Below are 62,218 nucleotides of genomic sequence, written 5' to 3'. Positions count from 1 at the left end.
TGGTGCCTTCTAGGTGCGTCCACTTCCCCGTCGGTGCACACGCATTGGGACCGATTTTAAAGCTTACAATGGAAAAATCGTGTAACAATAGCAGTGCTGTGCAGTACGAAGAAGCAGTCGTTTCATGTTTCAGCTCAACCGTCCGTACAAGCACCGGCGCATTATCTGCGTTTAGCCGCGTGAGGCTCCCTTTCGAACCTTCTTTCATGAAGTTTTTCTGTCCACAAATGTCCACCTGAGCCACCCCTTATCGCAGGCAATTTCCGTTCATCCCTTTTTTTTCTCTTGACCTTCGTTGCGCTTGTTGAGATCCAACTAATGCCAGTCAAATACGGTTGTTTTACGATATAAAAATGAACATCTAAAAACGTCGTGCAAATTCTGCACTGTGATAAGTCTGCTATTTTGTGGAGTTAGACAGTTTAGAGTTCCGTGGAACACAAAAAGAAACCTTATCTACGAGTCTAGTAAATTTCACCTTGCAACTGCCGCTGCATTAAATCATTTAACTGATAAGTGATGTGCTGCGTTTCGAGCAGACAATGCCAATTTGCTCAAATTGCTCTCGAGAGGAGGCCCAAGATTAAACAACATGACTTACTCCCTGCTACGAAGATTGCATAATGGTGCGTTAAATGAGCCGAACAGCGTGATATCTTGCTGTGGGACAATGTGTAGAAAGTTTTTTTTAGTGATCACTCGATTTTGTTTTCCCTTTCAATTTTCAATAGCAGAAAGAAAATGATCATTACTTAATGGGGTTATAGGGTTTGAATAATGTGTAGACATGTTTTGTGTTAAAGATCTGAACTTTTTATTTATTTTATAGAGTCATGTAAAACGTAAATAAAATGTGAAAGTCACACGATGATTTATTCTACAAATATTAAAAAACAACAACACACATTTATCAAACTCATGTAGTAAATAATTTATTAAATAATTTCTGTTGCATACAATAAAATCCTCTCCAATGCAAACGATAACGTACTCTCTGCTTAATTATGCTATGTTACTCCCCCCGCGCACTTCTGTCCTTAAACAAGACGTTACACAACAACAACAATAATAACAAACGCTCTTTTTTCTCAATAGAATCTCGGTTTAGATGCGGAAAACCGCACCCATTTCACTCTGTCACTTACCGAACGAAATCTTCTCGATCGACGATTACTAGATTGCTCGAAAGTATTCCTTGCCTGTGTTGCATCGCGCATCGACTGCTGCTTTACTCCCTAGCTACATCCCTTTCCTTTGGCATATGATGCTCTGGTGTATGTACAAGTACGGCATACATAACACGAAATCAAATCTCTTCTCGTATCCTTACCTAAAGGTTGGTTGGTGTGAGTGTAAATTAAGTGAAGGTGTAAAGTTGATGACCATTGCTCATCAAACGGGATTTCTTGACGGGCGTTGGATTAGTTGGCTAGACGGGGTTGATTAGTGTTTAGATTACTACTTCCATTCTCCCGCCCGCTGGACACATTGCCCCGTACGGCAGATACAGATAAAGGTAACATGATTTTCACTTGCGCTAAAGTCTCTTACGCCCTATGTCGCAGCCCTCGATCGAAAAGGGTCGCGAGCTAACTATGCCGTATCGCTGCTTACTATTTTAATATAAAATACAGACATGGTCTAAAACACACATAATCATACCGTCCCGCGCGTGGTACAGCTGGTTGCTCCGTCCGGCTCATGTCCACGAGCTCGCTGCTCACTCAGTTCTATTCGCTATAACTAATAGGATTTTGCAATGGATGGAGTGGTTCCATGGTCTTCCCTGTCGCGTTCGCGCTCCGTTACACTCCCATACACTCTTTCCGAAAGTTTTATTAAACATCAACTAGTGTCGAAATGCATGAACCGTGCCGCATGCCGTGCCAGTGCCGGTCCGCAGATGTGCCGAAGGGTGCTCAGGATCGTGTTTGCTGCTGGCAAACGAATCGCGTGCAATCGTTCTGTCGGATGGCGTCAGTCACTTCCGACAGGTGATCGGTGAGACTAGCGGCCAGGGCCGGGTGCATCCTGCAAAAATAGGAAAAACAGAGACCACCAAGCGTTAGGGGATCGCTTTCCTCAAGGTAGGGCCTGTCACAGTGATACCTACATATCTAGCATAGTGTACATCTTCTTCTCCATCAGCACGATATCGTCGGCGCCCTGTTGGATCATCACACGGCAGAAGGTGAGCTTGGCACAGGAAGGATTCTTCCAGTCGGTTTCGCGCAGCTGCTGCTCGAAGCGGGCCCGAGACGAGCTGGTAGACTCGCGTCCCACATCCTGCAGGCCCTGCTCCTCGAAAGGATTCCGAGCGATCGACCGCTTCGAGCGTCGCGCAAACTCACGATCGTCCGGCGAGTTGCTGAGCATCACATCGTACCGGTCCTGATAGCGCTGCTGCTGCTGCTGGATAGCTTCCAGCGCGCGCTTGTGCTCCAGATCGTCCAGGTCGAAGGGTAGCAACTCACTGCCCGACCTACGCAGCAGGCCCATGTCGAAAAAACGTCCCACGGCAACCGCGCCGAGCCCGAGGGCCGCTCCACCTGCCATCAGCCCTAGAGCCGGGAGTATAATTGAATTTGAAGCTGGTGCCACCACCACGCCAACCTTGTCCTGAGCCTCGTCAGACTTTCGTACCAGTCCGAGATTTTTGGAGATTTTCTGTCCGGCCTCGACGATGGGCTCCAGGACGGGCTTGGTGAACTCCTGCACGGTGGAAATCCCACTCTGGAGTCCTTCGCGCATTTGATCGGTAATTTTGGCCCAAAATGGCCGCTCGTGCTTAACGCGTCGGATGTAGCCGTAGTTGTACGGGTACGTGGAGGGCCCTTTGAAGTTCTCGTACTGGGGCGGCCGGGGCATCTTGACCGGTTGCGGTGGATCGTAGTAGTCTTTGCTGCCCATGGCCGGCTCGATCGCGTATGGCGAGTGATCGTTGTGTGCCGCCTTGCTGTAGTAGTCCTGCACGTTCATGATCTTCTTCATCGCCTTCGTTGGTTTGCGCTCCGGAGGAACGGACTTGGCCGGCTGTACACCGAGCTCGGGATGTGCGTACTGGAGTACGGGCTTGCGGGTATCTTCCAGCTCCTTCTCTTGGTTCTGTGCTCCCGGGCCATTGATGGAGTACAGCTGCGATACGGGATAGTTGGGATTACCTGGGTTCTGCAGCATGCGGCGCTGTATCTTGGGCTGTTCGGCCAGTGCATCCTCCTTGAAGTTGGCGCGACTCACAATCTGCGGATAGTGTTTGCGACTTTCTTCCTCATTGATTTTGCGCAAATACTCCACCAATCGGCCATTTGGTACTGGGCGCGAGTTATCAGCTCTCGAGAATGGTCCAATGTTTCCCGACACCTTCGGTGGGTTCGAGTTTATCGCGATCGAACCCGAATGCAAGTTATCCTCCACGCTGAACGGTCCAAAGCTCTTGGCCTGTCCATCGGTCGGCTGGAAGTTGTCGGCCGTCGTGAATGGTCCGATGCTGCGCTGCCGCGATCCAAAGCTGGAGCGTCCCCCGTTGCCGGACGGTTTGGCGAAGATCAGCTGCCCGTAGATGTCGCCACTGTTTTCCAGCCTGGTCGGCACATGGCCCTTCTCGTACGGCACCAGCTCACCATTGATGACGCGAGCATTGCGCCACACCTGACGCTTGTCGGACTCATCATCCGGCACACGAATTCCATGCACCACTGGTATGCCGTCAGCGCCAATCTCCTGCATTGAGCGACCCCGCTTGTGCGTCTTCACCGCCCCGTTGTCCTTCATGTACACCGCATCCGAGCTGATGACTACGGGCGGTGGAACACGGCTCTCCTGCACCGTCTCGTCACTCACCTTGATCCGCACCGGGCGGCGATCGTTCTTCATCGCACCATGGTCGTCGTCGTAGAACGATCGCGGAGGTCGCTCGATGCGATTAACGTGCTCCAGGAAAGCGTTGATTATGTCCACCGATTCCGGTGCCGAGTCGGCCGACAGACGATAGTTGCCGGCAATTCGCGACGGTGTCACGTGGCTTTGGGCTGGCGGCGGTGAGAAGGAATGGGTAACGCCTTGACTGGTGCTGCCAGTGATGGAGCTCGGGGTCACTGATACACTTCCGATCGGGAGTTCCATTCCGTTGCGCTTCTTTACGATAATCTGCACCATGCGCCCATTGTTGGAGCGTACGTTCAGCTTCTGCACGTTGTCCGGGTTGAGACTTCGGGAGACCTTCAGCTCGGTTCGGGTGTAAGCCGGGCGTACTTTCGCCACTTCCTCCGGTGGTGTGGTGCGATTCGTTCGCTCCACCGGCGCGGATGAGTTGCGGGTGGCGGACAGTGCGTCGAGCTTGGTGAAGACCACCGTGCCCTGTCCGCTCGATTGGGTTTCACTGTTTGCCAACGCGACGGCAAACAGTAAGCCAACGGTGGCCAGGGTTAAGATGTATGACGTCTGGAAAGAAGAACAAAATCATGTTAACTAAACGTCGTTGATCTTGTCTGATGTAGCTTAAGGTATAATGACATATTTGCTAGACGTGCATCCCGAACCCAGAAACTTGACGGAAGCTGATATAACTTCTGATATGAAGAGAACTTTCATAAAATAAATAACACTTTCTACCAATAGCAAATTTCCATCTTAGTTTATTGCGAATTGATCGTGATAAGAGATTAATTTTGTTGTTGTGAAAATTGCATCCTTCAAACGACATATTTACTCTATTGATCATGATAATGCGAATCCGATTATAATACTACTGTAATACTGTTGAAGATTTGAATCGAATTGAATGATCATTATCGAAGATCGTTTCTTGGAGGACTATACCTCACTCGTCGGACATTTCAACGAGTGGAAAGAGACGATCATAATAATATGCTATTACGAAAGATGTGATGATACGGATATTTTGCTTATTTTTACATAATCAAAATCAATCAATCAGTTTGGTAAAGTTTTGCTCCGAAGCATTGCAAATTGAACGAACACCATACCTTCCCTTACCACCACATTTTCCACCAATTGTGATTGTGAAAACCGAAAGCGATCGGTTTCAAACGGCCAAGAAGCTGTACCACCCCGTTTTTCCCATCCCCACGTCCACCTATCATTTCACCGATAATGTCTTATTTCGAGCAATTCCGGCGATGTTATTTACCCTCACGAATAACGGGGCGTGCATTTGCAAAACACCGGGCCCGGGCGCTAGCGCAGGGGAACAAACGGAAAACAGACACGGTCCGAACGGAAAATAATCACTAATCAGCTGCAAGCACCGATCGTTCGAACGCCGGCCGTACTGACGATGTGATGCCCGTGGCAATGGCTTTTTCGTGAAAGTTTTTTTGCCCTCCACTCCGCTGAACCCCACTGTGTCCGTCCAAACCATCGCAACCGTGGCCGCGAATTCCGATCAAACGTCATCGGTAATGGGGATTGAGAAACGGGAGGGGAATCACTGCCCCTCCCCCCCCTACCCTTTTTTTCGACGATCGAAGCTTACGCAATCGATGAATTTCACCCGCTTGCGATAAAGTCAATCGTCCGGCTGGTGACGGCCTGTTTGAGCGATGATCGATGCCACGGTCGATCGGTTTGTGGTCGGCCATTCAACGTTGGCTGTCAACGAGGCTGTATCGTTGTAGATGGATCTTCCGATCGTCGACGATCGTTTCCTTTAACCTCATTTATTATTAACCCCCGCCACCCAGAATGTGAGTTGATCACTTTCGAGAATCTTTCGACGAGAACGTCCTAATGTCCATCGCACACTTACCATTTCTTTGTAGCGTGATGACTGTACTGACTGATGACTAGGTGTGCAGCCTGCAGCCGAAATCGAGAGCGTCTTCTAGCACCTAACGTTGGCTGGTGAAATTTCCCACCGGTGTCGCTTGTTTTTCCGCTCGATCGTTTTAGAAATCAAACAGCTCTGCCACTAAAGTCACCCGGCAGGCAACCGTTCGGGGAGTCCCAGCGTCAAGCTCTGATTGTTCGATAAAAGCCACTGCTTAGATTGATTGTTTCCTCGCTTGTCACCGGTTTCGCTTCGTGGCGCTCCAGTTGCAGCCCGTCAGTTAATTACCGGTGGTACGTTTCCACGGTGTATGTGTGCGCCGCAGTTCTGCTCGTCACGCGTTTTCCACCTGCCACCAGCCACCAGTGGGTGATTTTTTGGCTTTTCCACTCCTTCGGCACACCGTTTCACAGGTGGCAACGCTTTTCACCGGGGGCCCAACAGCAGCAGCGCTAGTTCGATTTCTAATTCCTCTCCAAAACTATGCACATGTACCACACGCACTAACTATCTTTCCCTCTCTCTCTCTCTCTCTCTCTCTACACTTGTACACGCACACACATACACACTCACTCACATATGCACCAACTACTACTACGACGGGATCGTGCGGGGGCAGGTTACAATGTGCAGGAAATCGGATCTGTCCAGCTCCGGCGATACGGTCATCTTTGCAGGAGTTGGAAAACCAACAGCATGTTTCCGCGGTTCGGCTCCTTTTTTTCCTCCTTTCGTGGGCACATGGGAAGAAAATAGAAGAAAAACCAAGAGGGTAAGAAAAGGAAAGCGATTCCGATAAAGCGTGCGCGCACCACATTGCCAATCTCCCGTTACCGTTACAATCTAATTGTTATCGGTTTTGCTCTCGGGGTTCGATTACATATAGTGGGAGAGCTTTCGCGAAACCGTCACCCCGATCGGCCGTCTGCCTGTTTTTTTTTTCGTTGTTGTTGCGAAAACACTTCGCACCATCCCTTTTCCGTCTGCCTTCCCGCGAAACATCCCATTGGGCTAGCCCCATATAGTCGGTACGGGACGGTGAGCCCGCACCTACACACACACACACACTCGGGTGGCTCGTTGTTGAATTTCACTTTTATTTGGAAAGTATCGCCTTGAATTCATTTATTTATCTCATTTTGCCTTTTCCACCCGTTTTCCAGCGCATTCCAGCGGCATGAGTGTTGTACGGTGGGTCGCGTTCCAAAGCGTTCCCCTCACTTACCCTCCATCCCCTTCCTCCCACCCCCACCATCACCCTCCCATTAACTCCCAATCTCCCTCAGCCCATTTGCAAAGGCTCATTGGTACCGGCATTTCTTCGTCGTGCAGCAGCCCATAAACGTGCATGTGTGTATGTGCGCATTTCTTCTGCGTCTCTTTCGCGGACCGATGTAATATCGTGTGCCTTTGCCGATAGCCGCCACTCAACTGTTACGTTATGCAGGCTATCTTCGGCACCTTCGAACCACCAACCACCGTGTGGCACGTGAAAGTGATGAACCTGACGCACTCTTACGCTACTTGGCCAGGCGAAAGACACCTTGCTTGTAGCATCAATCGTATGTGTGTGTGCGCCCGGCAGAGCGAGGGGGTCGGAAGGTTTTCTTTTAGCCTTTATTTTTAATGTCCACCCATGTTGGTACCGTGCGGGTAGAGCCGCTCATTCCAGTTCAAATTTCGCAGACACGGCGATGACCCACAAAACGTACGGAAGGGGTGGGACAGGGAGGAGGTAGGGGGGGTTGGGTGACTAAGTTGTTAGGAAAGATCTTGACCACAAGCCAATGATAACACCTTATCCAGCTGTATGAGTCGTGGGCAAATCGGAGGGATACATATTAACTAGATCAATTTCACGTTTCGAGCAAGCGAACGAAAGACTGCGGCGGTGGTGAAAACGACGAACCTTTTTTTTCATATGGCCAACGTTGACAAACGCTCGCTAGTGCAGAGTGGATTAAATATTCATCAATTGTAAATTGGCTTGCGTTATCAAAATGGCACCACTTAACTGGCGAAGTCGAATGCAATTAATTCATATCCAGAGAAATTGCCAGTTGTAAGGTGGCACCGGTGGCAAGAAATAAAAAAACATTTTATCCCGTTCGTACATTTCCGAACGACCGTACGAAAGTAATTTCTAAATTGCATATGATTTACATTTTTTTATTGAACATAAGATGCGACGTAAAGCTGTTCAACGTCCAAACTCGATCACTCGCCCGTCGCGAACTCGCTTCGGGTGTAAAAGTGCAGCAAATTAATCACCGTTGAACCGAAATTCCCGAATCAGCTCACAACTCGAAGATCTGCCTTTTAAATGTACTTTCCCAAAAGCAAGGGATTGCGTGGAGTAAGGGAGGCAGTCGGGGAAGGGGAGGAGGGAGAGAAAGGAACCGTGCATACGGCGTCCCCGGAGTGTCTGGCTGGGTTAAAGATTTTAACTTTCCCCTTACGGCAGTTGCTTCCCCCTTTCTTCCGGGACCATCGCATCTTTAAAGTGCCATTTCACCAATAACCTCCCGCTTTGCGAACAGTCACCCAGACCGCACCTATTGCGCCATCGGCTCGTTGTGCATTTGAATATTGGAGACACAAGCACAACACACACACACACACACATACAGACACATTTAGGAGGCAAACGACCGTAATCTGCATCCGATACACGAGCGTGTTCGATCGAGATCGAGTTTGTTTGTGCCCTCTGTTCGCACGATTCGATGCCGTAATTATTCACTTCGATGGGCCGGTCAATTCGGGCCGTTCGGTATTCTCGGCGTTCCGGCTATTTCCGGTCGGTGTTATTTCACTTTCACATTCATGGGGGAAAGGGGGGTTTGTTCGTTCCAAGCGTTTTTTTTCCACCGACCGAATGTAATAGGCATTGGGAGTGGATACAAAACAAAAAACGGCCACAAAACAAACCAACCTTACTCCCACACTCGATTATGTGAGTTCCTTACAAAGAACAGCCACAATTGCACCGATGGGAACCAGCCCGGTCGGGTATGATGAAATGGCCACGTGGTTTAAATGCGCTTCGCAACGGGTCGCACGCAACATTGCTATAAAATAGTACATTCTGTCACTGGCGATAGTCACTTGTTATAGCATGCATAATCATAGCATGCTATGCATGCTAAAAATGAGCAAGCCTCATTTTCTATGGCGTCCATTACTATACACTATACTATTACAGGCGATAATCACTTTGTGGCACGCTCTTTATAGCATCTTATAGTAACATCTATTTAATATGTACTAACTACTACTACTACTACTACTACTACTACTACTAAATCATTTTTAATATATAAAAACATACTTTCTCTTGGCCACCAAAACACACGCACACACACAGACACTTGTTATCCTAGGGACTACTATTGGATGTACTAAATATTGTTTTCCGCGCAATATAGGTGTAGAGTATTTTTCACTGGTACAAAAATAACACTATTTTGTTTCGGGTAACACTGCTCGTTTAATGCTTCGGTTCGGTTGGTGGTCAAACAGTTTCTTCTAACAACTTGCTGCAGCAACTACACAACGTTGCGGTTTGCTGCTTTCGGGAGTCGGATATCCGTTCGAAAGGTTCGATCGCATCCGGACCGGAATTCCCGTCTGTGAAGGAACGCAGTAGTAGTTTCCTTTTGTATTTGTTGTAATTTTTTGTTTAGTGTGGCCTGGTTGTGGGTTTTCGTCGTGCGTCGCGTTCAGCGCTCAGATTGATACTGACTCATGGTGGATCCCGGTGCCAACCGTACCCAACGAACGAAACAGCCAATGTTCCGCGCCGGCTTCGAGTTTGGGGTGGGGAGATTGTACGCTGTGCTTGCCAAGTCCACCCTTCACTCCACCTCGGCTGCTGAAGGGAAATTAAAAGTCTCAAAATCTCAACACGAAGACGAAACCCTCCCTCCCTTCTCCTCATCACCATCACCAACCGGGTGAGATTGAGTAACGTAATAGCGCTGGAAGTGCATCTTTGCGAGGCGAATGAAAGGATTGCATCTCCTCTCGCTGGAGTCGTTGGTGGAGTTCGTCGCAAGGGGCAGGTGGGATGCGATCGTGGATCACCCCAGAAACCACACCACCACCTGTAAAATGCACGGGCGGGAAAGGGAAGCTGTGCGTCTCGTCTCGAGTGTTTGTTGGCCCGAAACGATCCCAGTGGGCCCGGGGGTGTCCGTGGGTAGGAGAAAGCACCGCGAAGGTGGAACACGGCACACAGATGAAAGCCTTTCCAGTTGCTCATATGTGTATGGCGATGCGATCGAGCGGTGCGCGAGCGCGAAAGAAAGTTGCCATTTTGCTGCCATCGAAATCGGTCTCCCCGTGCTCCCCACCTCACACTTGGAGCGGGACGAAAGATTGCGTTGAAAGTAAAGCGAGGAAACTGCCATTTCCGTAGACGCGCATGTGCTCTATTGCTCTTTCACATCGGTGCGGTGTGTCATGTGTGTTTGTGTGGTGCGCTTCCGTTCCGACACCGCGATGGGCAGCGATGTTTTCGGAGGTTTGGACGACGGCTCCAATCCCCTTTTCCGCTCCCCAGTTTAGCGCATCCCTTGAAAGAAACCACCTGATCGAATTATGCAACGTGCGGCATTGTAATGCAAAGTGCGCACTGTCGATAACGATCGATGTTGCGTTGCGGCCGTGCCTTTCCGGGGTGATTTTTTGGGGTTGCTGGTGCTTCACCTCACGAGGAAACTTCCAATTGAACGGAGTGACGGAGTGACGGATGATGAAGTGCGCACTTGTTCCTATCACCACTGGTTGGCTAATGATATCATTTACCCTCCACTCCGATACGTTTTCGAGACGTTTCATAATGATGGGTATTTTTCGACCTGAAGCATCTGCTGCTGGGATATGATCGACCCGTCCGGAAGTCGTACGCGGCGGCGTGAAACAACCGAAACATCACACTCCACCTAATCGGCGTGGCACCCGTTCGAAGTGGATGTTTTGTTTCCATATTTGTTAGCGCTCGGCCCTAATTTATAAATCATTTTCAGCCCAAAACTGTTGGCCGAGCTAAGCCGCGATTTCACGTAGTAATTATGGGCGATGAGCACCCGGGACGGAGCGAAAAAGGTGCCCTTCGGACCGAAGATGAATGTTATAAATCTTCATAAAAATCAGTAGGCAGCCAAAAGCTTCGGGCCCAAAAAAGGGGATCGTTATCGATTAACAAAATGTCTAATTAATTATTTATTGCCGACTGTTGCCTCTGTTTATGCTGATGATGAATGTGTTTAAACAGTTGGTGAATCATGTTTACGGCATCTCCCCCTTTGGACGGTAGTGTTTATTAAAATGAAAGCAACTTATTATTTAAAAACGAAGCAAGCAATCAATCTCGCCGCCGATAAAACAAACAGTGTCATGCGCATTAAGATGACCCCTTCGCATGCTGGTCCGGTGGTCACAAATTCTTGTACAAGATAAACAATTAATTTCTCCATCCATCCGTCGCTTTTTATTGCGTTGCGGTTGCACTTTACCGTGCCCGGTTCGCTTCGAAGATGCACTTTATCGACTTTCGCTTTGTTAAAACAGATGCCCGAGGCTACGTGAGGTTATGCGTGCGTGGTTTGCTGGCTGTTGGTTTTATTGCACCGTCTTTGCGCCATCTCCGCACCGTGCTCGGTCGTCAAGTGTCCTGATCGCAGGTGCGCTGCAACCGATCGCAATCACCTTCCCGTATGACGCGGAAGATTTCCTCCAGCCCGAGCCGTCCCGTCCATTCCGGTGGGGTCCTGCAAGGAAAGTGTCCGACAGTGAAAGTGATGAATGCGATGAGCAAAGCCGGGAATACCGGAATACCACACGCGGTACTCTCCGCCACATACTCGCTGACAATTTTCCACAGCATCTTGTGGACCGCGTCCGTACCCGTGCCGGACATTCCTTGGCGGGCGAGCTGGCAGAGCAGCTTCCAGTCGCAGCCCAGCAGCTTGCCGGTGTCCATTAAACGGTTCATGCCCTCGACGTCGTCTACGGTCGAACCGGACCGGACCGTGTCGCGCTGCTCGAGCGCGTTCAGCTTACGGAGCAGCTTGACCAGTGCCACCGGATCCGCACCGAGGCCACGCTGGGCTAGAACGAATCGTGGCACATCCTGTCCGAGACTGCGCTGACGAAGTCCCGTGCCGGCCAAACCTGCCCCACTGACGGGGGTCGGTGTCTGCAGTTGTATCGGTGGTCTAATAAGGGAAATTAAACAGGCACAACTCAATCTTATCCGTTTTAAATAAAATATATCATAGTAGGAGCATTATTAATTCATTTGATACTGATTCCGGTCGAATAAAAGACGCTATTAGCGAGCATGTTGCTGCGTACTTCGTGGTCGAATACGTAACGTGGATGGTATGCTAGAAGGGAAAGTCTTTGGTTCAAATCTCAACCATACCGCCTGGTCATTTTCTTCTGATAAGACCAGAAGGAGGTATAAGAAAACTTTTCCTTTTGGAGTAGATTGTATTGCGAAGACGAATCTTCGCTCCGTAATATGTGAAAAGATTAGAGCCGACCTTAATGTACTGCGGTTGTGACAGGTCATCCAGTCACACTAGTGGGGTTGGTTAGCCCTCTTACACTTTTTCCTGTAGCCATGACCGCGTCACAAATTGCGATTGGACACACGCGAGCGGGGATCGTGGGATCCGCGGCCCTCGCACATTTTTTCAACCCTTCGGCAGTTAACTGCATCCCACACATGGAGCAGGTGTATCGGTGTGTGCGCGGGTCGGCTCGGTATAGGTGAAATTTTCACGCGCCATTGCACTGCGAAGCGCATCGGCAGCCATCGCGTCGTCAAACGTCATCGTGGCCCCCATGTGTGTGCGGTCGCTCGTTCGCGGTTCATTCATCTTTCATAACTGATGTAACATGCCAAAGGCGCAGGCCACGATGACGAAGAAATTCAACGGCCACGGCCAGAGGGAAAGAAAAAAGAGGAAAAAAAAGCGAAAATCTCAACCAGCAGTGATGCAAAAAAAAAACCCGCTACAGTGGAACGGGGCAGGGAAAGGGGAGAAATGTGGAGTGGCAGCAGCAACGGGCTCTCGGGAAACACGTTTTCACTTTCGTCGAACAAACCGTCCGTTGCTGTAGTTGCCCGCGGCACGAAAGACGCGCTCTCTAGAGACACACCGGGTATGTGCGAGCGCGCGCGCACGTATGTGTGGATAAGAGCGACGTAAAGTAGGCTGTGATATCTTCTAGCCATTTTCGCGGCCTGTTGCTGTTGCACGCTGCCTGCTTTGCTTCGCATTGTTTCCACTATTTTCACCTTTCTTCTTTCGCGCACCACGACGCACTACATAATCTCGTTCGGTGAATTCGCCGCTGGTACGCAGCTCATTTGCTGCTCATCTCGGCGGTGCGAGCCGCAGGTGGGAAACGATGGAAATGGGGGGTGAGGCGAAATTACGCCAGAAAGTTGGCGAAAATTGGCTGGAGCCCATTTCTCAGTGCCGGCAAATAATTGCTGCAGTGCCAAAAGAAGAAAAAGCACGACAATGCCTGCGCACATTACGGCATCGGATGCGAAAGGTTTAAAGCGCTGCTTAGCGGGAGTGGCGGTACTTACTGCGTGGCGTTCGGGTTGATGTAAACGACCTGTGGCGTGAGGGCCGATATTAGCAACCCGATCGGAATGGCTGCACTCAGAACGTGGATGATTTTCTTCCACGGTGAAACACTGTGCCGGAGGAGAGAGCGAGAGAGCGAGGGAGAGAAGATAATTAGTTTGACATTTGCACTATCGTGAACCACCGACAGGGGGCTCTGGTTGGTGCGGTTCACTTACCCTTTCAGATGCGCATCCTCTTTACCGACGAGCTTTACGTCCGTTAGACTTCCAATCGCATTGTTTGTTTCACTGCTCTCTGTACTAACGCCACTAGCGCTGTTGCTGCTGCTAATGCTACTGCTATTGCTTACTGTCACGGGATCAACGCTAAAAGCGCCCTCTGCCGGAGAGCGATCGAACGTGTAAGGATGGTTCTTGGACGGAGTTGGAAAAACGTACTGATGCCGCCCGAAATGGTGTTCCTCCAATGATCCGGACGAAGAAAAAGGCGTTTCGCCCACTTTCGGCCGTTGGCTCTTGGCGACTTCAGTTGATTCGTTCTCCTCCTCCGGGATCCATTTCCACTTGCCCTTGGGCGATGGGAACTGAGGTACTGCATCCTGGGGGAACTTTATTTGCACGTTCTGATGCTGGTGCCGCATCGCGGGTGTCGTCCAGGTGTATTTGTGCTCCCATTTTCCCGCCTCCTCCGATGATGTACCACCAGGTGGGGCTTTAATGTACCCATTGCCTGAGAGTCCCATACCGCCTGCATACCACCGTGAGTCACCGTCGGACGGTCCGGTAGGATAGGATGCATCTACTGTGCCGGCGGTTGGACTTCCCGGTGCCGTGTTTTCCTCGGTGAAAAATGGTATCACCTCTGGCGATGGGACAAACTCCTTGGTAAATTGACCCTCGGAACTGGGGAAAATCGCAAAATCGCAAGCTTATGATTGATTTAGCTCACCAAAGGTACCTCGGGGCAACCTACCTGCCGTTGGTAATGTTTCGGCGTGGTGCAGCATTTGCATAAAGTTGGCGTTTCCGGTAGCCGGATATTTGGTGCTGAACCGACCGATCGTTCACGATCGTCGCAGTGCCTCGGCCTGGGTACAAATGACCATTTCTGCATTGGAAGCGTTAACAGTGGGAGGGAACAAAAAAAGGCATTAATTTCTTATTCCAATCAGCATCACCGCCGACGTTCAACATTTTTGCATTCCAACACGCTTTGCCAACACCACCAGTGCCGCGGCGTTATTAGGCGAGGATCCCATTCCTGGAATGAAAACATCTCAACCGAGCAGAAAATTCCTGGCTCGTGGGTTGTATAAAAGCATGAAAATGTTACGAAAATGCCCGCAGGGTGGTTTTTTTTTATATGGCCACTTTATTTGCCGTGGCCGTTGGGCTCAACCACCAAATCAGTGGTGCGATTAGGCAGTGGTGTATGATCAGTTGAATGGAATGGTATGGACTTGAGTTTTTTTATGAATAATTTGCTAGAGTTTGTTGTACGCCTTTAGATTCTAAATAGATTTTTCTTTGGTCTGCAAACAAAATAGTGTTTGTCAACTTTAAATGAACTTTTCTTGTTCTACAGCGCTCCGATTGATGACTTGCTACAAACAACAATTTCTTTCTACTCTTGCATGTACATCCTTTCAAATGAACAAATTACCTATAAAAGTTAATAAAATAAAAAGGATAAAGCTTCATAACTTTCTTTTTGCTTTTCTAGTCAAAATTCCATAAATCTACTTTTTTCCAAATAGTATTTAATAATTCCCTCAAACAATCGTTAATCCACCGCAATCATTTTATGAGAAAATAAAATCAAACAAACAAAATATAACAACCATTTTTTAAATACCCTAAAAAAAGTAATTTGATTGCGAGACAATTTTGAGCTTATGCAAGATTTTTTTTCTGTTGAAACATTTTTATATTGTTTCTGATAAAAAAAGAAACCGCCACTATTGGGTGACACACCACAGCCTCAGCAGCGCACCCAACTACTGCGATAACAGTGAAAGTGTATCACTTTCTTTAAGGCCCCTGCTTGATGATGTCTTTCTTTCGGTTCGGCCTGCTTGCTCTTCTCCATCGTTAACCACCGTTTCGCGCTGTGTCTGTTACCGCTCCAGCTCACAAAACACCACGTACACACGCGATACACGCAATCCATTTAACACCGCATGCGTATTGTACCTCTTCGCGGGTGCGGGATCTTCCGCGATCATGCCACGGATCGCTCGCTGGGTGGCGGACTGCGAGAGCCCAATGTTTGTTTGGTTTTTTTTTCACGCAAACCCAACTCCATCCTTTCGCGACTTACACATTCGCGCTGGTTGAGATTGAAACATCGAGCGCGTGCAGGTATTGTCTCGAAACGGAATGAAAATAACATTTACAAATTGAGGGATCACACAAAAAAAACCATCACACACACACACATCTTGCATCTTGCATCTTGGTGAGCATCTTGTCTTATTTTTTGTCCACAAGCTGCCCGAGGATTTGTGTGATGAAATAACAAACGAATCGAGCGCGTGTTAGATCCGCGTATTAATGCGCGAATTTTTCCTCCCCCCCTCCCCCTTTCAACCCCTTCTTCCGCTTCACACACTTGAACCCGTGCGATGGCCATTGTGTTTTCAGTGCTTTCGTGAAATCAAACCGTCACGGGCGGCATTTTGCATACGTACGCTGCACGGAAGGACGACAACCCGGTGGCCGGTGGCGTTTGCGGGGCTGGTGGTGCCACCGGGGAGGGTGGCGCAGGTGGGAAGGAAGTTATGCCAGCGATTGCAACAACTTCCGTCGTTAATGGCGATGACGTTTGCCCGTGCCCTGCGCTCGCACCGGAATGCTGTTTATGATTGCTGGGAAATGCGGTGAAATTAGTTGCAACCGGCAGCTCGCCACCAGCGATGGTGGCGGTTTCTTCACCGCGGTGGTACAGATGGGGCGGTGGCGCAGCGGGCGGTAGGTCATTTACATTGCGTTCATTAACCATCGGTGCAGTTGCGTTGGTATGCGGAATGCTCGCGTTTACGCGCAGTTGTGCCCCGATCGGGCCCTCGTTGACATCCTCGTGCACTTCGATGGTACGGACGAATGGGACGAGCAGCCCAACGCACACCAACAGCGTCACCACCGATTGGAACGTTACCGGACAACGCATGGTTAGAACATTTCACGAACCGGAAAAGCGGAGCAAAGTATTTGTAAACCGGACACTGGTGCAGTTTGGCGTTCTTCGCGTGCCTTCCAACTTTAACTGTCACTGCGCGATTAAGAGCGTCGCTGTACGCTGCCAGTGATTTTATAAAGCACAAAACCCCAAGATGACACCCTTCAGTAAGCAAAAACAGTAGCATGCTGCCTAGTGTGTGGCGCATACGGCAGCATAATGCGTCGCGTCGCGGTGCGGTTGGATTGTTGGACCTTCATCCCATTGAAAGCGACACGCGGCCAGGACGATTCACACCGCAGCCATTGTTTGGTGCGCTTTGCGCCAATTGCATCATTGTTCCATTGCGATCCATTGCAGATCAACGCGCAGGAAATGTGTCGCACCATACGTAACGCGTACCGAAACGGGGGGGGGGGTAAAAACAAACAATCCGCCGTGTCGGTGGACTTGAATGAGGGGAAAAGGATTTACATTGGAGCATATGCCACGATGCATAACTTGGGAGCCTCCGGAGCGAGCGTGCGCCATTAGCGTTACTTTTGACATAATTTCCTTGAAGTTCCGAACCGGTCCGCTCCGCAGTCGGCGAAAGATACGTCGTGCATGGTGCGGATAGTTCAATCTCGCATTTACGCTTCGTTAGCAAATTGGTGCATTTTCTTCGTGGAAAGTAATCTCATTACTTGGGGTGAAGGCGATGCACGCGCCCTAATGACTACCTTTCAACACCCGGCGAAGGCGTCCAGCGTGCGGGTCATTGGCAAATGGCTCAAATCGACACTCAAACCTTGGGCTCAACGCGACCAAACCGAATCGGCATCGGTGACGGTGCGATCGCCCCGAAGGTCCTAAAGCGATCGGTTCCGGCGTCGGGCAACGAGCGCGCGCGGAATGGCGGTTTGTTGACTTTGGCGGGCGACCCTGCAGCAAAATTGCTTCCGACGAATCGCCCAACCGTCCAGCGTGTACCATATTTCTCACGCATATTTCGTCCGATAATTATTTCCCCCGGGGCCCTCCCCCACCGTAGCGCTTCGGGGTGCTTCGTTTCGTAATAGGTAATCGGGCGCGTTAGGACCTTTCCACCTTCTTTACCGTTTTGCCGTTTGCGGGGTTGTAAAAGTAGTAACACGTCCACTTTTCCGGTTCTATTGATTACTTTCGTGTCGAGTCGTCAGCGATTGAGTGAAAGTTACGCGGAATGTTTTCTTTTTGTTTGTAGCTGTTGTGTCTTTTCTTTCATTTCTCACCCCGCCAGGGGCGGTTCTCCACCGCTCCCCACATAAACACACACGTGTCTGATTGTTTATTGCTCTCGCGAGGTGTTCGATTAGGGTTCGATTGCAGATACTTACGGCATCGTTTTACACTGGATGAGCATCGGTCGAAGGGATGGTCATGATGATTTATTCGACACGCTGTTCGTGTGGCGCAGCTATCAATGCAATGCACTGTGCGAGGGTTTGTTTTACAGATGAAAACGAAACGTGGAATGTTTGTTCAATTCTTTGCATCTGAATGATTTTTATTTCTTTACAATGCATGTGACACATTTCATGTTAGCTATTTACACTATTATTAAACAAGCCGAAAAATATTGTAAATTACTTAAAAATACACTTTTATAAAATGTAACATTTTCCGATATGTCACAGTAATTAAAAACAACCCCAAAAAACATCCATGAACATGAAATTCCAAATGTGCTTCGACTGTGTTCCCCCTAGATGGCGCTGCAAAGCTAAGACACAAAAGCTTTGGTGAATGTCTGGGATTGATGCTTTAACAGCGCATTGCATACATTTAGGAGTAAAAGTAGGAGCAAAGTGTTTTGATTTAAAATTGATGCTTAGCCGATTTCATTTATCTGTTGATTCACATGCAATACAACAAACAACGATTGTTTAGCATGTTATTTAAGCTCTTTTGGATGTTTGTAATGGTTTGAAAAATAATTCAATGTGCTTACAATAGTTGTGTAGCTTCAAAGATGTATGCCTTATTATAATGATCTTGACGGGGTGGTGTGCACTGGATTAAATTAAGATCACGTGCAATTTTCAATTAGATCGCAAGCATGCATAATTATACGCCGCTCTATCATACACCCAAACACCATAACAATATTGGAAGATCAGTGAAAGCATAACAGTATCCGCCCACACGCTGTCGGTGCTGCCTTCTGGAAGGAGATTAATGAATTGTTGAGCAAATATTGTCACCATTAAGATCGGCGTTCCGTGACCGTGCGCGATTTGACGCACGACGCCTGCACCAACCGACACAGTTCCTGAGCGCGAAAAACGAATGGCAGCAGCATAATTTTTCACGCCTCGAAATAAAAAGTGAGAGCAAGTGCAAATGCGCAATTGTGTTGTTGATAATTTTATCAACCTTCGTTGTGTGGTGAATCGGAACAAACGCGTTGTTTTAAGTTTCGCGGCCAACTTCTGCGTTCTGGAAGAGGATTTACACCGCAGCTGAATGAAGGCAGCTCACCGATCGAACTGGTTGCGGCTTCTGCACGATCATCGTTGGGAGCACCGTTAACACGCTACGCCTACTAGCGGTCCGTAGCGTTGGCGCCCCGAGGTCAACGAATGCTCCCATTTCTAGGCAAGACCGGCTAGATCGCACTGAAGCGGTCCTTACGGGCATGTGAGGCAAAAGGGCCCCAGAGCAGGCAAGTTCTGTTTTTACCCAATACTTTCACCTTTACCGGTACGCTGTGTACGCCCTTTTGCGTTTGGTGAGCGAAAGGTTCGAAATTAGTTCTCTCCCGTCGCCCGATCCTCCCGGGTCGCGAGTTCTTTCTCCGCAACCGCTCCGTAGAGAGAGCTTTCTTTTTCTTTTCCCTTCAAACGCCTTTTGTCGTCATGGTGGGACGTGTCGTGTCGCCTTAAGCAAGTCATGCGCGGTCACCAAACATCCTATATCAACGCTCCGCAGCAAACACCAGGCCTTCGGGGCGGGTTTTGTTCGATGCAATTTTCTTCCTTTCCATCCCCGTGCCCTGAACACGGCGGAACACACGGCGGGCGAGAGAAATGGCACCACCACCACCACCACCAGCAATCTCGGGTGCTCGGGGACGATGCTCGGCGCTTCAATGTTGTGGCGCGGCGCTCGTTCCAGCCAGCTGAGCTCTAGTCGGTTTTCCCGCGGTTTGTGGCGAACTGAAGCGTGCGGCCCAAGAAAGTCAACTATATTAGTAGGACAACCAGTCTCCACCACTTCAGTCGTCTGGGCGTGATGTGCGAGTATTGATTAGACGCGAGCTAACGACAACCGAGCGTCAGAACGTGCGCCGTTGGTGTTCGCAGTGGCTAAAGGCTCTCGCAGTGCGAGTGATTTGTGGCGCGCGCATTAGGAGCGGTTCTGTCGGGCTGCAGAGAACACAAAGAACACGGGGTTTGTGTGCGTGAGAACGAAGTGAAGCAGTTAAGGAGGCTCGAAATGGGTGGCTGCGGTTGGTGGTGCAGTGTGCTCTGGACGTGCTCGTTAGGCTTCGGGTGGCTTCAGGCGGAAACGATACATTTTACCAACTCGCCCAAGCTGATCATGGCGTCGAAGAACTTTACCACGTACGAAATAGAAGTGCCCGGCTCGAAACCCATCACCATCATCGAAGCGACTGATCCGTACGATCGTGGATCGGGCCTTGGCCGGCCGTCGGACACATTCCCCAAGGAAGTGCAGATAGCCGGCGGGCCAACGACAAGCTTCCGGACGAGCACCGGACTAAGCGTTAGCAGACCCACGGACGATCGGGAAGGATCGGGTAGCTCCGCCGAACAATCGGCCGGCACCCGGAAAACGCTCTACTCGCCGGAGCTGTTGAACAAATTCCTCAAGGAGTACTCCGAGAAGCTGCGCAACGCTGATTCCGCCACGAGAAAGCGCCTGAACGAGATCACGATGATCAACCGAAAGCAGAACGAGTCGCCGGGAGGGGCGGCAAGCGTGGACGGGAATCAGTACCGAAACAAACATCCACACCCGGACGCTATTCAGGCCGAGAGTCCAACCGACACCGGCGAACGGTCGCCGGACGACGGGCCGAAAACGGAGGACGAGTTCGTGTTTAACGACACACACGAGCGGCACGTGATGGGCGGTGCGGGAGCGACGAGCAACAAGCGCTGGTACCAGGAGGCAGCAGGATTGGGCGGCTACCCGGCGCAAACCCCACAAACCAGCCACAAAAACCACCCGTGGAACGTTAAGGACGGTTGGGTGAGTCTGGAGGCCGTGCCGTGGTCGGAAAGCAAGGTATCGAAGTGGCACGCCGATCGCGGGTCGGTGTCGGAGTTGAACAAACCCCCACCCGGGAAGGTACCGGGGAGCGGGCAGCACGCGTTGGACAAGTACTGGAACGCGGGCACGGTGGCTAGTGAGGAAACTCCCCAGTACAAACCCGTCGCCACGTCGGGATCCATCGGTTCGTCGAGCTACTACGTCGGCGAAGCGGACGATGACTACGGGTATGGGTCGTACCACAGCGACAACAGGAACCGGTTGGCGAGCACCGTACCTCCTACCGAATCACTCTACAATCGCCGACGTCCCATTGCAGCGCTCTACAGCGAGCGTCCGGATGCGGACCGAAGCCGACCGTCCGGGCCTGCGCAACCGCAGATCGATAGCTGGTACGACCAACAGCTGCACACGAGCAGCCCGTACGATTCGATGAAGGCCTACCACGACCAGGGCCCCGGTCCCACGCCGACCACTCCCAACCGGGACATCATAACCGACGGCCGTCCGGCAAATTTTCCCAACTACCCTCAAGATCGCCCCGGACAGGGTGGGCACAGTGGGGCCAGCAGTGCACAGAGCGAACGGGTGCGGCCAGTATCGTATCCGGACCGTGGCCACGGCGAATGGGTGTTGATCTCCACCACCAAAGGCTACCAGTACCCCAAACGGCGCCACGGACAGCGGGCCATCACGTTCTCGCCCGCCACCGCCACCAGCCACCAGACGGTCAAGCTGACGGTGCTGCCCATGAAGAACGCCATCGATATGACCACCTCGCACAACGGCCTGATCGAGGTGTCGTCCTCGACGCAAACGGTTGAGGATGCGGTCAAGCAGCAGAAGAGCAAGCGCAAGGGCCCGTATCCCGGGACCAAGAAGAAGAAACATTCCGCGACGGCGGTGGCCTCGGCCTCGGGCCAGACCTTCTCGCTGATGCGCCGCGATGCGTCCCAGGACAGTTCGGCCGTGTTGGCGGCGGTCGGGGCGGGCATGGTACCGGCCACCATGGCCATCCTGGCACCGATGGTGCTCGGTCGGAAGAAAAAGTAACCCGTCAAAATGACCCCCTTTCATGTAATCGCCACAACAACACACACACACACACGCGTAACCATTAGTCAGTAAGAGGCGAGATAAATTATTTATTTCTGTAGTACGTAAAAATAATATAAAAAATAGTTTTGGAAGGGATTTGATCTCGTGTACGAACGAACGGTTCCCCCCCCCCCCATTCGCAAACGTTGCTAAATGTGTACTATTGTTTTATTCGTTCACTGTTTTATTGTCGTAGTATAGCATCGCTTTCGAGACCATCCCTCGTTGTTGGACGCCGACTGTAAATAAATGCGTAAAAACACACACACACAGAAACATACCCTCATGCGTGAATGTGGTGTGTTTTCTTTTACTCGTTTCGGATAACAATCGTCCCCCCCTTCACCCCCCTCTATTTGCTTTCCACAACTTTTCCTCCGAAGAATCCCACAACCCATCCCAGGGACGCCAGGGACGACGAACGAAACGAAAAACCCACAAATCCCTTCGATAAAACGCACGCTCTCGTGCAGACGCAGACGGTGACGTACGAGAAATAATAAATAAATGTAAAACGGACTTGTCAACGGACTGATGCGCTTCCCAGTGTGAGTCACACCGTAGCCGCGGTTCCGTCCTTTTGGTGGTTCGGTCAGTGCTACAAGATCAGAAGAGAGCTCTCGGGCGAGATGCGACGTGCGGAGACGCCCGCGTCGAGAATCCTATCCTCAATCCCATAGAAAAGGTTCCGAACCTGCTGGTGCATGTAGGGGACGACTCCCCGCTAGTGTTTGCCGTGACGAGTGGCTTCCGTCGTGTTGGTGTGAGTGTGGTGCTGCTGGAATCGATCATGAACACCATCCAGATATCGCTGAAAGTCCATGGTGACGTGCTGGAGGAAGTGGATGCCCATGGCCACCTTCCGCTCGACAGTGTTTCGGATAAAGTCGCCCCAAGTGTATCGGGTGACAGTCTCGGTCTCGGTCTCGGCTGTCGTCTCCGTGCCTCCCGAGCCCGTCGTTGTCTCGCTGTCTCCCCCGGGGAAGGTCATTTCCGTCACCTCGCCGGCGTGACTCGATTGGGCGGCCGTGTCCTTTGGACGGTCCTCGTCCACATCGATCTCATTCTCCAGCTCGAAATCCTCGTCCGAATCCACCGCACGGCGCTTTCTTCGTGGGCCGTGCTCCGGCACTGCGGCGGAATTGATCATGTCCAGCATGCCGTCCGAGTAGCTGCTGCCGGCGACGTAGTGCGCGTGATGCTCAGGACTGTGCTCCGCGGAGTACGCCTCCGGGTGGGGCATCATCTCGTGCTCGGTCTCCCCGATCGGGTCTGCAGCCGGGCTGGGAGCGACGGTAGACGACGGACTGGCCGTGCTGCTGCTAGCGAGCGTCGCAGGAGCGGACGAGCTGTACACCGGGGACGGTGGCCGTGTGGGCGTTTCGACCGCAACGCTACGCAGCGGGTAGTGCGGCGTTGGCGGTGTGTTGTAGAAGAACTCGTTCTGAGACTTGGCCTGGCCTGCCGGACCCGGTGCCGGCCGGTTGACGTTGGTGTACATCGTTTCTGGCGCACTCGGACCACCGGTTCCGCCGTACGCCCGATTGCGGTACGTGATGTGGGGATACTTGTTGGCGGAGTACGGCTGCACGTGGTAGTACTGATGGCCAGTTCTCACCGGCTGCACCTGCGTTCGCCGACGCACCGCATTGTTCCGGTAGTAGGAGCGGTCCGGCATGCCCGCGATCAGCTTCCCGAACACATCCTCCTCGTTCTGCCCATCCTGTCCGGCGTACTCCTCGTAGTTGGAGTAGTACAGATCGTCCTTCCGATCGTCCGACCGACGCAACGCGCCCAGCGGACTGCCGAGGAAGTACGAAGCCAACCCGGCGGCCATCACCAAACCCACCAACCCGACACCGACCGTGGGCATCACCTCGCGGGACAGATAGTTGATGATCTGCGTCGAGACGGGTTTGTTCTTGTTCGCCGGCTTCTTATCATTCGCCACACCGTCCTTCACCTCCGGTTTGCGCGTTTTCTTGCTGGCCGGCTTCTTCTTCGTGCCGCCCGGTGCCTTGGAGTTGGGCTTTCGTGTGGGTTTCTTCGCGACCTTGCCACCGCTAGCGGGCGGTGCCGTTTTCGACGGCGAGCGATCCTCGGGCAGATCGAACTGGGCATCCTTCGGCTCCAGTATCAGGAAGGTGGACGACTCCATCGAGCTGTCATCGGTGACTGGGGCCGACAGGTCGTTCGCCACCGTCGAGGCACTCTGCTCCGTGATGATCAGCTCGGGAGTCGTCGTGGGAGTGGAGGTGGTGGTCGTCGTGGTCATCGTCGCCGTCGTCGTCGTGGTGGCGGTTGTTGTGGTGGGTGTGGGTGTGTTAGTCAACGGTTTCTTCACCTTCTTCACAATCACCGGCTTCAGCGTCGTGGAGGCAATCTTCTGCTTGGGCAGTGGTTTGCTCTGTTTTTCCTTCTTTTCGTCCGGATTGACGGTGGTGGTTCGGGCCGGACGGGTCGGTGTGGTCGATGGGATTAGGCGTCGAGTGGTCGGTTGGAAGCGTTTCGTGGCGGTGGTCGGTTTCGTCGTCGTCGTGGTGATCACCTTCCTTGTCGTGCTCGTCGACTCACCCTTCATCTCGGCGGAATCGCTGCCCGACAGCAGAACCCAGGTAGATAGACCTTCCCGCGGGGTGGTCGTCCGCAGTGGGACGCGCTCCGTGGCGCGGTGCAACTCACTCTGATACTCCTCGTCCGTCATCGGTTCCGCCACACCGGCGTGTCCTGAATAGCGATCAAAGAGGGTTAGCTGGTCGTTAGCTTTCGCTTCGCCCGAACCGAGAACCGGGCCCGGCCGGGGCCGCTGGGAAGCTGCACCGGAAGCGGCACTCGCACCGCCGGTTAGCACTTTCGTGCTGGTGGACACCACGAAACCGGACGTGCCCATCTTCGTCTTCAGCAGCTCGGGACGCTTGAACGCGTGGCTGCAATGAGAAGAGGATAGATATACTTCTAGAACACCTTGTACGAGACGGGGCCGAGAATAGGGGGTTTGCTGGGAAGGGGTGGCATTTATTGCGGTACTGCCGATTCCGAGCGATTTTGTTTACTTCCTTCCCTTGCCTTTTTCGTTGCTTGCCCACCAGCGTTCGCTACATTCTACACATGCACAGCCATGGCTACGAGAAGAAAGCTACTGGAAGTTGTGATGCGGGGAAACGGAAGGCTTTCATGCGGGAAATGGCGAGGAATGCGGGTGCGGAATGAGATGGTGTGAACAGTCCAGGCCGGGTCGGTTAAACGACTCGGACGCACTGTGTTTTTTTTTTTGTACAGCAAGAAACAACATGATGATGTTCGATAGGGTAAGCAGAAGAGCGTAATCATTTTATTGGTTTGTTAGTCACGGTACTTGGTTGGTTGTGGTTGATTTTTTTTTTCCTTTTTTGGTCACGTATTTTAAGCAAATCTACAAAACGTTCATCCGTTACATCCACGGTGTTACGGCGTTGGCCCATTCGCCACATGCACATGCAGGTTCTTACAGGCTAGAGCCGCCTGCCGGCGGGTGGGGCAGGCGGGGAAGGTACGAGCAGAACTAGAAAACAAATTGGTACTGACTACTGGCTAATGATTTACATGGTGTTTCGTTCACGCTTTGCCTACTGCTTCGTCGCTACGCAACCGCAACACTGAAATCCACTCCTGATTCTTGCGCTAACGGCTCAGGGGCACGGTACGCTTCCAGATGCTACAATATTATCACGCTGTTCACCTTAATCTACGCTACATTCTTACCATTTTTTTAAGAATTAAAAATAAATACCATTACACTACACAGCTAAACTAGAATCGATGGGGGCGAGGGATGGGGACTGGGAGCTCAGGGGGAGTACAACTATACATACACGGCATAAACCTTACAGACAAAAGCGATACATGCATATCGTCGAGCCGACCGCACTCATCTCGCACTCGAAAATCCGCCAATCTACTACGCGGTGAAAGCGATCCGAGGTGATCTTTCCAACCATTTTACGATCACCACCGGGCGGTTCGTGTCTCGGATTGTCAAACGCTTTCACGACGGTTCGATATCTGCGAAACCGAATGGAAGCTGCGCAGCAATTAGCAATCAAATGCCGGACTAAATTACGACTATCATCGACATCACCATCATCAACATCACGCGCGTGTGGTAGCGATGCTGAATTTACGTATTATATTGCACTCGGTGTTGCGACTCGGCAGCGATCTCCATTAAGCCCGCAACCGACAGGCGGTTAATAAATCTGCTTGCAATTGAATGCTACCTTTCTTCGATTGAAATTACCACTAATTATGTCTACAAACAAATAAAATGATTCCTTCCTTTGGAATTCCCTCGCTGCGGGGAACCGATCAAGCGATCCGCACCGATTGAGCGAGCCCGAGCGAGACAGACGTTTCGTCGGGGACGAAACGAGACACACAAAGCAGATGTTAGATGATGTACACGAGGCATGCAGAGAGGCGAGATAAGGCGCTTGCGGATGAGCGGAGATGGAGATGAAGATGAGTGGGTTTTAGAAATCGAGCGTTCGATATAAACGCGCGCCATGCAAGAAGCGACATGCGGGTGGAATTAGTGTGTATGTATTCGGGTATTCCGGCAAATGCTACGGCTAAAACAGGGCTACACTATCGCGTCAGTACGCTGGACACTAAGAGCTAAAGAGGTCATGCTATTCATGCTACGGTGGCGTCGGGTGTGATGGTGTTTGCTTTGTTTTGTTTTGGAAGGTTATTGACTATTTGGTGTGTACTGTGTATGCGTGTGTGTGTGTGTGTGTGTGTTTTGTACCGATAAGCGCGACAAGGAATGTTCTACTAAAAAACCCGGACCGAATATCCGAGCACCAAAAAACAACGGAGTCCCGTTTGGCACGCTGCGAGTGTGTCACGCCCGGGAACTACCGGACCGGACGGTACTGCTGCTGTTGGTCGGTTTGTGCCGACGGTACGGATCGGAGTGCTGGCGCATGCTTCGTCGATCATTGTCCCAGCTGGCGGCAGGGCCCCAGCTGTGCGGGTCGTAATCCGTCCAGGCGGACGTGTGCACGGGCCGACGGACCGGACGACCCGGCTTCCGTATCCAGTGGTACGATACGGGCGGTTTCTTCTGCACCAGCACCGTCGTGGTGTAGTGCCGCACCGGCGTTGGGTAGTAGAACTTGTACATGTACATACCAGCTGCGACCGTGCCGATGATCATGGCCAACACGGGAAGGCTGGTCATGCCCAGCACGAACATGTTCATCGGCGTCATGGCGGACACCGCCGCCATCATGCCAAGCAGTGCGTGCGAAACATCCGGCAGCAGCGAGGACGAACCGTGATCGTGCGACGGTTTGCCAGGCTTCGGCTTCACCTTGTTCTGGTTCGCTCCGATACCGTTCCCGATGGTGGCCGCTGGTTGTCCCGCAGCGCCAATTCGTACCGGCGGTCGAATGATGTTGCTCACAATGTTGCTGATCGGTGTGTTGAGAAAGTTGGACACGGGCGCTGGTAAGGCGGCCGGGACTAACGGTACGATGGGATTGGCAGCCAACGGAGCGGCCGCTGCGAGTGGAGCGGCGAAGGCGACATCGCTCGCTACAGCCGCTGCCGGAACAGCTGCTGTCTGGGGTGCGGCGGACAGAGCGCCCGCAGCCCCGACGGCAGCTGCTGCAACGGCTGCACCGGGTAACACACCGGCCGTGCCTGGTCCCAGCTTCGTCAACTCGCCCTGCTTCGTGGGACTAGGGTTGTCCTCATTGATCGCGATCTGTATATCGTTACAGCCCTGTTTGCCACTCAGCGAAATGCTGATCTCATTGCACTCCGACACCGTGTCCGTTACCGCTTCGCCCTTCAAGTTGCCCGCCTCATCGTACGGGTTCGCATCATCCACCTCATCATAGGGATCTTCATACGGGTTCCACCCGCCTGCCGCAATTCCCTGCTCACCAGAATACACCGCATCCGGACGGTCCGGATCACCGTGCGGGAGTGCCGTCACCTTCACGGGACCGGCCGTCGGAGTCGGCTTGATTGTGATCTTGATCTTGTTCTTCTTTTTGTGCTTTTTGTTCTTGTTCTTCGTGTCGGAGGAACTCAGCGGAATTAGCAGATCGTTCACAATCGGTCCGGGGCCTTGTTGGTACACCTCCTCCGAGGGAGTTTGAAAGTTCGTCGACAAGACTTCCGGTGAGCCGAACCCACCGTAAAGCTGCTGCTCCACCGTGCTGGCCGCCGGTGTAGTCACGCCGAAGTTTGTGTAGATCTGGCTCGAGGGCCTCAGGAGATTGACGGCCGGAGTTCCGTACTCCACATTCAACACGTCCGCCGTTTTGTCCGACCATTTGGTAATGATTTTGTGAATGATCGGCTTACGCTTCTGACCGATTTCCACCTCCAACGGGGCGGCCGGGTACTGCGTCTTTATCGGGTAGACGTACGTTTTCTCTGGCGGGTCCCAGTTGGGCAGTGGCGGATACCCCATTCCGGACACCCCGAGCGACACGGAACGGAGCGTGTTCTGTTCCTCGGATCCGGCCGCGTCAACCGGGACCGGTGCTGCCACCGGCAACGGTGACTGGCCTTGCAGATTGGCCAGATTTTTTAGTAGAAATTCCTTGATTAAGCTATCACTAGAGAGACCATCGTTAGTAGTTTGGTACCTTGGTTGGTGCGTGGACGTGCTGGCGACGAAGCTGGTGCTGCTGTCGGTGGCGGACTCCGAGCTACCGGTGGTTGACTGCTGCTGCTGCTGCTCGGTACTGCTCTGGGCCGAAATGTCCTGTGGCAGGCTGCTCGACTCCACGCTCTCTTCCACTATCTCCAGAGGATTGCTGCGCCGTCGTAGGTAGATCGGTTCCACCAAGTTGGGCCGAGCCAGGACCGGGCTGACTAGCAGCAGGGCCAGTGCGTATGTGGCGATAAGCTTCATTATCTGTTTGGAAGGTAGAAAGACGTCAGAAAGAGCCCATTAAACCATGAAGACACTAATTTGCTCTACGCATTGCATAGAAACAGGCGCTTTACCAGTACCTACAGAATTCGCATTCCGTTATGCGTAAAAGGACCGCTCCAAGCGAACAATCGCTGAATCATTCAACCCACTTAATAACGGGAGGAAATAAACCCATCAACCATCGCACCATCGATCAATAAACAGTTGCACGGCTGACGAATTTCAACACGTCATAAGAACCGTTCGGTGCGAGTGTCCGCCATCGGGTACATAACGGGTACGGGGCTGAATCGAATTATGTCACCTACTTCCGCCCGTCTCTCGGCCACATACCATAAAGGACATTCAACCATTCCGTTCCAGCGCGCAAAAGCCACTTCAAGTAACCCAAGTGCGCCGGTACGGTAACCTCGTTTCGGAAAGAATGTGCTAACCATTCGGCTGCACGATTTCCCGAAATAGAGGCACTCTAAGCGGGGAGACCTGGGGCACCCAGAGAGTCACCCCGTTCCACCCCGAAAAAAAAGGTGAGGAAAAGGCCTCCAGGTTCTTTTGTTTGTTTTGCACAATAATGGCCCCGCGGGGCACTGGTGCGGGCCATCCCCTAAAGAGCGATAAACACTGCTTCATTGGTGAAGGTATTGAAGCAGCGCGAGGAGACCCCCATACACACGATCGTTCCCATATGCACCGTTAAATATTGGGAAGGAAGCTGAGCACCGATCTGACCTAAATCTTCCGGTGTGTGTGTGTACAACCCGAACCCGGTCGGCATTCTGTGCTGATTGTGGCCGTAGCAATCGTTGGATATACATGGCGTCATGTGTACTACTTGCTGGCTTCGTCCGCACCCGCGAGTCCCGGATGAGATCCGGTCTTTTTCCCTGAAGCTGGTGCAGTTGCATGCTGCTGCCGTGAAGACGGTTGCGTTTGCTCCATTCCACAATCCCATTCGCCAGTGGCCAGATGGCGTTGCATAACGCATCGTCGAGTGCCGTCGTGCGTGAATGGGTTTGTTATCTTTTGCCTCGTCTTTCTGGTGATCTCGGCCGTCCAGTACCTTGAACTTGATCTTCAGTTTTTGGTCATGCGGTGTGGAGTTCCTTCCTCGGAGGGCTCGGACGGCCCGGACGATCATTCCCACACTTCAGGGCTGGTCGGAGATCGTTCCCGTTTTTTCCCAAACAAGGGGGAAAAGAAAGGTAAAAGCAACAGGAACACGAATCATACCCCAAAGACAGATGGATGATCCAACATCGCGTGTGCATGTGAATGTGTTTTTGTGCTGCCTGATGCCCGATCCGCCGAGGTCTCATATCATCGGTTTCGTTTTCAAGTTCATGAACTCGTGGCCGCCATGGAAGTTCTGCCCCCTCCCCACACCCATTTCGGAAATCCCGTTACGATATTATGCTTCATCGTACCTATATTTTTCTTTTCCCTCTGCGTGCCGCCAGCCTCCGGAGGGCTATGACTCTTCACGTGAACACACACACAGAGAAAGAGAGACGCTCGCATATGTATCTCCATTAGTAGCAATTCCACTCCGTTGTAAGATCACCTTAGCGATACTTCTGCCAAGATAACAATGCAGCCGGTCAGCAGCCAAATGGCAGCAGTGGAAAATAACAGGAAAATAAATGATAAACACACACACACACACAGTACATCCTCTCCAGTAGGGTTGGGGCGTTCCAGCGAAGCATTTAAAAGAGGAGGGCGAATAAACGATCCGCTTGACGGTATGCAAAAATAAAACAGTTTGGGTTGCGCACCGCCGATGTAAAACCCAGCGGCGAGTAACAATATTTACTTAAGCCAACACGAAACAAAAACACCCGGTTAAGCTTGAGCTAGTTTTATGACTGGGTTTGGTGTTTGGCGCTGTCTATCGTTATGCTACCCCGGCTGGTGGCCGTAAAATGGGAACCATTTAACTGAGCCGCAATAAATGTTTTTCCACGTGACAAACGCCACAATTCACTGCGCGCCGTACCGGTGCGATCGCTTCGTTCGGGGTGCTTTTTCAACGCAAACGGGCACACGTCACGTTGTGCTCTTCTAATAAGTATGTTTGCCACCCCGATCGGAAGCCCTCGGTGGAAGCTTACGTTTGACATGATTTCCACCTGGATTTCCACCGCGGCTGGTGGAAGAAAAAAAAAGTAAACAATGGGTTCCGAAGAGTCTGTGTTTGGCACCGAACAGACGGGAAGGTAGCGGCGGGCACTTCCCGGGAGTGGCACACAAAAAGTGTCTCACTTCAATCCAGGTTAATCAGTGACGATACGGTGCGGTGCGCCCTTATCATCCGATCAACAATCCGCCCGAGCTGCGTGAGAACCGATGTAACCTTGTGCGGAAGTAGACGCTTCTGGCGTCTAATGAGAGGTGTTGGCGTGTTACACTTTCTCCTCCAAACCGAACCGTCCTCCTCCCGATCCCACCTCTGTACCGCCTGCGGTTTGGCCGTATGGAAATGAACACATGGCCCGATTGCACCCGCATGTTACCCTTGGCGCACGGCGACAATTGATGAAAGATGCTCCATTTTTGGGTCAATCTTCATGCACTTTCGGTACCATTTCGGAAAACGATACTATCCGTCGGTGGAAGTATAAAAGGATCCGGCGCACAACGCACTCATCGGTTCCGATCCAGTTTGGGGAGAAATTCGATCCAAAGGCAAGCAAATCAAAATCAATTCAAAACTCCAACCCAATCGATCGGTTCGGAATTTTTAAACGCATATCGATCTACCACCATAACCGGGCCAGCGTGATTCGATCGACCGCGCTCAAAATGCAAAACCAAATCAGGTTTTAAAAAAAAACGTACACAATTAAATGCGCAAAGCATTTAACGACGAACGACGGAGGGTTCGTGGCTTGCGCGTGCGTTGAAATTCTTTCACGCCTTCGCAGTCACCGCCCAATGTCGCGCTAGTGCGGCTACCGCATGAGGTCACACTACTTTCACCGCTCTTTTGAGCACCGAAGACGCTATACGATTGATTAAGTTATTACCATACGAATCGAAAGGAAAGCACAACAATGCTACAAGAGGCCACATTATGTGAGGCCTGCATGATCGACACGTTTCGGAGGGTTGCTAATTGTTACATTCTTTCGCCAATTCTTCCGTCATCGAACGCAACACACTGTGTGTACAGTTAGATGAGTGATGGCGAAGAACTTATACGGCCGATCGTTCATTCTCTGTCCCCTGCGCCCGGTACGCAGCAGCGTCATTTAATAACGATTATCCGAAAGTAGGAATGGTTGGGGTGGTTGGTCCGGGAAAATCCCATTCCAACTGTGTCCCCGTTTGGGCGTTCGGTGGCCCCCAAAGATGGAAGCGCGGGTCCAGCTCGCTTTGACCCCGCGGAAGTCTAAGCGCTCGGCAAAACAACACAACAACAAAACCATCACCACGGACATATTCTCGCTGTCCAGACGGCGGCCTCATTCCGGTTGCGGTCGAAGCCGTAGCCAGAGCCAAAGTTCATTCACACCACCGCAAAGCAACCGAAGCAACCGGGCAAGTCGCACGTCATCGCTTAGCCTACTTCGGTGCAGTGCGACCGTCGTCAAGAAGCTTCTCCAAAAAGAGAGCCTTCACCGTTTCACCTAAGCGTCAGATCTTCACGATGGATTGGAAGTGTTTTCTTATGTTATTGTCAGCAAGGCGAGCAAAAAAGAACTTTCTTCTCGTCACGTTTGTCCGTCCCTAGCACCGAACGTTACGTTCGAATGTGTTACGTTGCAGTTGCTGGTTGCTCGTACAGCGGTGACCAACATTCTGGACATTTAGGTTCTTACCGTTATACTGTGGTGTCTTCGTCTCCCGAGAAAGATAGAATAGCGAGAGACTAATCTGCGGTCCGGAGCGTTGTCCGGGTCGTTTTATCCTCCGACAGGAACTCCGGGAACTCTACTTTCTTTTGATTCTTCTTGTGGACTTCTAGCCCAAGGTGTGGCCACCTTGGAATTAAAGTCGCAAAGGAGGTTATTTCAAATTTCACGATCCACTGTGCGGGAGTGATCACTACCCTGCGGGATGCAGTGGGAAAACACTCGACGCCTCGGCAACTATACACACTTTTTCACTGAGCACGTTGAGCAAACTGAGCTCTTGGAGAACTTTGGGAAGTCTTCAGCTTCTGGAAGGTTTCACTTGCGCACTTAATGTTCTGCCGCCCGAACAGACTACACTCCGGAGTCACTTCCGACTGTTTTGCTCCTGCATTGCCAGAACAGGACAATCTAGGGCAGAAGGGTTACGCCCTACAGGAGGCACAAAACACGCTGCAACTCGACCTAACCCAAAACACTCGCGCGTCTCGGTACAAAGTTTCCACACTGCGAAGCTTTCTTTTCTCAACCGTCCTCGAGAGATCTCCTCTCGATCGATCGTGGCAGCTCGTGCTGAGCGGGGGTGGGATTGGGTAGCGGCTAGCGAACGGGGAACTTATCCAGTTCCAGAATGTCTTTCTGGCCGGTTCTCCGTGCGTCCGAACGGGTTGAATCTCGACTGCAGACTGGAACCGGAACGGACGGTTCCGTGGCAGATAAAAAGAAGCACAGCTTACACAATTGCTTTCGTGTCGTGTCTGCTGTGCGCTGTGCTTCTCTCGTGCTGCTGCTCCAAACCACCAGGATGGGTTCCATGGGCGGCATTCGACGGTGCTGCCTCTCCCGGCTGGTGTGCGTTTCGCTCGTTTGTGTACGTTTCGCGTTACCGTTCTCAAAGCCGGCTGGGAGAAAGTATAGCGGAATGGAATCGGAATAAATCTCGATCGTAAGCGTGTACGCGATCTTAACCGACGCCAATGAATTGATAATGATCGATCGAAACTTGTCGGAGGGGGTCGGTATTGAAGACATTCCGAGCGTCGAACCACCTTAAATTATGTATTGGTGGCGAATGATGCCAAACGACTTTAAATTTATCTATTTTTTCTGGAATTTTTAATAGTATTTTAAGAAATTATATTATTATTTCCATTATTATTATTATTTCCATATTGCATACATTGTGGCGTTAATAGCTTTAAAAGTCTTTAATAACTCAACTTGATGCAACGGTGTCTTTCAGGCATGTCCGAAGAGGAGATCAGCCATCATTTTTCTTGCTATTCTGGTAAAGGTATGATGTTCTCTCATTTCAGATTAGAGATCCACAAAGTAATGTCTGCTATGAAATAAATTACTAGACTCATTCCTTACGATCTTACGCCCTTCGATGAGTAAGACCAGGCGTTGCAGGGCCCTCCTGCTGGATGCATCTCTGCCCTTAAATTTGCTCAGTTCTGTCTTTTCTGTTATCTTTATAGAACAAACGAGATGTGATGGATAACTCTGATAGATCTCTCCTTTCTGTAAAACATTTTGTTGTTGTTAGTGTTGCGACTGTATATAAACACTTCAACAGACACATTTACAACCTCTTTCATTTCCATGTCCCGTTCCAATCACTCCAAACCTTTCTGCCACTAAAGATAGCCAATAATTGGACTAGATAAATGACCATCCTTTCAATGAATAAATGTAAAAAAAGAAATGAACTTTAGGAGTTCTAGTCGATTGTTAACCACCAAGGATTTGGTCAAGTGTTAGCAAAGTTTAACAAGGGACAGCTCTCAAGGGAGATCGGACACTTCTTTCGCTTCATCATAACACATGCATTTCTGTGCAGACGTCGCTCTGCAATGGTATGCTCGCATGAGACTACAAATCAAATCTGTACATTTTATGCTGGGTCTTGCATTCTTCTTCTACGAAACAGCCCCCCTCTGCAGGTACTCGTAATGATGAGTAGGGTAATTAGCTTTCCCCATTGCTCTGTTCCTCCTTATTCCATCCCATTGTAGCTAACCGTATCGTTTAAGCATACTTTAAATCACAATTCGTTCCCTTAGAACCTATCCACCATCTGGCGGTATCTGGTGGGAGAGCAAAACCAATCCCCCCTCCCGGACCATTCTAAACACGCAACGGCTTAACCAACCGTAAAATGAATGTTTGTTCGCGCCACCGCATTTTATGCTGGCCTGGGTGAAAAGAAAAACCGGAAGCGGGAACCCTTTTTTTTCGCAATAAAGTGCATTAAAAGTTGCTATTGCACTCACTCGCTGCTGATAGCATTTCTAGCACCTTTGAGGTGTTTGACCACGAGCCTGTGCCCGCGAGTGTTGGTGATCGACCCGCGGTCGATGATCGCTGACCTCCGCGAGATCGTCACGTTCGAAAGTCGGCATGGATAATTGTTCGGCGAGCGTTATTATGTTGTTAGTGGTAACATTTTGCATGATTTCTCTCGCGATGCTGGCCCGACCCCGGACGCGCTAGAAGCATTACGCACCCGGTGCGCGGAGGGAACGAACATCGCCGCATCGCCACACCGACTTTGATCGGCCACTTGCCGCCCGGGCCCCCGTCGGGGCGTGTGAGCGTGCTGGTTGCTTATCGATTTGTACACTTTCAAATGGTTACGGTGCGCCAATCGGAGATCTATGACCTGATGATCGTGAAGATGCCCATGGTAATGAAACGGGCCAGATTGCCTTCCCCGAAAAAAGAAGTCCGTGCCTCTAACTCCACTACGGGGCAGCGGTGGGAGATGCAGTGCGGTGTATGTTAGTGTAATAACAATTTGTTGCCGTTTGCCACCAACTCGCGGTGGCAACCGATGGGTAAACCAATCTATGTCTCGAGCTCACCTCCTTTCTCTGGGCGAACAAACGCTTGATGAAGATGGAGAGGCATTATTTGTGGCCCGCGATGAGAAGTAGCATTATTTCCGCTGGCTTATGGCTGTCAATCTGCACAATCACTACCCTGGCGAGCCAGCGCCCGCGTCATCGTCGTTCGTCGGAAATTAGTCCACGCGAATCAGCAAGATGAGCGGGCTTCCCGCCCGGCCAGAGCAGGAAGAAAGCACAAAATCACATCTCGTGTGCGGGCGCCCATCCCAACGACGACAGTTAGGTCCGGATTCCCAAGTATTCTTCCTCTACCGTGAAAAACCCGCTACATCGCATGACGAGTGCTGGGAACTGGCCAACATATCTCGGAACGCTGCCCCTAAAAAAGGCGTCACCCGGACAAGAGTGGTCGATCGAGCTGGCAAACGGCGGCGATTATGAATAAATACTCCAGCGTCGTTGAATCGGAAACGCACTCACTCGGGCATGTAAAGCGCGACCAAACAAACGGTATAATTATCGCGTTAAGCTGTTGGCAACAGTATAGCACTTGCGGCGAATCAATTACCGCACGTTATGCATGTTGGCGCCGATCGTAGAACATTAGCAGCTGATTAGCTCCACCCCTTCCGAAGGAGCTAGCATACGTAGGTAGGTGCGATCGTGAAGAAGCCGTCGGCAGATATGATGCCCGACCGTAAGCAATGTAAAGGGCTCCCGTTTTGCAGGAGTAAATTTATTGACATTAGTTACTAGTTCCGGGTGTGAGATTAATGATGTTTTTGTTTTCCACTCAAATCGCTGCTCCACACTTTCGGGCAAGCAGTATGCGCTTCCTCCAAAAACGGGGAAACAATTTGTTTGGTGGTAATCAGATTATTATAAACAGCGCAGCATCGGTGGAAATTGGGCTGACCCTTCTCCCACGTTAGGGAGGGAGGCAATTATACATCTTCAACTGCACACAGGAATCGGCATGATTTCATTGTGCTCCATAATGACCTGTGGAAGCGCCGTGACCTAAATGTGTAACCGTCTTGGCGAAATTCAGAGCATCTTTTTTTTTGTTTTTTTGGGAGAACCTTTCCTCGTGGATTTATGTTTTGTGAGGTGCGAGAGCTGGATGCTTGGACCAAACAAATAGCATCTTTCCAACGGCCGTATCGAATTGGTGCATTGGGACTGCTGCAGGAAGCGCAATTAGCGATGTTTGATTTGATCAAGTAGCAAAACACACTTCAAATAGGGAGCACAGTTTCGAAAGTGGCCCTTACATATTGTGTTTGTGAATGGAATATTCCACCCTTTCGATTTTGAACCTGCCGCACAGCCACAAGTTGTTGCAGTGTTTAGATTTAATTTTCTTCAGATAACGATCAAACCAATTATTTCAAGAGTACCCTAAATTCCAGCCAAACTGTAATGGGCTATAGTGTTGAGATGCAACCTTTAAAAAGATCATTTTCTATTAGCTTACCGTTATTGTGACGAGATTTTCATCATAGCATAGGTCATGATTTTTCGAATGTCCATCAAGTAACTGACTTGCAAAGGAATATTCATTCTCCCTATTTGGAAATTAATTCCCAGTTTTTAGTCCAAAAGTGACAATTTCGATACGTTTTTTTTATCGAGAGGAACGGCAATGCCGTATTATTTCAATTTTGATACATTTTAAGCAAATAAATTATTTTATGTACGAATGACGAGCAACGGTTGTTTCAAACGATTTGAACAGAATCATTCTTTGTAGTATCCAACCTTTGAGCATATACGAACGAAGCGGCTGCAGTTGGGCGGCCAAATTTTATGAGCGCTAACCCGGTTTGTTATGACATTTGCATCAATCTTCATCACAAAAAAACGTACACGCATTATTAACGCTCTTTTTACGCGATTTTAAATTGAATTAAAGGTATAATATCGCTTGTTTCTCCACCATATTAGGTGTGGTGGTAAAGTTTCAAAAAGTTTTTCTTGTTTCTTCGCGCAGAGTACAACAATTTCCGGTAAATCTAAGGAAATTCCGTTGGTTCACGGGTAGAACGGGCATTCTCAACGCATGTTCTCAACTGTCGTCGTACGTGCGGGCTGGCACTAGTCCACTCAGACGGACTTTGGATTGAGATAAACCCGTATAAGCTTCCCGAGCGAACTGCGTGTGATTCCGGCATTCAAAGACCCCCCATTCGTACAACGAGGTAAGTGCAATGGTTTTCTCCTCGAATGTTGCGCTGTTGCTGTCGCGAACGGATTACGAACATCTCGCTAGAACTTTCCTGACCCTGGCGTACTGTCACTCGGTGTAGTTCTACTAATTACATTTAACTTCTGTGTTGTGCTGCGCGGAAATTTGCTACGGCAATAAACCATTCTGGCAGCCCGGTTCGATCGTTTTAATGCAAATTGTGCAAGTTTTGCTTACGAAACAATGCCCAACCAATACATGACACGGTTCCATGTAAGTAAACTATTCCGTCGATCGTTCCTTCGGTGCAATGGCGATGATTGCTTTCCGCACGCAAACACACTTAGGTGAATGGGAAGGGAAAATACAAAGATATCATTACAGTGATTTTCTTTTTGTTTTAGTCGTCTGAAAGCAAGGAAAGTCCTCGCCGGTTACCCGCTTGGCTCGATTGTCACCGAAAGCCCGTTTCGATGATCTTACGGTTATATGCCACGTTGATTTTTTGCTGGGATGTGCTGATCATCTTGGTGCAGTTCTTTCTCACTTTGCTGCAATCGTTGTTTCGTCTGATAAGACCGGCCAAGGCGAAATCTCTTAGCGGTGAAGTTGCGGCTGTAAGTATAGCTTGGAAATGCTTAGGATAATCAGAAAGAAATGATCGATGCTTAATTTTGCTCTTTATCCATAGGTCGTCGGAAGTGGTCGGGGAGTAGGATACGATCTCGCCATACAATTAGCGGAGTTAGGTGTAAAGGTGGCATGTATCGACGTGAACACAACGGACAACGATCTGTTGGTGAAGAAAATCCAATCCTCCGGAGGTTTTGCTTGTGCGTACGAATGTGACGTCACGAACAAAGCGGACATCAATCGAACGGTGGCCGCGATCGAAAACAGTCTCGGTACCATTAGCATGTTATTCCACAGTTGCAATGTCCCCAGTGCCCGGAGTCTCGTCACCGAACCACCACCAATCGAAATTACATTGAACGTCGGTGTAGTTTCTCATTTCTTGGTACGTATGCATCCTGTACTTTCCACAAAATTCGACTAACCTCGTTCATTTCCAACCTAATATTAGCTTCTCGAGGCGATACTTCCCAAGATGAAGAAGGTATCGCATGGACACATCGTTTTTCTCACATCGGTGGCCGGCGTAAGCGGATTGAAGCATCAAATGCCACTGGCCGTGTCACAGTTTGCCGTACAAGGACTGTACGAGTCCACGCTAGAGGAGCTGCGCATCGAAAAGCGGCAGCACACGATCCACACGACTCTGGTGCACATCTACCCGTTCATCATAACTGATCACTGCCTGAATGATATCCGGCTGCGCATTTCTTCTGCCTTCGGGCGAATCAAGTCGGACGAAGCAGCCCGACGCATCATAGCGGGCGTGCGACGCAACGAGCTGGAAATCAGCATACCGAAATATTTGCTCTTCGTGAGCCATTTGCTACGATTGCTGCCACGTCGCGCATCGCTTCTACTACGCGAACTGATCGATACCGGGTTGGATCTTTGAGAGGAAGTAAAATGGTTCCACTTCCAAGGGACTGGGAACGAACCACCAAAATCGGTGTGCGGGCGATCGTGACGATCGTTCGATGCGATCGAGATAGCATTAATGTTGTTGTTTTCTATTACGTTTTATACTCGGTTTGTTTGTTTTTTCGAATGATACTCCAAAAAATGTACTCTACATGTACACACGATGTTAAAAAATGCATTGCACCAAAATATAATATAATCGGACGCTGAAAAACAAGTCGTCCTCTGTTTGAGAACAATTTTCGTTGACTTGCGTATACGTATATGCTTTAAAGTGGATTTACAAGGAACGGAAGCTTATACATTCTTCTATTATCCTCAGTTATAATGGCGGACTGGCAGAAGGACGCCCTTACGAGCAAGAGAATTCTTTGCGTCGGCCTTTGCAACATCGACATCATACAGGTGTGCGACACGTACCCGGAGGAGGATTCCGATCAACGGTGCCATTCTAGCCGCTGGCAGCGTGGTGGTAACGCATCCAACAACTGCACTGTACTGGCGAATCTCGGAGCATGCTGTGAATTGCTCGCTTCTTTTAGCGATTCGGAAACATTCCGGTTTGCGCTCGATGACATGCGGAAGCGGAAGATTGTGTTCGATAACTGCGTGTACCATCGCGATAAGCAGGTGCCACTGTCTACCGTTTGGCTTAGTCTGGCATCCGGCACAAGAACCATCGTGCATAGTAACCCGGACCTGCCGGAGCTTACACTGGAGGACTTTAAAAACATCAAACTAGCCGAATATGCATGGATTCATTTCGAGGTAGGACATCTGGTGGATGGCTAATCTATAACCCCCTGTGGACACTAATGTTGTCACAATATCTCCAGGGTAGACGAAACACACCGGCAATTGTTGAGATGATACAGTCCATCCGCTGCTGGAATGACGATCCGGAAAACCAACACTCCAAGGTGAAAATTTCCGTTGAGATGGAAAAACCACGGCATTCAAATCTGGATCTGTTCGTTGATGGTGTTGATGTGGTGTTCGTTGGGAAAGACTTTGCCCGCTTTCTTGGTCATGAGAGTGCACACGATACGGTACGAGCGTTGAAAGAGTCTCACCCCGGTCCTTACACCATCATTTGTCCGTGGGGATCGAGCGACACGGTAGCGGTGAATGAGTGTGGTAGTTGGTACAGTCAGCGAACCTATCCACCTGCAGTGATACGCGACAGTCTCGGTGCCGGGGACACCTTCGTGGCGGGTTGTATCTTTAAGCTATCTCAAAACGAGCGCTCACTGTCGACCGTGTTGGAGTTTGCATCGCGCTTAGCCGGCCGCAAGTTATGCCATTTTGGGTTTGATGAACCTTAAACACGAAGCAGAAGGTGTGCTAAGTTACAACTAATTACAATCACTTTTCGGACATTCATAAATAGAGCTATAACACTATCAGCAACGATTTCTTCATACAGTTGTTTCCGGTTACTGTCGTATTTCTTCTATTCGAAAAAAGTAATCGAAGCAATCCCACCTGGTAACCAATTGGTAGGATTCCGATCATTGCCACACACACACTCACACGTGTACAGAGAGAAAAGAGAGGCTGGCAGGGTTTTCCCTCCACACACAACACACAGCCACAAACTGCTTCTGGCGTGTGTTCCCCGGGGGTGCTAGTGTAGTAGAAAATGAGCAAACAAACATATAGGCGCGGGATGTTAAGTACACCGCACACCCAGCATATTTGAACGGAACTTGTGCTACATTTATACACACTAAATAACGCACGAAGAATGCATGAACTCCTTACAAAGGGCAGGACACTACTTCTTCCTTACACACGTACGTTGTTCGCACACACACACACAAACGCAGACACAAACACGTGCACTACGCAAACGGTAACAGGGGTACTCTCACACGTAAGTGAAACTAAAAACCAATCCTTACTGCGCTGTGCAATATCGCAGGTGATTCTTTTAGGGACAGTTAGATTAAATAGTTTCTAATACACGGCAGAGGGGGAAAGATAAAGAGGGAGAGAAATGGGGGAAAGGGGGAAGTAGGGTCTTTTAGTTGCTAGTGTATATAGATACCGGATATACCCGGAGAGGAAACAGAATGTTCAAACTGCCATACTGTATATAGTATTTACAATCAAGTTGGTAAACGTGCGACCAACATCCTTTATCTCTCTCTCACTCTCTCTCTCTTTCTCTTCCTAAACTAACCACCAGGATTGTGCACTAAAGGGGAAAGAACTTGTCGAAAGAAACTGTTAAACCTACCTAACTTAAAGCCTTGTGTATAACACCTGTTTTAAACAGTTTTCTACTTTGAACCGACTTTTATGCGACTCTTTACTACGCGTCACGCATCGATCGTTTGCCCTTTTTCTTTGTTTTTCAAAGCTCGTACAGCACAATAAACTACCTTTCAGTACATTACGCTTCAGTTTAAATCAGTGCCTGCCGTGGCCGGTAGATAGAAATCAAAAGTAAACAAACTGTTTGCAATCCTTATACCTAAGCCGACGAGGAGGAAAGTAAAAAAATACAATTTCCTTCGTTTTCTTTTAGAACATTTTAGACCAGTAATGGTTGACTTATACGGTTGACTGCTTACGGCCCTACCTGTGAGGATATCCAGTAAAGTATATCTTAAATCACTGACTCTGTGTAGACTTAAGCTAGACTGACTCTTATAATATGCCTACAACACCACCCGAACGTAATTCCGCTCACGTGCATTCACTTTGTACAAGGATATTTCATATGCGGCGTTTCCGGTTTCTGTGCTGTTTTGCTGAATGTTTTGTTTGTCTGCTGGATTGCATTAAGGATAGCATCGTTGCTACAACTAACACGATGATGCTCCACTGCAACATCCAGTTTGTGCCGCCCCTTTCATCATTCTTATTGGGATTGTTTTTGTTTGTATATTTGTGTGCGTTTAAACGCTACCTTTTCCAACGTCACGTGCGTTACGAAGGAAAGGTGCAAGCTCATTGGCGCCGCTCCGAACGCCGGTCATTTTTGTTGCTGCCCAAGTGTTGTTAAGAGCAGCAAGTTGGCAATCTCTATTATCCTGGAACTGACGCTTAACATTAGAACCATTTACACTAGAATAGGGTAACGATCAGCACACACTCAGATGCCTCTTTGCTCACTTATAATTTAGCAAATGTATGTATCTCAATCACTTGGTGCGACTTAGAGTTTGTTTGCTTTGCAGATTTGTTTTTTTTTCACTTCAGTTCATTCTCCGTGTCTTCGTTCCGTTAAGTAAACATATATAAACTCTACTGTGGGCGCGGGGTTTTGCTTTATCGTAGCTATGTTGTGTTGTGCCATTGCCTTGCTTAGCTGCGAGATTAGAGAGAACGCGGAACAGCGTCGTACGACGGTCCGTATGTTTAGCTCAACATGTACACGTACATTACGTTCGTGTAGTTGATCAACATTAAAATGAGCTGCAGATGCACATAAGTAGAGGTAACGAAAAACAGATGTATCAGCAAAAACCGAAGCAGATCCTGGTGCACGACCGTCGGCGGAATGGTACAGCTGGCCGGCCAGGTGCCGGTACGATAAAACTCTTCAAGCAACTTCTCCTTTTCGTAAAATCGATTGTACAACCACTGGGTGAGGGATTCACTTTCACGCGGCACCTACGCGATTTTGAATGGAAAATGCAAAAAAAAAAATATAATCACATCTCGATTCTCAGGGGGGGAAGTATAAAAAAAAACATTAGGTTACCTCCGAACTATGGTAAAGTTTGTAGAATAAAAAGGTCTGGCAGGGATCCCGCATACCGTGCACGATGTTGGGTAAATCTAGTGGAGTGCCTTGCGGGTACGCGATCGTAATGTCTAGTACGTATTCTATGCAGCCTCCCGATTGCCCGTTCAGCATTGCGTACGTCGCATCCTTACAGGTATCTGAATTGAACAATAAAGCCACAGTTTACCCACCAAATATCGTTTCATTCAACAATTTGCCATCCTTACCACAGTCATCGTCTTCCTTGTTTATTGCTTTGCTACTGATGATAGTGCTGCTGTTGCTGTCCGATTGTTTAACCGCATCCTGCCCCACCACACTACCCACCTGTGCCGGGTTGTTCGTGGAGGAAAAGGAAGAGCAAACGTTTATGTCACTTGGTGCGCCGAGCATATCCATAATCGCCTTCATGGCACCTACGCGCGGCAAGGTGACATTGTTTAATACTGGTAGATTGCTTTTCTCAGCAAATCTGTAAGTGAGAGCAACAAGAAGATGAGTTAGAATTATCATTATTTAGTGTGGTTCACGTTAAATATACCTCTGACTAACTTCCTTTCTTTTGCGCAAGAAACCACCCTCGGGGAATAGTACCATCCACTTTCGTTTTCTCGGTACGTAGCATTGTTGTATGTGCGATTTAAGCTGCTGCAGTGACTTTTCGCGATTTTTCTTGCCCTAAACGAGTACAAAAATGACAATTCCATCGGCATACACTGGTTAGACGCCTAGCGCAATTTAAACACTTACCGAAGCAATGAAAAAGTCCTGATGGACAAGACTCACAGCACCGAAATTGGTATACTTAAAAAGCCGATCCATGATCCACATGATATTCGGCAGGATGCCCTTCTTCGCGTTAAAGGCCGCCATCAGGAGCGGTACATCCGAGGTACTTTGATGGTTCGCCAGCACCAATGTGCGTTTGTCGAATGCCGTCGTTATATCGTCACCCATCTCTACCACTAGAAACGAAAATGACACACAGTTAATCGGTGAAAGATGTCCCGTAACATGCAAGAAGCGAGATAAATTACCTTCGTAACCTGCCGTCCAGGACCACATGGATACGTTTGCAAGCAGCCAATGGAACAGTATGCCCTCGATACGATAGTAATATGTTTCGTGGATCTTCCGGAGTGGTAGCAGCAAAAACATCCACACCAAATACGTCGGCACACAGTAGATATTGTTCGCCACCACCAGAATCGTTCGCAATACGGCTCGTGGATATTTTATAATATTTCTGCAAAACACATTAGAGCCCGTGGTGATTTGGTTTTGGTGAAACAGGTACAATGCATAATAGAAACCAAGGCTCTTACCTTAAACTATAGCACGGCATCTTGATTCCCGGGGTGATGGATTGACTTCGGCTCGGTATTGTGTATAAACAGTGATTACTGCAGGCTGTGCGACTCGTCAGCGTATGTCGAGTCGCGGAATGTAACACCCGTTTCCAGATGGTGCTGGATTTCTCCAGCGTATGCTCTTATCAATGGCGCTTTAATTCTACTAGATCTACAATCAGCTAACTCGCCACTGTAGTGTGTAGCGCGTACTCTTTCCTTCAGACGATTAATCTTCTTCACTTTGGACCACGAAAGATAGTGTGTGAGAGAGAGAGAGTGGAGGACCGTCGTGCGGTTGGTGGAAAGATTTTCTGCTAGACTAATTTATAGTAGCTCCATGCTGCGTCATCCACGCGAGCGCTCTATCGAGCTGATGATGCTGTTTGCTTGGAGTAGTAGCAGCAGTAACAGGAAAAAAAGCAAAATGGGCAACCGAAATGGATGGGACCACCGGCCTGGTCAAACGCAACGGATTGTGATGGGCCGCGTCGGTATTGTCGCTTCGTGTTTCCTGCGTCGTTTGCCACTACGGTTGCTGTACGGGCGTTTCAGCTGATCCACCTTAGCACGGGTACGCCGGTTCCATTGAGACGATGTCGAAGCGCTGCAGAAAAAAGCCTCCTCCAGTGAATACATTGATTTATTGCGCTTTCCTGAAATAAGTGGAACGGCGAACAGAAGAAAAAGAGAACAGAAGTATAAAGTTTTAATAAAATCTCGTTATCTCGACGATTGTACAAGTGCGGTTATATTTAAGTGTGCGGTCTAGCAAAACAAAACAAATAAAATCCTTCACCATAAAATAATGGACGAGCCTCTTCGCTATGGCAACGATAGCAACTGGTGTGCAGCAACACACGGCCTGCTTTAATTTAAAAATTGTACCCGCCAATGCCACATTGTTTCTGCTCGTTTTACGCCAACCGACCATATTCGCGATAATCCAAAGCAGGAAACGATTCACGATCGGAAGACCCGGACCGCCAAAAGTCCAAAAGTCGCCAATTGATAACGGGTGGGGAGGGCATAAAAACAGACCATCCTGTCGCCGATCCGGTGTGCGTCGCATATCAATCACAACATACGGCGACACACACGGTGCAGTATCAGACACACACGCGCAGTACAACCATCGCACGGCGGATGAGGGAATCTTCCTTTCCACTCCTTGCTGCTGATAACTGATAACCACACACCCGATCGTCCCGTCAGGTCACCAAGAGCGGTGTTGATGCTAGATTGTGCACGGTGGTGTGCAATGCGGCATCGATAACGCAACCGAATCATGAATCATAAGACGCCAAAACACAGCAATGACCAATCACACACAATCGATCAATGAAGTGGGGGGAAATGGAGCTATGTTGTCTGGATGTTAGTGAAGGCAATTTAACATAAATTCCATTCGCGGTTTCCCTGCAATGACTAACACGGCTAGCCACGACCACGCTTTGCGGCCGGCGTGATGTGCTAATTTAGCGAACCCACTTCGACGTTTTGTTGGAGACACGTTTTCATCCTCTTCAATTCGCACCTCGTACTTCAATCGCACTGCACCGCCCCGTCCGGCCTTTTAAGGGTTTCCCCGCCGCGCAAGACACACACATTAAATGTTTATCGATTTTTCCGATACCGTGTACCGTCGTTTCAATGAGACACTCGGTGAGTGTTTTTTCTTCTCGCTCCCTTCGCAATTGCAACATACGGTTACCTTATAGTTTCTTACGGAGATGGTTCTGCCCAGTACAAAAGGACAGATTGTGCCCGATTCTAACTCATCACACCTACCTTCTTCGAACCATTTTGCACGCACCGGAATCGCGGCTTCCAGTTTACACCGAGCGCACGGTTAGATTTTCTTTTTCAACATTCGACTCTGACCTTGGCATCGGCACATACATTGAACCACCAGGGCATTGATTAGCTATTTCCTCTGCTCTGTTGCACACGCTCGTTTTCGCATTCGAACGTTTAATTACATCAAACAATATTTAACTTCACAACCTCCATCGGTTGTTTGATAAAAGTTTCGAAACGCAAATTTTCCTTTCCAGTACTGATTCCGCTGATGTTTTTACTTGGGCAGCTGGTTTTTTTTTACAAACTTCTATCGTTTTTTTTGCTGCCCGCTTGCCGTTGACAGCTGCAAATTCTGGCCGTTAAATTCTCGTTATTGCACACCGGGAATTGAGAATTTTGTACGTGGTTAATGGATTAGAAAAATTAGACGCTATAATTCTGTACGTGCAGAAAGTGATGGAACAGCAATTAAAATAAAAAATTGTCTATGAAAATGGCTAGTATATTCAAATTCCTTATAAACATAATTTGTCCAAAGATCATCACTCACCTTCACACAGTGCCACGGAGTTGTGTAGAGCTAGCGCATATTCAAAAGAGTCGTACAGAAAACAATATGATCACTTCCACGTAACTAATACACGATAGTTAGATCAAAAGTTCACGGAATATTGAAGAAATGAATTTATAAATGATCTTGAAAGCAAAAACGGCCATTCAAAATTCTCGAAGTACGAGAATGCGAACGAGGCGAATTCAACGTTCATTTCGCCAAAACGTTCATACAGTTTATAGCATGGTGTCTAAAGTTTTCACTTGGTGTTCCCTGTAAAAAATGTAATTTCTTACTCAGCATTTATGGTACTTCAAGGCAATTTACTTTCCGTTACAACTTCAGGATCAACTTTTACAAAGAAATTGTTTCCAGTCTCTCTGTAATTCACACTCCTCAGCTCCACACTGCAATCGCTACCGAATTCAAACCTTTTCATCCAACACTGTAAATCCTTATCCCACTGTCACACTTTCGCTAACCTCAATTTTGACAGGTACGTGATTCAACAAAAATCATTCGCGGAACAAGAAAGCAACCGATTGTAATTCTTCACCGTATTTTGTGCGAACAACAAGAGATTTTCCACTTGCAAAATGTCCACAGCGGAGAAAATTGATGAGCCTGTCGTGAAAACAAAGGGCAAGGAAAAGGAGGACGAGAAAACGGAGCTGGTAAGTGTGAGCAGAAAACCGGGGATTTGGACAAAACAACGCGATCAATCTGCCCCGTCATCCCGATGTGTCTCTCTGTTAATGGTTGTACGAACGAAGGGTTTTATGTGTATCATATCAACTGCTTCTTTATCCTTCCGATCCACTAGTCTGACGAGGATAAGCAGCTTCAGGATGAGCTGAACATGTTGGTGGAACGTCTGCAGGAAGCAGACGCGGAGCTGTACCGTCCGTCGCTGGAGGCGATGGCAAACCTGATCCGTGCATCCACCACCTCCATGACTTCGGTGCCGAAGCCGCTAAAGTTCATGCGTCCGCACTATGAAACAATGAAGGAAATTCACAAGAAAATGACGGCCAAGCTGAAGGACGTGAACACGCTGAAGCTCTGCGCAGAAATCATCTCCGTGCTGGCGATGACCATGGGCACCGGTAAGGAGTGCTTGGTGTACCGGTTGCTAAGCGATAACAGCACCGAAAACATCGGTGAATGGGGCCATGAGTATGTGCGACATCTGTCCGGCGAGATTGCCGCCAACTGGCCCGAATCGACGGATAATCTCTTCAAGAATCGGCTGATTGAACTGATCCACCAGATCATACCCTACAATATGGCACACAACGCGGAAGCGGAAGCGTGCGATCTTTTGATGGAAATCGAGCGACTCGATCTGCTGGAGAATTACGTCGACGAAAGCGCCTATCCACGCGTGTGTCTGTATCTCCAGAGCTGTGTACCGTACGTAGCCGAGCCGGAAAACGTAAGTCTGCTCAAGTGTGCCCTGAATCTGTCGCGCAAGTTCAACCAGCACACGCAGGCGATGCGTCTCGCTATGATGATCAATGACACGGCGTTGATCAAGGAAATTTTTACATCCTGTACGGACAGTGCAGTACAGAAGCAGCTGGCTTTCATGCTCGGCCGACAGCAAATCTTCTTCGATTTGTCCGAGGGCAGCAATGACTGCGATGATCTGGTGGAGATCATGTCCAACTCGCATCTCAATCATCATTTCCTCAACTTAGCCCGTGAACTAGACATTATGGAGCCGAAGACACCGGAGGACGTATATAAATCGCACCTGGACAATTCTCGCGCTCCGTTCGGTTCGCAGATCGATTCGGCGCGTCAGAATTTGGCGGCCAGCTTTGTGAATGGTTTCGTAAATGCTGGTTTCGGGGAGGACAAGTTGCTGATGGAGGACGGCAACAAGTGGCTGTACAAAAACAAGGAGCATGGTATGCTGAGTGCCACTGCTTCGCTGGGATTGATCCTACTGTGGGACGTGGACGGTGGTCTTACACCGATTGATAAGTATTTGTACTCGAACGAGGACTACATCAAGTCGGGAGCATTGCTTGCCTGCGGTATAGTGAACTGTGGCATTCGAAATGAGGTCGATCCGGCACTGGCCCTGCTGTCCGATTATGTTCTGCATCAGAACACAACGATGCGCATTGGAGCTATCCTGGGGTTGGGTCTCGCATATGCGGGATCGAACCGTTCGGTTGTGCTGGAACTGATTGGATCGGTGTTTAGCTCGGAACGTCGCACCGGATCGAATATGGAGGTGATGGGCATTGCGGCACTGTCACTGGGCATGATTGCGGTTGGATCGTGCAACAGCGAGGTAACGGAGGTGCTGCTGCAAATCATTATGGATCGCAGTGAGGCCGATTTAAAGGACACTTACGCTCGGTTCCTGCCGCTCGGTCTTGGACTGGTGTACCTTGGTCGCCAAGAAGCGGTCGAAGCGGTAACTGCTGCGCTGGAAATTGTTACTGAACCGTTCCGTTCGATGGCTACCACTATGGTGGAAATCTGCGCCTATGCTGGCACGGGAAATGTGCTGAAAATTCAACAACTTCTGCACCTCTGTTCGGAGCACTATGAACCTTCGGCATCTTCGAGTGAAGAACCGGCGTCGAAGAAATCCGAATCGAAGGAATCTACGAAGGAGAAGGAAGATAAGGAAAAGGATCTCTCCGGATGCCAGGCTGTGGCCGTGCTGGGTATTGCGTTGATTGCGATGGGTGAAGAGATCGGGGCCGAGATGGCATTCCGTTCGTTCGGCAATCTGCTGCGTTACTGTGAACCTTGCATACGTCGTGCGGTCCCACTCGCACTTGGGTTGATTTCGGTGTCGAACCCCAAGCTGAACATATTGGATACGTTGAGCAAATTCTCTCACGATAGTGATGCAGAAGTGGCCCACAATGCCATCTTTGCCATGGGGTTGGTAGGAGCCGGAACTAACAATGCACGCCTAGCGTCGATGTTGCGCCAGCTCGCACAGTATCACGCGAAGGACCCGAACAACCTGTTCATGGTGCGCATCGCCCAGGGATTGACCCATCTGGGCAAGGGAACGTTTACCATTAGCCCATACCATAGCGATCGACAGCTCATGAGTCCCGTGGCGGTTGCAGGTCTTATGGCTGCACTTGTCTCCTTCCTGGACGTTAAGAACAGTAAGTACTAGCACGGAAAGGATTTGGTAGCGAACTAGTAGTAACCTGATTTTATTTTCTTTTTGCAGTTATTCTCGGCAAATCGCACTATTTACTATACACCCTAACGACCGCTATGCAGCCACGCATGTTGATCACCTTCACCGAAGACTTGAATTCGTGTCCCGTCCCTGTCCGTGTGGGAATGGTATGTATAACTGTCTGGAGTTGTTCGAAGATGTTGCGGGGACTCCGACTGGCATTGACTTTGTTCTCAATTCACAGGCCGTGGATGTGGTCGGACAAGCAGGTAAACCGAAGACCATCACCGGCTTCCAGACACACACGACTCCCGTACTGCTGGCGATGGGCGAACGTGCCGAACTGGCGACTGAGGAGTACATCTCCCTTACACCGATCATGGAAGGGTTCTGCATTTTGCGAAAAAATCCCAACTACGTCCCATAAGAGAAGCAATGCTGATAACCGATGTCCCCCGAAGTATTTTCCTGCAGGAATTGTCATCATGAAAAGGTGTTGATGCTGACGGCGGGACAAATAAGCGATTCAGCTACAAATGGCCACAGTCTGTCGATTCATTACTGGTTGGCTATCACGCTATATAACATTTACTTATACTTAGGATCATAATAAATAATGATTTTCGAAACGATAGCACTCTGCTCCTACGGGTTGTTGGTTCGCTTTCTTCCTCTGCTAGAGGAGCTAGCACCTCGACTGGTGCCGGCAGTACTTCCCCCGGACGAAGGTTTCTGCTTTCGCTCCAGTGACATCTGCTTCAGTTTCTGCGTCAAACGCACCTGTGCCTTCTGCTTTTCGTACTGTTCCGCCTTGGCTTTACCGGTCATTGGATGAAGGAACAGTTCACGTTCCTTGCGTTTCACTGCCTCACCACAACCGTGTATCTCCGGCAAGCTGTGTTTGAAGCAGAACCGATCCTTACAGAACGAACAGTCCGTCCCGACGAGGTTAGTTTTCTGCTTACAACCCTTGAAATCGCACGTCAAATCAACGATCTTCACAGCTTCCAGCACCTTGTCGAGGTTCTTTTCCACCACCTCGGTGTTGATCGGTTGCAGCAGTTCAGCCGCCTTGGTGACGACTTTAGGGTCCGTATCCAATACCAGCACCGAATCGTCATCATTTGAGGCGTCAGCTAATTTTTGCGGCTTCTTTTGACTCATGTTGTTGTGCAATTGTAACAAGACAAAGAGGATGTTGCTGTTCCGGCGTATTGGGAAGTGTTTGTTGTGATTATTTGCGTATTCTTGACGTTTGTTCGAAGCTATGCTGTAGGGTCATTTCCATGTAACGCAAATCGTCACTCAACCTGCGCGGCAAAATAATTAAAAATAAACTATTTTGCACTCCAGAATCCCACTTACATAACCTTTCAATCGTTTTCTTTCAGTGATAAACTATGCTTCAGCAATAAAAAAATCAACTATTTCTCACCATCGTAGAATACAAACTTCTGAACGGTGTAAGTGAGCCGTAATGACAACAACACCCGCGTTCTATTTGTAGAAAATTTTGACAGAACAGTCATAAAAAAAGAAAAAGAAGTAAGAACTTTTTCCCTGGGTGGACGTGTAAGTTTTATTTCGTTCGAAACCGAAAACGATATTTTAACCCAAAACGTTGCAAATTACGGTGCCAGCACCGATAGTGCACTACTAACCCGGGAACTTGCATTGCTGGAGATTCAGTGGAGGAGTTCCAGTTAGTCCGAAGTGTTGAAATTAGGACGGAATACCACGGGTTCGGGTGCTGGTCAACATCATCAGCAGCGAAACAACGAAAACGATGATAGCGGCAGAAAATTTGGACCTTTCTTTCAAAGAACTGTCTCTGGACGGGGGAATTACGGCCAGTGAAGAAAATAACAAAATCCTCAAATGGAATCTACCGCTGAAAGAGCTGTACAAGCTGGCCTGCAGTTTCTACAAAGGTATGATGGTTGGGCGAAACATTCCGGCGCAGTGTGTCAAGAGCGCAATACTAAAACGTCTTCTTTCGTTTGTAGAAAAATCGGGCAAAGCGATTCACCTAAGTTACGAGGACAATTTAAAGGTACAATTTACAATTTCGTTGGAGCAGTATTCACGTGAAGCTAATATTTCTGTTTGTAATGTGTTATTACAGCTGGTGGCTTTTACACAGCAAGCCGCACACGGCCCACTGGATCTTTCGGAAGCTCCACCGCTGGGCATGTTTGATGTCATTGGGAAAGATCGCAGAATAGCATGGCAACAGCTGGGCACGATCACAAAGCTGCAAGCGATGGAAGGTTTCATCGATCTGTTGGATCGTCTGTGTCCACTATTTAAACCGTACGTGGAAGCGATCAAGAAGGACAAGGAAGAGAAAGCTCGTCGGGCAGAACAGGAACAGATCCAGCGTACGGAAGCGCTTGCCGCGGAAAAGGAACGTCAGGAAGAGCAACAGCGGCTCGAGAACGAAAAGAATCGTGAAGAGTTGCATCGGCGGCAGCTGCAGGATGCGCTTAATCAGCAAACTTACCACCAGTTCAAGGAGTATGCCGAAATCCAGTTTCCGGGCAATCCGGAACAGCAGGCCGTGCTGATACGGCAGCTTCAGAACGAACACTATCACCAGTACATGCAGCAGCTGCAGGCCCAGGTGGCGACCAACTTGGCCCGTCTGAAAAGCATATCCGACGCGGAGGACGAGGATAATCCTACCGCGGTCGTGTGTGAGAATGGAACCGGTACCAATGAGACGGCAGAATTTACGTGCGGCAACACCAAGGAAAATAGTCAATTCGAGTTTAAGGAACAGTGTGACAGTGACAATGACTCCGGAGGTATGGCGACGTGAAGGTGGATGAAGTGGTTTTGGTAATGACGTACTGACGTGGCTTATCTTATTGCAGATTACGCAGTAATCAGCCCCGCGAATATGTGGACAAAGCCGGATATAAAACTATTCAAGCAGGAAGTGATGGCCGGCAAAGGTGATGGAGTGATACGCGTTAATCATGGCGATACAGTGACGGTAAGGCTCGGCCACGGTTATCAGCTTTTGAGGGATGAGTAATTTATTGGATTCAATTCTGTCTTTATCAACAGGTGAAAGTTCCAACACACGAAGGTGGTTCGTGTTTGTTTTGGGAGTTTGCAACCGATAGTTACGATATTGGGTTTGGCGTTTATTTCGAATGGGGTAAACCACCGACGACCGAAGTTTCGGTGCATATTAGCGAAAGTGACGAGGACGATGATACGATAGAGGAAGATGAAGGTAATTTGTCTTATCTCCTATTGTTCTATATATTTTAATGCATTTTTTTTTTCATCTTGACGAACGACGCTGTGCTGATGCAGAAGTGATCTGCGCGGAAGATCTTGAGTGTGGTCCGGTGCAGAGCAACCAAACGAGTAGCGTCGGTAGTGCACTCGGTACGCGCAATCCCATCTCGATCATCATACCGATCTATAGGCGCGAATGTCACCAGGAAGTGTACGCCGGTTCCCATACGTACCCGGGCGAGGGCACGTACTTGCTCAAGTTTGACAACTCGTACAGCTTGTGGCGCCCGAAGACGCTCTACTACAAGGTGTTCTACACGCGATAATCGCATCGTTACGATGTTACACAACAGCAGCAGATTTCGAAAGGAAAACGTATTCGCGCAAAACGTAAAACCGCAAGGGAAGAAGGGACCGCGTACACATGATCCCTGGAACTATTTAAAGGAAATATTATGTATCGAATAACTTATGAACCACTGGCATACCCCGAACCTTTTCCTATTTTTGTTTTGCTGTATCGGTTCGTGGTAACCCGCGTGCTGAGGGAAACCATGGTAACCATGTCGTTCTGCATGAATGTTCTACTACGTTGATCGTTGTAAAGCGAGCTTTGGCGGTCTCAGCGGTGTACTAGGCAAAAAAGAAACTTGTTCCCTAGATCCAATAGAGTATATAGAGGTGGTGTGCAAATGGTGGCTGGCAACGAGCCACACCGCGTGGGTTAGATAAGCATATCCGTGTTCCGTTCTTCTCGAGTCTATTAGCGAATGGTTTTGGGGTTCGATCAATGCTGGATGATTCATTCCAAGTGTGGTGTTGATGATCGAGTTTGTATTTGCATTACATCGTAGTAGGCCCCCAAAAAATACATCTCCTTCGTACCGATAGACGATCTATTGGACGAGTTGTTTATTGTGAGATAGTTAAATGGAAAAATACAGACGAAGAAGAGGAAGGAAAAAAAAAACATACCAAACCCATCCCCAACCCATCCCCAATTTCAACCCAGCACTTAATAAACAATAATGGATGTTGATTGTTCAGCGAAATATAAAACTGTACGAAGCAGGCCTGTATGGGAGAGAAGAAAATAAAAGAAAACCCGGCAAGTGGTGTGTGGTATACATTTTGTTCAATGTAAACAAAAGGTGCTAGTTTCTTTCCATGCCATTGGTGTTCGATGCGTTCGTGGGGAATGATGATGGTGGGCGTAGGTAAAATTCCCAAATGGGCTATTAATCAACGGGGTACAGTACCGCGGCAATGAGTCTCATTCATTATTTCCAGTGGTAAACGTGAACATAATCTACGCGCACGGAAATGCATCGTTTGTATTATCTATGTGCCATATCCGCGATTAGGTGTGTGGTACGGAATGTTTTAAATTTTCCCCCCCTTTATCCGACCGACCCCACCGAACGTGTGCCGAAACCTGTGTAAACCTTGGTAAAGCACGCGAGCTCACATCGAACGGTGTGCGGACCAGATTTCGAATCAAAACGACCAATCATTATCGTTTGTCAAACGCGGAAAATGTGGCTGTCCGCCTCCACCTTTGCTAGCGCACCGGAAAATCATCTCTCCCCGCCTGCTGGGCGATCGCGTGTGCCATGTCACAGCGGTGCGGGTGGTGGGAATAGCACGGGGTCATCCTGGGTTGGCGAGAAAAACGGTCAACGGCGATAACGAAACAAACAATTGGCCCTTAAACAAACAAACAGCGGCAACAGGTGGACGACGTGGTACTGCAGGGAAAGGAAGAAAATCTAGATTTCCAGATGTGTTCACAGCCACCCCTCAGCTTCTCTTCCCAGCCGTCCGAGTTCCTCCAACCCTGGCTTAGCTATCTCCGGCTACCAAGCTCAGGGTTTTCAATAGGGCTAGTACCGCCGGTCACTCACGTGCGCGACAAACGATGGGAAAAATGACACTAATCAATGTCCAATCTGTCTAATGGCGGGTGTCTTATGGAAAATAGCAAACGATAATGGCCATCAAAGTGTGCTCAGTTTTCCGCCTGACGGTTTGCCCGGGTTCGTCCAAGCGACCCGGGCGGAACAGCACCGGAAGATGTGGTGGTGATGATCAGCAGCCTTCCCACATAAACGAGCGGGGTAGCTCACGATGTGTCAAGGTTGCGGTTGCATTTACGGGCGCGGAACAAAACGTTGGACGGTTGGTACGAAAAAAAAGCGGTGGCGTAGAAGCAAACAAAACAAAATCCCACCAGGAACGGGTGCAATGTAGTAAAGAAAAGCTTGAAAATCGTGGAAGCGAAAGAGGCCGAGAGAAGGGAGTCCCGCACACAGCAAAAAAACAACTTCATTCATATGTATCGGTACGTTTCTTGCTATCTTTTCCACGATCATCACCAACATCCGATCATTGTGTAATGGTGTTTTGCGACGAAAATACTAATAGATGGTAAACTGTGTGTCTTTTTTGTTCGTGGTCCCAACGCCATAAGTGGCCAACGTTGCCCATTTTTCTGTTCAATAAAACACGTGTGACAGCCAGGTTGCGAAAGACAATCAAGGTGTTATTGATTTTTTGGTCCATTTGGACCCCGCGTACAGCGTGACAATGCCAATCGGCAACAGAACACAAAAGCCTTGAACAGTCATCTCACACTACGAATCCCAACCGATAAATAAGTCAGTTCACCAATCATTGAGCGCTAGGCGTTTGGAGGAGTCTGTTATCTTTTAATTAGCATCCGGAGCTGCGCAGCATGATCACCACCTTCCGGTGTTCCTGCAAGATAGCGCAATGTGTTTATTAACCTTCCACTCACTCACTCACAATCCGTCCAGCTTCAGGTGGGCATCGTTAGCTGCATGATGCTGCCGAGCTATTTTCGTTCCACATTATTAAATTCATCGATCTTGCTGCTGCGCTTGCGGGTGCACCCCGGGGTTCACAGTTTTGTTTTTTTAACTCACTGATACCACAACCTGTGTGTGAGTGTTTTTCTTTTGTGTTGCTCCAATGCCTTCTACCTCCAACGGAGAGGTTACGGCATTGCTTATCAACGATGTGATGTTGACACATGAAATTACCATACCACAAACGCACACGTTAATGTGGACACACTTCGACACCTATATTCGATCCAGTTCTGACACGGTGCTGCGCTCATCCGCAGATATTCGTCGCATGCACTGCAGATCTAATAAGAGGATCTCGTCGCAAGTGACCGGACCACCGGAGTGGTGGAGTCTTGGGAAGAGCGACATGTTTTTGCAACGTTTGCAAAACAGCACACGTTCCGGGCTTTGTACTTAGAGGATGCAACCAAATGGTTCTGGCTGTGAGGTTCTAAACAGCATTACATACACATGAGCCTCCGGATAACCTTGCGCATTCATTTGCGCTCGAACGGAAGAAACGAATGGCTCACGTTTTGTAGAATTTTCTGATGTTGTTGGGTGTGAAATACTGATCACACTATTTGGACCCCTAGTTCGAATTCTGTCGTATGCAAACTCATTAGTCAGCGCATAACCGAAATAACGATGACCAGTTGCTGGAACGTTTCACAAGCGAAAGACTTGCCAGCAAACGTCCACAAATGATTACATCGGTATAAGCATAAAGGGTAAGTCATGGGAAATGTGTCCCCGACGCGTTGCTAATGTGTCGGACGTTTAATTAGAACCATACTCGCGTGTCGTCATTGCCGTCTGTGGTGCACGAGAATTTCCTTTGTCGATAAAAACGTTACTGAGTCAGCAGTACGGGCCGTTCGTCATGAACAAATAAAACCATTACTGAGTCACCGGGCACTGCTCATCGCGAGCATTCCGATGTAGAATGCTTTCATTGGAAGACATTTATGCAATGGACGACATTTAGCCCAACTATCACGCTGAGGTGAGGAGCCAGCGCAACGCCTGGATCTTACACCCGCCGGGAGCTGATCGGCGATGCAGTGAGAAACTGCGGAAGAACATTGGTACATTTTTGCTCGGTCAGATCACTTTCCCAACCACCACTTAATGTGGCGTAATTGTGGCGCTATAGCGCAGCCACCTTCAACGCACTGCGGGAAATTTAAATGTCCCGGGGTCCGCTGTTTAACGTTGGTACGATAAGACGTTGGGACGATGATAATAAACGGCAACACCCAAAGGCCGTCCTCGTTGCACTGTAGTAATTTAAGCGTGGATTCCGTATGGAAACACTGGGAGATACAGCTTATCAAACACGAAAAAAAAGACAAGAACCCCAAGACACTGATCAGAGGGTGATGCAAGTTTTGACGCTCGGAATAAGGCTTCCTACACCGTGCATCGGTAGCCGGACAGGTTGCGAAAACACGACCAAGAACCGAGACACCGAAGAAGTAAAGATTACGCGTGTTTTTACCTCCACGCCCAGGTTCGACCCCAAACAGATAACGCTGGTGGGACAAATATTAAAATGAACTACGCTTTGCCACGTGAAACCGGGACGAGACGTCAGATGGCGAAGCGCACTTGCATAATAATGTTTGATATGAAAAAAAAAACAGAAAGACAAGAACGCCGCGCCGAGCTTAAGCGGGAGCTGACAGGCAAGTCATCATCAACACCCGTACACCGGGAGATAGATATCGAGATAGTACGGGCTACGACGGTGCCATCCCCGACCGTGGGAGCTGCGGGACCTTCTGACGAGCTGCAGCGTCCCTCGCGACCACCATTACATCGTGCTCGGGCTACGAACGGGGAGGGGGTTTGTGATAAGAGAAAAAAGGGAAACTGGTCCATTCTAGGGTGCTGGAGATGTGATAACGAGCTGCAGCTTAACCCTTTTGTATGTGTCAGCGGGTGGCAGAGAAGCCATAGACGGTCACTATCCACCAGCGGTATGTAAATTAAATGTTGCTCATTTTTTACCCTTTGTTGCGCTGCTCCACATTGAGCACAGATCGGCCATAAATTGGTGCTCCAGTTCCAGTGGGTTAGTGGAACCAGCCCTGTGACATGCTGTAACTCGCACAAAACAAGTTATCCTTTTGCTCTGTGTGTGCGATTTCGTCCAATTCCTGGACGAGGTCTAAATTATTGTTGCGGTGTAGGTTGCGCTGGAACCATTCCGGGGGATCCCAGTGTACCATTCCGCCCTTCGACCAGCGGACCAGTTGCCACCCTGGTGCCCTTTGCCGATTGCGCTGCCAGCGCTGCGGTAGTCATCGGCACATAGCGTCATAACTTCTTGGTTTTGATTATTTATTATTCCACTTAAAGGTCAGATATCTGTGCGTAAAAGAGCTGTGATTGGGGGGGCTAGGTCCTTGCAGTGCCATGCACGTGCAGCCGGCACGGCATCAAACAAGTGCAGGTTGCACACTTTGGTCGATATCACGAGACAGTGGTTCTCAAGCGTACGGTGAGAAGCGATTGGTGAAGTAATCTCTAAGAATTGGGAGCTACCCGTTACTACGACTCTATGAAAATAATGGAGAAGTCATTGCCACTCTGGAATAAGTTATAATTTATCAAAAAATGAAAATATCACGAATGCTAGCCACGTCATGAGAATGTCACCAGATGACTCATGGCGTGAACCAGAACAGGCATGGTAGGAAACAATGAGAGAAGCGGGATTTATTGAGACCAAAGAGATTGGTCTTTAACTCGATGTCTTCCGCTAAGTTTTCTAGAAAAATACTCAAGCTAAATTCTATTTCAGGCACTGTTCTGTGTACCTTCTGGTCCGAATAAGGTCTGTCCAACGAATCTGAGTGCCATTGCGAGGGCTGACGATGTTCAACAAAACCATTGTCATTAATTAATTACAAAGAAATTTTCCATCAGGTCTTTCAACCATTGCTTCTGGGAGATTGTCTAATGACATTACTGCTCAATAAAATTGAGCTTGTGCTGGTACTTCTTAATTGTCTGGCCGATTGTTACAACCTCCAGGACGAACGGAGAGCTGACTTGGCCATCGATCTTCAATTTTAGACTCTGCTGTACTGTAAGTCAACAGGTCAGCAGGTCGGGTCGCTAACACAGGAGTTCTGTTTGATACTCTGCCCATTCTTCAGCATAGATATCGCGATAGCGAATAAGAAATACTTCACACCATGTAAATCAATCCATTTTGCAAAAATTACTTATTAATTAAAACCACTTAGCAGTGAGACGAATGTAGTTTCAGAATCTTAAAGTCACGGCAAATAGACGAAAAAAAAACACCTTAGCAAACGGCATTTCATTGTCCTGCACGTCGACCGTCGCAGCTTGAGAAACACTGACATCCGACTTTTATTCGTCCCTCCGCGGTTTGCGCTCGGATTGAGGGATGACGCGTTCGATTGTTCGATCGTGTGAGAAGGCAAAACAAGCAACCGGTGCAGTGCAGCGTACTACACTTTTATGCAGAACACTTACAAAACGGTGCGTGAGAGTGTGAATGCACCGTCCACACACACAAACACGCCCTGTGCCACACGCACACACGGCGGAAGGGGTGGGGGGGAGGGTAGTGAGGTGCGCAGGCGGCGGGGCGAGAATCCATTCCACAAAATGATCAGCGAAACCGGGGTCAACGAATAATAGGTGTATTTAGGTCAACGGAACATTAATGAACGACAGCGAACGCAAACGCCGCCGTCTCGTTGATCGACGCGAGATCGACGCACGAGAGTGTTAGTACGGGGAGTTTTTATTTTTTTTAAAGCTGGCGAATCATAATCAAAATTGCACACGTTCGAGCACGCGCATACGTACTGAGCATCGACGATACACACTTACAATGAATATTGTACTTTACGGTGCAGTGCGAAGGTATGTGCGACCCCTTTCCACACGCACTGCTTCCACATCGGTCGGTAATTCGGTGTTCGATTTATATTTATTGCAAAAGAAACTTCTGCTAACTATCCAAAAGGGAAGGATCACTCCGCCAAGCGCAAGATAACACAAATCACGCTAATGGTTGTTGTGTTACGGACCCCAATTGCTCAACTGCTCCGTATGTCCTGCTCTGCGAACCGGCCGGACCCAACGTGTCAGATGTAAAATTACACCATCGTGCGCGGTCAGTTTCGGAATGGTGGTCTGGGGTCGGGCTGCGGGGGAGATTAAATCTGTACATGAGAAAAAAAAACGCCCCAATCCATTTATCATTCTCGCCCGACCGCTCGGTCGTGTGACAGAATCAGAAGTCTAAGGGTCAAACCCTAGGACGACCTGCCCTCTAGATGCGGTCCAACGGTGAGTTGGCGGTCAACTGCACCGATCGCTCCTGGAGCACTGTGCGAGTGGCGTGCCGATCAATTAAGTGTCTCCACGTCCGAGCCGAACTTCGCACCCTCGATCATCACGAACTGTGCGACCCGAAAAGCGCCCCCTTGCGGTGATTACTGTCACCGCTGCGCGGGCAGAAAATCGATCATTCGCTACCATGGTTACCCACGTCGAGAACACCTTCCGAAAGCAGCATGTCGGGCGTAACGCTTTACCAGATGCGTACCCGTTCCGCTGACAATTCAGCCATCTAATGAGCTCCCTGTTACAGATGGGTCAAGGATTCGGGAGATCCCTTTTCCGAGCTGCAAACCTCGCACTAAATGTTTATTAATCGTTTCCGTCATTTTCGGCAATTCGTTCGGTCCGACCGGTCAATGGGATGGGTAATCGTGCCACACCAAGAACAACGCTGTACAACCCCTCATCATCGGGGGTGCCGTACGGTGGCTTCTTCCCCTAGTTGAGCGTTGTTTCGCGACAATGCGACACACGTTTTTCACACCAATCTGACAAATGGCGCTCGCTAATGAACTTCCATTAGATTAGAGCTAGCCCGTTTTGGGGTGTCCGGAGTGTGTCGGACATCCTCGCGTAACAGCGCGTCGATGTGGCACATGCGCATTATTGGCCGCGCGACGGTAGTGATGGTGGTGTAGCAGCAGCTTCCATTCGTAGCGTGGTGTTGTTTGTGTGTACCGTGCGCGAGTGATTTCAACGATGGTAGCAACCAGAAGCCCGCACCAGTTTGATGCTGATGTTTGAAGGGCAATTGTGTGTTAGGAGTATTTATTGTTGACCGGGCGCAATATGCCAAAAACCGGTATTAAGTTTGGGAAGTGTGTTTGTTTGTTTCAGTTGGATATTTTTTTATCTATCTTGCATGAATCAACCCGTTTCGCGGGATCAATAAATCATTCTCGGAAAACCCCCATCCAAGAGAGGGTTGAGAGTGTGCTAAACTATTCAAAATCCATCAAATCATCGCTTAGTGAATAATATATATTTATCTCCGGCTTGTTTGATCCTGCGGTAACCCTACAATTACGCCACACGAGTTTTAGCACCGGCCTTGATCTTCGCTTGTTCTCAGCCCAGCAGCGTCAAACGAATACCAATCCTGTTCTTTACTTTAAGACGCTGTTTTGCGTTGAAGGAACGACATGGTTCCACTGCTCCAGTTATTCAATTTTGATGACCGATCCAAGGTCACGACCTTCCCGGTGTATCAAACGATCTGGCTGTTCCCTAGGCTAGACCACCGAAACCGAGTGCACGATCCTTTCGATCGGTTTCTTGCCTGCACCCTCCACCCCTTCACTCGTTCCAGTTACCGCCTGTTACACTTGAACTTGAAAGCCTATATACGCGGGCACGGACTTACGTTCTCTCCGGTCTGGTACCGACGGCCACGACCATACCATACCGGTGAACTCGCTAGATTCGCTTAGGCCATCTCCGAACCCTGCTGCGGGCTACACGCAAAAGCCCACCAACCTACTGCGCGCGGTCTAGGTGGGAGGTGGGAGCGCTGCAAAGATCAAGTCAAGATCACGATCGATGTCAAAACAGAGTGTTTGTGTGTAGAGGTTTGTTTTTTTTTTTGCTTAATCTTTCGCGTTTTGAGGTGTTGTTGTCTTTGATTTATTCTCTCTCGTTTTCGATTTTCGCCCCGTACCTTGTTGTCCTAATAATTTATCGTTCGCCGTACCGTTCTCGCACAACCCGTTTGGGGTTGTGTTTCGTTTTTTCTATCCTCTTGCCGTCTTTCCCATCCGTGAGCTTGTTGCT

General features: G+C 49.3%; 10 protein-coding genes across 10 annotated transcripts; 5 read left to right on the top strand and 5 right to left on the bottom strand.

The window, feature by feature from the left end:
• Positions 1-1,919: 1,919 nt before the first annotated feature.
• LOC128709495 (uncharacterized) lies at positions 1,920-6,457 on the bottom strand. Its single transcript, XM_053804500.1, has 3 exons — positions 6,413-6,457; positions 2,114-4,440; positions 1,920-2,031 (listed from the first exon to the last, which is right to left on the bottom strand). Exons 1-3 carry the CDS (start codon positions 6,455-6,457, stop codon positions 1,920-1,922), a joined length of 2,484 nt encoding a protein of 827 aa, XP_053660475.1.
• A 4,999-nt stretch (positions 6,458-11,456) lies between these two features.
• On the bottom strand, positions 11,457-16,572 carry LOC128709492 (uncharacterized). Its single transcript, XM_053804496.1, has 6 exons — positions 16,094-16,572; positions 14,377-14,511; positions 13,620-14,306; positions 13,401-13,511; positions 11,656-12,009; positions 11,457-11,562 (listed from the first exon to the last, which is right to left on the bottom strand). The coding sequence occupies exons 1-6, from the start codon at positions 16,570-16,572 to the stop codon at positions 11,457-11,459; spliced, it is 1,872 nt and encodes a 623-aa protein (XP_053660471.1).
• Positions 16,573-20,040: 3,468 nt separating this feature from the next.
• On the top strand, positions 20,041-21,894 carry LOC128709226 (uncharacterized). Its single transcript, XM_053804212.1, has one exon. It carries the CDS (start codon positions 20,041-20,043, stop codon positions 21,892-21,894), a length of 1,854 nt encoding a protein of 617 aa, XP_053660187.1.
• A 769-nt stretch (positions 21,895-22,663) lies between these two features.
• On the bottom strand, positions 22,664-28,852 carry LOC128709488 (uncharacterized). Its single transcript, XM_053804493.1, has 2 exons — positions 28,584-28,852; positions 22,664-24,866 (listed from the first exon to the last, which is right to left on the bottom strand). Exons 1-2 carry the CDS (start codon positions 28,850-28,852, stop codon positions 22,664-22,666), a joined length of 2,472 nt encoding a protein of 823 aa, XP_053660468.1.
• A 9,161-nt stretch (positions 28,853-38,013) lies between these two features.
• Positions 38,014-39,298, top strand: LOC128708676 (estradiol 17-beta-dehydrogenase 11-like). The gene is made up of 4 exons (XM_053803654.1): positions 38,014-38,043; positions 38,175-38,387; positions 38,462-38,788; positions 38,855-39,298. Exons 1-4 carry the CDS (start codon positions 38,014-38,016, stop codon positions 39,296-39,298), a joined length of 1,014 nt encoding a protein of 337 aa, XP_053659629.1.
• Positions 39,299-39,651: 353 nt separating this feature from the next.
• LOC128709486 (ketohexokinase-like) lies at positions 39,652-40,649 on the top strand. The gene is made up of 2 exons (XM_053804491.1): positions 39,652-40,092; positions 40,161-40,649. The coding sequence occupies exons 1-2, from the start codon at positions 39,652-39,654 to the stop codon at positions 40,647-40,649; spliced, it is 930 nt and encodes a 309-aa protein (XP_053660466.1).
• Positions 40,650-42,693: 2,044 nt separating this feature from the next.
• On the bottom strand, positions 42,694-44,408 carry LOC128708538 (acyl-CoA:lysophosphatidylglycerol acyltransferase 1-like). Its single transcript, XM_053803515.1, has 7 exons — positions 44,389-44,408; positions 44,101-44,309; positions 43,814-44,028; positions 43,605-43,741; positions 43,291-43,535; positions 43,040-43,221; positions 42,694-42,948 (listed from the first exon to the last, which is right to left on the bottom strand). Exons 1-7 carry the CDS (start codon positions 44,406-44,408, stop codon positions 42,694-42,696), a joined length of 1,263 nt encoding a protein of 420 aa, XP_053659490.1.
• Positions 44,409-47,364: 2,956 nt separating this feature from the next.
• LOC128710271 (26S proteasome non-ATPase regulatory subunit 2) lies at positions 47,365-50,361 on the top strand. The gene is made up of 4 exons (XM_053805317.1): positions 47,365-47,442; positions 47,592-49,914; positions 49,983-50,101; positions 50,179-50,361. The coding sequence occupies exons 1-4, from the start codon at positions 47,365-47,367 to the stop codon at positions 50,359-50,361; spliced, it is 2,703 nt and encodes a 900-aa protein (XP_053661292.1).
• A 218-nt stretch (positions 50,362-50,579) lies between these two features.
• LOC128708890 (DNA-binding protein SMUBP-2) lies at positions 50,580-51,098 on the bottom strand. Its single transcript, XM_053803869.1, has one exon. It carries the CDS (start codon positions 51,096-51,098, stop codon positions 50,580-50,582), a length of 519 nt encoding a protein of 172 aa, XP_053659844.1.
• A 622-nt stretch (positions 51,099-51,720) lies between these two features.
• LOC128719600 (Golgi resident protein GCP60) lies at positions 51,721-53,512 on the top strand. The gene is made up of 6 exons (XM_053813227.1): positions 51,721-51,865; positions 51,941-51,987; positions 52,060-52,741; positions 52,811-52,932; positions 53,007-53,178; positions 53,262-53,512. The coding sequence occupies exons 1-6, from the start codon at positions 51,721-51,723 to the stop codon at positions 53,510-53,512; spliced, it is 1,419 nt and encodes a 472-aa protein (XP_053669202.1).
• Positions 53,513-62,218: the final 8,706 nt, after the last annotated feature.

This window comes from Anopheles marshallii, chromosome 2 (assembly GCF_943734725.1).
Source record: "Anopheles marshallii chromosome 2, idAnoMarsDA_429_01, whole genome shotgun sequence".
NCBI classification, from domain to species: Eukaryota; Metazoa; Arthropoda; class Insecta; order Diptera; family Culicidae; genus Anopheles; species Anopheles marshallii.
Note: the sequence above shows the minus strand (reverse complement) of the source record. Positions and strands in the feature narration are given on the sequence as shown.

Bases quoted from the DNA above. Each gene is read 5' to 3' on its own strand.
- LOC128710271 (XM_053805317.1), top strand. From the start codon at position 47,365: ATGTCCACAGCGGAGAAAATTGATGAGCCTGTCGTGAAAACAAAGGGC. The intron at 47,443-47,591 runs GTAAGTGTGAGC...CCGATCCACTAG, and splicing joins AGGACGAGAAAACGGAGCTG to TCTGACGAGGATAAGCAGCT. The intron at 50,102-50,178 runs GTATGTATAACT...CTCAATTCACAG, and splicing joins TCCCTGTCCGTGTGGGAATG to GCCGTGGATGTGGTCGGACA.
- LOC128708676 (XM_053803654.1), top strand. From the start codon at position 38,014: ATGCCCAACCAATACATGACACGGTTCCAT. The intron at 38,388-38,461 runs GTAAGTATAGCT...CTTTATCCATAG, and splicing joins TTAGCGGTGAAGTTGCGGCT to GTCGTCGGAAGTGGTCGGGG. The intron at 38,789-38,854 runs GTACGTATGCAT...ACCTAATATTAG, and splicing joins GTGTAGTTTCTCATTTCTTG to CTTCTCGAGGCGATACTTCC.
- LOC128708890 (XM_053803869.1), bottom strand. From the start codon at position 51,098: ATGAGTCAAAAGAAGCCGCAAAAATTAGCTGACGCCTCAAATGATGAC.
- LOC128709486 (XM_053804491.1), top strand. From the start codon at position 39,652: ATGGCGGACTGGCAGAAGGACGCCCTTACGAGCAAGAGAATTCTTTGC. The intron at 40,093-40,160 runs GTAGGACATCTG...CAATATCTCCAG, and splicing joins ATGCATGGATTCATTTCGAG to GGTAGACGAAACACACCGGC.
- LOC128709495 (XM_053804500.1), bottom strand. From the start codon at position 6,457: ATGACCGTATCGCCGGAGCTGGACAGATCCGATTTCCTGCACATT. The intron at 4,441-6,412 runs GTAACCTGCCCC...TCTTCTTTCCAG, and splicing joins GATCCGATTTCCTGCACATT to ACGTCATACATCTTAACCCT. The intron at 2,032-2,113 runs GTAGGTATCACT...CTATTTTTGCAG, and splicing joins ATGTACACTATGCTAGATAT to GATGCACCCGGCCCTGGCCG.
- LOC128709492 (XM_053804496.1), bottom strand. From the start codon at position 16,572: ATGCGTTGTCCGGTAACGTTCCAATCGGTGGTGACGCTGTTGGTGTGC. The intron at 14,307-14,376 runs GTAGGTTGCCCC...GATTTTCCCCAG, and splicing joins CGAAACATTACCAACGGCAG to TTCCGAGGGTCAATTTACCA. The intron at 13,512-13,619 runs GTAAGTGAACCG...CCTCCGGCACAG, and splicing joins GAGGATGCGCATCTGAAAGG to TGTTTCACCGTGGAAGAAAA.
- LOC128719600 (XM_053813227.1), top strand. From the start codon at position 51,721: ATGATAGCGGCAGAAAATTTGGACCTTTCTTTCAAAGAACTGTCTCTG. The intron at 51,988-52,059 runs GTACAATTTACA...GTGTTATTACAG, and splicing joins GTTACGAGGACAATTTAAAG to CTGGTGGCTTTTACACAGCA. The intron at 52,933-53,006 runs GTAAGGCTCGGC...CTTTATCAACAG, and splicing joins ATCATGGCGATACAGTGACG to GTGAAAGTTCCAACACACGA.
- LOC128709488 (XM_053804493.1), bottom strand. From the start codon at position 28,852: ATGAAGCTTATCGCCACATACGCACTGGCCCTGCTGCTAGTCAGCCCG. The intron at 24,867-28,583 runs GTACCAAACTAC...TTCTCATTGCAG, and splicing joins ACGTCCACGCACCAACCAAG to CCACGCGTTCAAGCGTCCCG.
- LOC128708538 (XM_053803515.1), bottom strand. From the start codon at position 44,408: ATGCCGTGCTATAGTTTAAG. The intron at 44,310-44,388 runs GTAAGAGCCTTG...TGTGTTTTGCAG, and splicing joins ATGCCGTGCTATAGTTTAAG to AAATATTATAAAATATCCAC. The intron at 43,742-43,813 runs GTAAGTGTTTAA...GTACTCGTTTAG, and splicing joins AGGACTTTTTCATTGCTTCG to GGCAAGAAAAATCGCGAAAA.
- LOC128709226 (XM_053804212.1), top strand. From the start codon at position 20,041: ATGGGTGGCTGCGGTTGGTGGTGCAGTGTGCTCTGGACGTGCTCGTTA.